General features: G+C 37.7%; 1 protein-coding gene and 1 pseudogene across 1 annotated transcript; both read left to right on the top strand.

The window, feature by feature from the left end:
* The first annotated feature begins 14,622 nt into the window (after positions 1 to 14,622).
* Positions 14,623 to 17,261, top strand: LOC131148481 (G-type lectin S-receptor-like serine/threonine-protein kinase LECRK3). The gene is given in 2 exon segments (XM_058098178.1): positions 14,623 to 15,110; positions 15,113 to 17,261. Coding segments are annotated over 2 exon segments (2,376 nt in total). The 5' UTR covers positions 14,623 to 14,626; the 3' UTR covers positions 17,005 to 17,261.
* Positions 17,262 to 27,220: 9,959 nt separating this feature from the next.
* LOC131148480 (G-type lectin S-receptor-like serine/threonine-protein kinase LECRK4) lies at positions 27,221 to 29,995 on the top strand (annotated as a pseudogene).
* Positions 29,996 to 72,089: the final 42,094 nt, after the last annotated feature.

Here is a 72,089-nt window from a genome sequence, read left to right as displayed (position 1 = left end):
TGGCAACTTGTACCTGCAACCTGTTTGATTTTTTGTTGGTTAGACAGCAATCTGATTATGTGTTGAAATTTTTGATTGGTCTAAATGAATTCTATGCTCCAATTCGAAGTAAATTGCTTATGATTTCGCCATTACCAAGTATGGCGAAAGTATTTTCTTTACTACTTCAAGAGGAAAGTCAAAGACAACTAAATAATGTTGTCAGCAGTGAAACTCATGCTTTGATTGCCAAACAAAAGATTCATCCATCTGGTTTTTTGAACTTCTCAAAGGATAAATAGAAGAGATTTTCTCTATACTGTACACATTTGTTGATACAATGGGCATACAATAGAAAAATGTTTTCATCTTCATGGTTTTCCTCCTAATTAGACTGGACCAAAAGGAAAAAGGAAGCCACCTACTGCACATGCTGCCATGACAACTCCTGAGCTTTCTCTTCAACAGAGTAATGAGGATCCAAAGTTTTCTTTTACTTATGAGGAATTCAATAAATTGCTAGCACTTGCAAATTCTACTTCATCTCCAATATCTCATCAAACATCTTCTCCGGCTGTTAACATTGTTACTTCTCAATTTTCTTGTAACCGTTCAAATTTTTGTTATTTAGTTTCTTCATCTCTACAGAATGTACATTCATGGATTCTAGATACAGGTGCAACAGATCACATGATATGTTCACCTTCATTATATTCTTCTCCACCTACACCAATCAACACTTCCATAAATTTGCCAAATGGAAACTCTTTTCCAGCTTCACATTGGCAGTATTTGCATTTCAAATATACTGTCTTCACATAATGTGTTGTGTGTTCCCAGTTTTTCATTCAATCTGTTGTCTGTTTCTAAACTAACAAAACAATCTAACATTTGTGTTTCTTTCTTTAACTCATATTGCCTTCTACAGTACCAATTAAGAAAGAAGATGATTGGGACCAATTAACTTATATTGCCTTCTATAACTCATATTGAGAAACATGGACTGTACCATTTATCTCAAGTTCCTTCAAAGGCTGCTACTCACAATCAAGCGAAGTTTCATTCTTCATCTTTGGCTTCAACCATTACCCAAAATCAATTAGATACCTGACACTACAGACTTGGTCATGTTTCCAACTCAAGGTTACCTTATCTTAAACAGCTGGAGTCATCTATATCTTTTAATACCACACATGTTTGTGATGTATGTCATTTAGCAAAACAAAGAAAACTCTCATTTCCTGTATCTTAGTCTAGTTCAAAGAACAGATTTGATTTGATCCATTGTGATATATGGGGACCATTCAATGTTGTTTCCTATTCTGGTTTCAAGTGTTTTCTTACTATAGTTGATGATCATACTCGTTGTACTTGGGTATACATGCTCAAGATGAAATCTGAACTTTCTTCTATCGTTAAAATTTTTTGCACAATGGTAGTAACCCAATTCAATGTTCCTGTTAAAATAGTGAGATCAGATAATGATCCTGAATTTCTTTTAACTCAATTCTATAATGACCATGGCATTATACATCAAAGATGTTGTGTACAAACTCCACAACAAAATGGTGTCGTGAAAAGATAACACCAACATTTGTTCAACACTGCCAGGGCCTTATTGTTTCAAGCAAATCTGCCTTTACCTTTCTGGAGTGACTGTGTCTTAACTGCAGCTCACATTATAAACAGAATTCGAACTCGAATTTGATCAACACTTACAACCCATAGACATAAATCGTATTTGGTTGCCTTTGTTTTGCATCAACACTTACAACCCATAGACATAAATTTGATAAAAGATGTACCAAATGTTTATTCTTGGATTATCCTTCTAACATAAAAGGTTACAAATTAATGGACCTTAATACTAATAAATTTTTCATCTGAAGAAATGTAGTTTTTTCTGAAACTATTTTTCTTTTGAAGGTTTTTTCACCTAATCCTGAATCACATTCTTTGTTATTCCCTCCATCAGCTTCTACATCTGATTTTTTTTATTCTTCTAATAAAACTCCTCCATCCTCTTCACATTCAACCAACAATCACCTAACATCTTTGAACAATGTTCCCATCCCAGATATTATTTCACCACAACTCAGAAAATCTTAAAGAATTACACGACGACCAAGCTATTTGCATGATTTTTACTGTGGTACAGCTTCCAAGGTTTCACTTGCAACTTCTTCATCTTATATCGCTAATTGTTTTTCTAATAAAGGTATTATATATCCCATCTCTGATTATCTTTATGAAAAACAATTATCTCCTTCTCATAAAACTTTTCTAGTCTCCATTTCAGCTTCTAAAGAACCCAAAACGTACAAATTAGCTACTCAAATACCTGAATGGCAAGCTGCAATGCAAAATGAATTAAATGGCTTGGAATTAAATAAAACTTGGGAACTTGTAACTCTTCCTCAACATAAATAGACTATTGGTTGTAAGTGGGTATTTCCAATTAAGGCAATGAGCTTTTGGAACTATTGAAAGGTACAAAGCTCGATTAGTAGCTAAAGGTTACACTCAACAAGTAGCCTAATTTTTTTAAAACATTCTTCCAATACAGTTGATACCAGTATGTTCACAACATTACATTCACGAGACTCGTATACATTAAACATATCAAAATAGTATACTAATTTCGGCAGAGTCCTGTTTAAAAATTGAGCATATCCATCAACGCACCTGTGCAAATATAACATTATTCCAATACAGTTCATACCAGTATGTTCACAACATTACATTCACGAGACTCGTATACATTAAACATACCAAAATAGTATACTAATTTCGGCAGAGTCCTGTTTAAAAATTGAGCATATCCATCCACGCACCTGTGCAAATATAACATTATTCCAATACAGTTCATACCAGTATGTTCACAACATTACATTCACGAGACTCGTATACATTAAACATACCAAAATAGTATACTAATTTCGGCAGAGTCCTGTTTAAAAATTGAGCATATCCATCCACGCACCTGTGCAAATATAACATTATTCCAATACAGTTCATACCAGTATGTTCACAACATTACATTCACGAGACTCGTATACATTAAACATACCAAAATAGTATACTAATTTCGGCAGAGTCCTGTTTAAAAATTGAGCATATCCATCCACGCACCTGTGCAAATATAACATTATTCCAATACAGTTCATACCAGTATGTTCACAACATTACATTCACGAGACTCGTATACATTAAACATACCAAAATAGTATACTAATTTCGGCAGAGTCCTGTTTAAAAATTGAGCATATCCATCCACGCACCTGTGCAAATATAACATTATTCCAATACAGTTCATACCAGTATGTTCACAACATTACATTCACGAGACTCGTATACATTAAACATACCAAAATAGTATACTAATTTCGGCAGAGTCCTGTTTAAAAATTGAGCATATCCATCCACGCACCTGTGCAAATATAACATTCTTCCAATACAGTTCATACCAATATGTTCACAACATTACATTCACGAGACTCGTATACATTAAACATACCAAAATAGTACACTAAATTATACCTGCTTGTCACTTTACCTATTGCTGCTCTATAGATTCAGAATTAAGTAAATTACATTATGTACAAATGATACTCCAAACAATTACATTATGTACAAATAGATGCTGTACAAATGAAGTCATTAGTAAATGAATAATGAATAAATACGTTATGTACAAATGAAGCCGTAAACATACATCTGATGTACAAATCAAATTATGAACTAATTCACAACTACATATATCGGCTACTCGGTACCGCATGGAGGTCGTCTCCGGTGTCGGGGTGGCTGCCGTCTGTGTCTGCCCTCACCTGGCTGCTCCTCCGCGTCTGGTGTCCGGTCACGTCGAGCGGCTACATGTCTGTCGTGTCCGCCCACACGTACTGGAGAATCCCTCTCTAGGTGAAGCTGACGAGGAGCTATGTCGTATGTAGTCTCTGGACGAGTCCGACCTGGCAAGCCGGGTGCGTCCACCTCCTCCGCATCGAGAGGGTCGTCCAGTAAGTACAACATCGACGACGTCGCGGCAGAGTCAGATCGATAATCGGCCGGTCTACTGGAGGGTCCCGCAATATCAGCAGCGGATGGCCTAAACACATACTCCTCATGTACAATGGGTGGTGAGAAGGTCGGACTCGATGGACGGCTGGAGGTAGCTGCTCTACCCCCTCGTACTAGAGCTGCTCGACCACCTCGTGGAGCCGGCGTCCGGTGCGGGGTAGGGATCCGTCGCCCGTCCTCGTAGACAATCTCCAAACCAACTCTCGCTAAATCGCTCACAACAGGGTCTGATGATAGCGACTCCACCTGGTGTAATACGTCAGCCTACATCATACGAAAATAGTGTTTAAAACATTGAACTACTAATCAACACGGTAACAAATTAGGTACACGTTTGAGTAAGCGTACGAGGCTCATGTAGACCGCCGCAGTCCTATCTACGAAGCGACGTGTGATCGACCTGTACCACGCATAATATGGATCCTCCGGACGCATCGGGCCATCTGCCCGGACTCCCTCGACAATGTAGTCGCGCCTATGTACCCACATACTCACGTACATGGCGTGCTCCGCTGCCCAATCTGTGTTCCCCCGACCGCGACCATCAATCTCGTGCAAGTCCTCCCAACGTACATCCACCCCTGAGGTACAGAAGCGACCGGGAATGCCCTGTCGAAAGCCAAACTGGCCCATCACTCGGTCTGGGAGATGCCACTCGACAATATGAAAACATATGAGTAGCACTCGGGCAACCCAGAGGTCTGATCCAACTGCATAACCAGGTGGTAGGTCGGCGACAATGTCATCCGTGTAGGGCGCCCATACGAACTGCGCGTAGACATATAGTAAATGTCAGAGCTGGGACGGGAATATATGCAAAGGTTGAAATAGCTGTAAATACACAGAACGGAGACTACCTCGTGCTCCCGGTGCATGTCCAGCTCGAATCTGTACCAGGGCAGCGTGTGTTGCGCAACATTAGGCGCCAACAACTGATCCCTCCACCTGTACACAATAGAACGTAAGTTAGCAAGGTGTAACCACTATTACGTACGACAACTGAAGCAAATTATTTTTAGTTGAGTTACTAACCTCCACGCGAGTGGAGCTGGGTCAATCGGTCGTCCGTCCTCATCCCTCTGAATAAGCTGTCGGACACCGCGGCGCGTAGGAGCTAACGGCGTGAATCTCTCCCACGCCCAAACCTGCAATAAGCGGAGTGCTCCTCCGATCTGTGAGTGCGACACGTTAGCGGCGCGGCACATCTCCCGGTACAGCCAAGCTAATGTCGCAGCACCCCAACTATAATGGCGTATCTCTGCTCGCTCCGCGAGTAGTGGTAGGAACATCAAGTGTGCGTAACTCCCCGATAGGTCGCAGAACAGCGTCCCACATATCAATCGCAGCATGTGGGCACGTGCGTGACACGCTATAGTTTGATCATCAGCATCAGCCGGAAGCTGGCGAAACATCTCCCCCTCTAGAAACCGCATGCGAATGCGGGCACCAACAAGCTCACTGTCTGGGGGCACCACTCCTAACAATCTCTCGCACATGCGGCGAAGTCCTCCCCCCTGGCCGACGCCTCCATCCTGTACTGGTCCAGCTGTACGACCAGTGACAGGCAACCTATCAATCGGTCGCCCGAACAACACTGCGACATCCTGTAATGTGATAGTCGCCTCCCCGTGCGGCAAGTGGAAAGTGTGTGTCTCTGGCCTCCATCGCTCGACCAACACGGTCACAAGATGCCAATCCAACTGGATATGGCCAATCTGATATATCCCATAGAAACCCGCCTCACGTATCCAATCAATAATGCGAGGGTCTGCACCTATCCTATCCTGTACGCTCTGACTTCCCCCTCGGCAATATAAGACGTCAGCATGCGAATCGGTCCACGCACGACTGGACCGGTGCCGATCGCCCATAGACAGTACAGTAGTATCGGACGGCCCTGGATCGATCCTGTAAACAAGCCAGAAGATTGAAAGCATGAACATAGAAAGCATAAGAATTGAGTATCTGTCCCCGGTGCTTTGTATGGTGGAAACGAACAAAAATCGCAACGATTATCCTATGTGTGTACAAATTAAAATGTATGACCAAGTTTTCATCTGAACATACACTATTCTCGATTTATGGTCACAGTGACTTAATTGCTCAGAGACAAATTGAGTATGGAGCGTTCGCGTGTTCACTGAGAAATTAAAGTGGTATGAGGATTTCACATTTGGAAACAAACTTTTCATAACGAATTAGCAGGTGAAAACTTGTCGTGACGCGAGGAGTAAGAGTACGCAAATCCCGGATGACCTATAAGTTATAGGTCAGTGCGAAGGTCCAGCTGCATCCCCAGGTTGGGTCCTTCTCGGACATCTTGTGCGGTTATGTCCTTCTTGACGGCATATGCTACATGTGATATGTTTCCGACCTTCCTGAGCATCCATCTCGTTATGTATACGTAAGCTCCTAGGCCGACCTTTATGTCTAGCGTATGCAGGATTTGCCTGCAAGTTTGGCAACGTGCAAGTTGGCCAATATGCCTCATGCATGATTGGATAAAATTCTGCAGCATATGTTGCATAGTGCTCGGCAGTACTCCAATATGGGTCAACAAACTGGCTCACATTTAGTCGTGTCTCGGCACAAGCTGCAAGAAGGTGCGAGCAGGGATAGTGTAAAGATTGCCACTTCCCGCAGGAGCATTCGCGCCTCTGGATGCTCAAAGTTTGGACATTGTTTCCTTTATGGGGTCCCCGCTACGCGGTCGTGATGCTAAAAGTACCCCTAGATCGGTTGAACGTCGTGACTCGTTGTCCGGTCGCCTTCAACTTCCTTCTTTCCATCGCTAGCAATATATGTGGAGTTAACGAATTTCCTTCAGATATTGCATTACGAGCAGACTCCCGTCGGCTATTAAAGTAATGTGCAACCCGATAAAATGTTAGTTGCACGAGAGCCGTAATGGGAAGGCTACGTGCGCCTTTTAGGACGGCGTTGAAACATTCGACCAGGTTGGTCGTCATGTTTCCATACCTCTTTCCACCGTCGTGGCACTGAGTCCACATATGAGGAGGGATCTGATCGAAGAACGACTTGGCTGGCTCTCCACCCTCGTCGAATATCCTCTCCATCCAGGTGTCAAATTTTCTCACTTGATGCTCCCTTCCGGCTCGCTCAGCCATTCTCTTCATATTGACACTCCGCACTTTCGTATTGAAGTTGCTTACGACATGTCAAAGGCAAAATCGGTGGTGCGCACGTGGTGGTTGCCAATCAGGATTGTGCTGCACCGCAGCGATAATCCCTGAATGTCGATCTGATATGAGGCAAATGTCGTCCCTGTCGGTAATCAAACGCAAAGAACACAGAAACCAATTCCATGTGTCGAGGCTTTCCTCTTGCACAATAGCGAATGCAAGGGGAAATATTTGCCTATTTGCATCGGGGCACGTTGCAATAAGGAGTTTGCCCTTGTACTTACCGTACAAGTGTGTCCCGTCGACACATATAACGGGAGGGCAGTGACGAAAACCCTGAATAGATGCTGCAAATGACCAAAATACAGATATGAAGGTAGCGCTGTTAGTGCTACCTGGAAGCGGAGTTGACCTCCACCTGACTGTAGTCCCAGGATTGTACGCGCGCATCGCTTCCATCCACTTCTGTAACGTTTCATACGATTTATCCCAATCACCGAAGACTTGGGCTATTGCCTTCTGTTTGCCCAACCAAACCTTCTTATAAGATATTGAATACCCGAATCGACGATCAATGAACTCCTTCAATGTAGCGATCGACGTCGACGCATCTCCCCTGATCATACTCACTATCTCCCCAGCAATGAGGGCCGACGTGATTTGGTTATGGTCCTGCGATATAAGCTCATTCAGACACGTATGCGGACCACTATATTGGGTGATTTCAAAAAAAAGGTGTATCATCCGATACATGGCACGCAATCTCCACGCGCAAGCGTGGTCCTTACACCTAGCAACCCACAACTCAGGAGTAGATCGCACCACATGGAAGTCATGGTGCGTGCGAGCGTGATATATTCGCACTGCGACGATCAGCTGATCCTTCGAACCGAAGAGCATCCCCTTACTCAACTCAGAGGATTCTTCCCAACGAGTGACGTGTATGGGAAGCTCATCGACCGCAGTTAAATCTGCAGCACCTAGGTCAATTTGACCGTACATCGGAAGCTCGCCGATGAATTGCGCGTCAAACGTTGCGTCGCCCGTGTCATGATGAGGTAAGTTCACATCATTGGGAACATCATTTAACCCTTCACCCATTTCCTGCTCGTGCATGTGTTCGTCTTCAATATGAACATCATTTGTAATGTTCATGCCCTCGTCCAATGCGTCGTTCGCAATGGCAAACAACGATGCTGGTACCGCACTCGGCACGTGTTCGCAACCTGCCGGCGAAAACGTGTGAGGAATAGGTGCTTCGTAATCCGACGGCTAGAATGACGATCCCGGATATTCATTAAAATCGACCGTGGACGTAGCACGAACCTCCCCACCAACATCGACCTGATGTGTTTGTTCGGTGTCTTCACCGACTTCACCCAATTGCTCCGCCGGCTCATCTAGTTGCCCAACTGCAATTACACCCACTTGAGGAATAGTCTCGACATACAAGTGCATCGTCAAATATGTCTCACCGACACAGTGTGCGTCCAATACAATACGCAACCCATAATCATCTGATATCGGAACAGCCTCGTAGAACGCTGTATTATTTAACTCGCGCGCAGGGTATCTTGCGGTCACCCGCAATGCATATTGATCTGGATCGATATGCAAATATTTATATATCTTCGTATATAATTTACTTAATTTACACCTACGACCAATTCGAATAAGTCGAACTGGCCGACTACTATACCTAACACCATCTAATGCGGTTATGATGTTCCCCCCTATATATAAAAATACCGTGACTGGATTACTGCTTGAGCTTCCTGCCATTTAGATCGGCGATCGAGAAATAAAACAAACCTACGCAACACAAAATTGTATGTATAAGTGATGTGTAAATGAAACGAAATAACTAATAACTATAAACCAAATAGATGTATACAAATTCTAATGAATGAATGAACTTAGAGTTTGGACCTAACTTTCCCCCTCTAGAAAATAAATAGATGAATTCAATGTCTATGAATAAATAACATGAATATGTTTGATTTTCCCCATATGACATATACTTCGGATTTTTGGAAAATTTGTGATTCAACTTAGAATCCAAAGAACTATTAAATGGTGCTCTTAAGAGTAATTTTTTCAAACTGGTACTTCGTACTCTGCAGTGCTTTAAAATGTGAACACTACATTTATATCGATATATTGGTGAAAAATACGCTCGAATCAGAGGAAAAAAAACTCATTACTCTCCTATAATAATGTGACCTTTTAGCTATCATCTCTACAGTGTTCCCAGTCAGCGTCATCGACGGTGACTAGTCGAGGCCGTGGCCTCCTCATACCATTGGGTCTTTAATGGTGCTCTGTCGACTGTGGCCTCCTCAGGCACCCCCACCCTAGGATCTTATACATATGGGGCTTTTTTCATGGAATTTTTTATTTTGGTCATGATCCCTAAGGAACCGCATTTTTTAGAACTGCTGCACCCACCAAATAACTCGGGTAATCCAACTAATTGTCTTATGCTACTTTAGGATTGTAATGATGGTAAGCTATTCAAGCACCTTTCTTGTTTGGCATTTTCTGTGCAGTGTAGCAGTTGCCTTTATTTATATATTGGTTGAAGTCATTGTTCTATTACATAGGATGGACTAATGACAGAGGATGAGTGAGATAACCTTTCATAGCTAGAGCTGTGATTATGTGAACATTGCCTCTGTGTATGTGATTTTGGGTGAGTTAGAATTGAGTAGATTGTTGGAAACCAAGTAGTAGGCTTGTGAGTATTGGTGAACAAAATACAAAAGAAATTTAGGCTATGAGCTTGGAGAACTAAGAAAACTCTTCACTCAAATAGAAGTTGTCAAACAATACGAAAACAAGATCATTTGAGTCTAATAGAGGGATAACTCATTGATGTCCATACAGTAAGTCACATTATAGTTGGATTCTTGAGTAGGCAGACAAAGAGGTAATAAATTTTCTTTCATTTTCATAGCCTACACACACACACCCCAAATACTAGTGTCAAAAACACGTTTTAACATTCTTCTCAAGATGGGTTAAAATTGGAGTCTCATGTATGAGAGAGAGATTATTGGAATTATTGTGAAAGATACTAAAAATCAATTATTAAGTATTTGGAAAGATTAATCCTATAAGTTAACTTTTGAAATTGAGAAGACGTAGTATCCAACAATATATATATATATATATATATATATATATATATATATATATATGCATCATTGTGCTGTGCTAGCCCTAATTTTTTTTTTTATTAGTTTCTTGAAGAACTAATTCATAAATCTAGAACTAAAATAAATTATTTAGTTAAAGATTAGAAAAGTGAAAAAGAAAACATATTATATAAATATGTTTCTTTATGTAGTCATTTTTCATTTTTAATTTTCAATTTTTAACTATTTATGAAAAAAATTTAAATAGAATTCAAAGTTATATATCTAAAAAATTATAAAAGCAATAATATAATATTTTTCACAATTTTTCAAATGTCATGTAAAAAAAAGATTTTATTATCAAATAAATTTGGATAGTACAACAATTAATTAAACTAATTATAATAAACTGTATTTTTCTTTTTATAATATTTTTAATATATATTCCGCAAATATTTTATTTTTTAATTATATATTTAAAATATCAATTGATTTAAAAATAATACATAAATATTTTGTAATTACAAAATTTAGGTTATATTAATTTTCATAAATATTAACCAAACATATTGTCAAATTTTAATTTTTCAAATAGCCTTAAATTAACTGGAAAAAATAAAAAAAATAAAGGGAAGAGAAAAGCCTAACGATGTGTTCAATGTTTAGAAAATAATTCTCAATTTTTAGATTCTTTTTTTATACATTATAAAAATATCACCTTTTTTTTTTTGTTCTTCAGCATTAATATAACAGTCGGAATTTTTTTTTTTAAATTTTCAACATAATTATTAATAACCCGAAAAATAAGGTATAAGATCCTAAGATCTTATACATATGACAATACAATTTATAATTATAATGTACACTCACATTCATTGAAAGCATCAATTAAAATCATATAATTTACATGTTATGTTCACAACTTTAGTGCATGTGCCAAATTATATTAAAAACAGTATAAGAAAATTTAAGAATTGAATAACAAAATTTCCCATTTTGAAAGTAAACCATATGATCTAATTATAATTGCACAATTATTCAAACGAGTAGAAGGAAATTTAACTAATTTTGTGAGTGGATGAAACTTCAAAAATTTCTAAGGCATGAAAAATAATGCATTTTGCAATGAAACAACAATCCAAAATAAATATATAAATATTGAACTACAATTTGAATGGAAAAAATAAAATATTATCAGCAACAAATTAAATTCAAATACCCAAACAAAAAAATATTATCAGCAAAAAATTAAATTTAAATACCAAAACAATGAAATACAAACCTTAAGAGCAGTGTTTGTCCACGATTCTTTTAACACAAATCACAAATTCTCTCTCGGATTATCAAAACTTTCGATGAAATAAAAATAACGTAAAACAAATACTGAAGATGAAAAACATAACTTACCCCATCTCCTTATGTCACTTGTAATGTGATGAAGTCCCAACGGTCACCTGCTCAGCTTTCTTCCTTCAACGGTCACTGCTCGGCTCTGCAACAGTCTGTTCGCGCAAGAAAGGAGGAAGAAAGAACTGGCCAAGTTATTCCGAAGCAAATCTCGCTACTCCAAGTAGCGAGATTTGCCACGCGTCGACATCCGGCTGGAGGTAATTCAAAAGGGGTTGACAGAGCATTAATTATCAGATCAAAATCTCGCTACTTCGTGTAGCGAGATTTGCCACGCGTCAAATTCTGGTTCGCAGACAGTTACACGCGTCCAAACGTGGCTGCCGGAGTGTTGCTTGTCCCAATTAAATCTCGCTACTTGGAGTAGCGAGATTTGGTTAAAAATTGCTACTTGGACTAGCGAGATTACGTCAGAGTCATTCTGGGAAATACTTCCCCGAATGAGGTATTATTTAATATATTTTTTTTAAAAAAAGTTAAAACGGGAAAAAACTCTGAAATTTGAACTAACTGAGAAAATTTTGGTGAAGTCCAAGTGCACAAGCCTTGGAAATAGTTGAAGTTCAACAAACTCCAGCCCTCAATGTTGACTTAAATGCGAAAAATATGGAGGCGGCTCTGCCTCACAGTTTCATGCAACATGATAAATCTGAGATTTGAGAATTTGAGGGCTGCTAGGATAATATGAATTGCGGAAATCCAAGAAGGAAATTTAAAAAACAGGGCATTTAAAAGCTAGACATTAGTTCATCATAAAAACATTATTATTATTACAAGTGTAGGACAAAGGGCCTGTTCAATTTCGGAAAATAGTTTTGTTTTTCATTTCTACTTCTAAGAAAATTATTTATTTTCACAAAATTTGTGTAGAAAATTGAAAAATATCTTCTTCTTTTTTTGTTGTTTTCTAGTTTTTATATATAAAATTTTAAAATTAAAACACAAAGTGTTATTTTTATATATTTTTTAGAAAACTAGAAATTGAAAATGAAATTTATTTAAATTTGAATAGAGATTACTACTGCATTTGGGAGTATTTGGATTTAGATTTAGGTGGATTTGAACAAATTTTTATATAATTTTATATTACATCTTATACAAATCTAATACAATTCAAATTTAAGGCCTCTCCAGACATAGGGTAATGTTTATTTTGTTCTAGTTGTAGCTATTATTTTTATTATTAAAGGGATTAAACATTAAAATTGTTGCAATTGACGTCAAAACTCCATTACGTCTCCATTACTTGTGTAACAGGAGATTTAAGATTATAATTTTGATAGTTAGTCCCGTACCCATTTGGAAATTGAAACATTTTTTTTTTTTTATAAATGAAAGAATAAAAAATTTTGAGGAATCTAATTTTAAAATCTCAACACATGGGGTTATACAAGTAGAATCTAACTATTTTGGACATGTGACAAAATATTGGTGTAAATTATGTCACGAACAGTTAAAGGGGCCAAATTTTCAAAAAAAAAAAAATTATGCCATATTTGAGAGTATAAATTTTAGACCTTAGATTTGGACGGTTGAATTTGAACAAATTTTAATATAATTTTACATTATATTTTATCCAAATCTTGGTATCAAGAAGGCCAATGAGAAGAAGACAGGACTAATAAATATGCATGCGTAATGAGAGGTTGAACAACTGACTAATGGTGGGAAACCCTTGACTTTTAAGGCGTTCCTGCATGAATTCAATTCAATATACCTACCAAATACAATGTTTTCTACCTTTATATTTTTGGTTTTTTGCGTTATTTCTTGCTTCTGTTTGGTTGGCTTTCCAATTCTTGAGGACTTTTCTGAAAACTATTTGTGGAATCATAATGTTCAAGGTTTGACTTTGAATGGACCATATCCAGAGTACCATTTGCCTTCATAGGAGCTTAAGGTACGAGCAAAGCAGGAAAGGGAAAAAGAGAGGAAAAGAAAACAAAATGAGTGGGAGAGGAAAGAAAGAGAAGAAGAAATTTGGACCTAAATCTGGTAACTTGGCAGAAATTTCGGATTCTTGAGGGTTCAAAACGAAATTGGGTTTTGAAATTTAGTTTTGCCAAAGAAACTTTGGGAATTCTGCCAAATTTATAATTTTAGTGAAAGAGGGTGGCACTTTTTTTTTTTTTTTTTAATTTTATTAATTATGATACAGAAATATCGTGGAAATAAAAGATACTTGAAATTTACTTAATAACTAAATAAAAAATATCCATTAAATCAAACAAAAAAATAAAACAAACCTATACCAATACCAAAAGAAACCAACTAAACATATCTCATATAAGTCGTACCTATCTTATTTAATGTATATAAACATTTGATAACTTTAGAAAGTTATTACTATTTGTAAATAAACTGAATTTTTTTTTTTTGACAATTTTAAAAAATAAAACTGAAAAAAAAGAAAAAAAAAATTGAAGTTTTTGATTTATTGTGCGCGCGCGCGTTTCATCTGTCTCACAATTATTGATATTTATGGGTCGGATGAGATGCATTCAGATGGGATTAGATAGATCCTCAATTATTCACCACTCTTTTGGTCTTTTTATAAACCACTCATTACCTATTCTGACCCAGTAGAAAAAAAATATAAACCAGGGAGGCTGTGGAAGACTGGTAGTTCTAATCAGTAGCCATTGACACGATGGAAATGTCAATGAAGACAAGCACATAGAACTTAGGGCCAACACGTAAATTTCTGTAGAATGATTTTCATGGACGCCACCAATCCATTTTCCACCACTTACAGCACAGGGCAATGGTTCAGTTTCATGCCAGCAATATTTTTAGGTTTAAGTCTCTCTCGGGGTTCCTCATATTCCAAAAGGAACCCAAAAAGAAAAAAACTACTTTCCTTTTGCCATGGCTCCCTCTATGCCCACTTCTCTATGCTCTGTCCTGCTTCTGCTTCTGCTGCCTATTTGTACCACTGCTCAAACTCACAGCAACATATCCCTGGGCTCATCCCTCACTGCAGAGAACAATATTAACTCTTCCTGGTCATCGCCATCCGGAGAATTCGCTTTCGGGTTCCAGCGCACTGAGAACCAGAGCTTCTTATTGGCCATCTGGTTTGACAAGATCCCTGAAAAAACCATTGTTTGGTCAGCCAATGGAGGTAAACCTGTGCAGAGAGGATCCAAGGTTCAGCTGACCACAGACGGCCAGCTCACTCTTAATGACACAGAAGGAAATCAGGTATGGAGTGGCAGTGCTTTTTCCTCTGCTGCTGAAGTAGCCTACGCAGCCATGCTTGACAGTGGAAACTTGGTGCTGGCGAGCCAGGATGGTGTCAACTTGTGGGAGACTTTTGATCGCCCCACAGATACAATATTACCCACACAAGGATTTAGGCAAGGATCAGCCTCGTTGCTCGTTTCACAGAATCGAATTATTCGAATGGAAGATTCCAGTTCAGTTTACAAAATGATGGAAATCTTGTGCTTTACACTAGAGCTTTCCCGACAGATTCTGTGAATTCTGCATATTGGTCATCTGACACAGTAGGTAGTGGTTTTCAGGTTATCTTCAACCAATCTGGCTACATTTATCTCACGGCGAAGAATGGGAGCATACTCTCTCAAATATCAGCAGATGGGGCTTCAACAAGAAACACCTACCAGAGAGCAATTCTGGAATATGATGGAGTTCTCAGGCATTATGTGTACCCCAAAGCTGGAGGCTCCTGGTCCGTGTCATCTTCCTTACCTGATGATATCTGCACCAGCATTAGGCAAGACACAGGCGGAGGAGTTTGCGGGTTCAACAGCTACTGCAGATTAGGAGATGATCAGAGACCGAACTGTGAGTGCCCACCCGGTTATGCCCTCTTTGATCCAAATAATAAGATGAATGGATGTAAACAGGACTTCATTTCGCAAAATTGTTACTTGGGATCAAACGAGACGGGTCTGTTTGAACTCGAAGCGATGGAAAACGTTGATTGGCCGTTGTCTGATTATGAACATTTCAAGTCTGTATCGGAGGAATGGTGCAGACAGGTTTGCATGGGAGACTGTCTTTGTGCTGTTGCTATTTTTGGAAATGGGGAGTGTTGGAAGAAGAAAATCCCTCTGTCAAATGGGAGAATGGGTTCCGGAGTTGATAGGAAAGCTCTGATTAAAGTAGGGAAGAGCAAATCTCCTGATCAGCAGCCTCCAGTTGTTATAGTTTCAAAGAAGAAAGATCAATCAACTTTGATCCTCGCAGGATCTGTGCTCTTGGGCAGCTCAGTGTTTCTAAACTTCCTCTTACTGCTACCTGCTTCTCTGTTCATTTTCCATTTGAATAGAAGAAGAACAAAGGTGCCTCGACCACAAACAGATATGCTAGGAATGAATCTGAGGAGTTTCTCTTACAATGAGCTAGAGAAAGCCACCGAAGGATTCAAGGAGGAACTGGGAAGGGGAGCTTATGCAATTGTTTATAAAGGATTTCTAGCATATGATACAAGGGATCTTGTTGCAGTGAAAAAGTTAGACCACATCGTGAGAGAAGGGGAGAAGGAGTTCAAAGCAGAAGTAAGTGCCATTGGCAGAACAAATCACAAAAATCTAGTTCAACTACTAGGATTCTGCAATGAGGGGCAGCATCGGCTTCTTGTATATGAGTTTATGAGCAAGGGTTCTCTAGCAAACTTCCTTTTTGGAGAGTCTAGGCCTAGCTGGCATAGTAGAATTCAGATTGTCTTTGGAACTGCAAGGGGGCTTGTTTACTTGCATGAAGAGTGCAGCACCCAGATCATACACTGTGATATTAAGCCTCAAAATATACTTCTTGATGACTCCTTAACAGCAAGGATTTGCGATTTTGGATTAGCTAAGCTTTTGAAGGGTGATCAGACTCAAACTATGACTTTCCTAAGGGGAACCAAAGGTTACGTTGCCCCCGAATGGTTCAAGAGCATGCCCATTACGGTGAAGGTGGATGTATACAGCTTTGGCATTGTGTTGCTTGAGCTAATTTTCTGTACGAAAAATTTTGATCAAGAAAAAAGTGATGAAATCCCGATGGTACTGGCAGACCTGGTTTCCGATTGCTACAGAGACGGGACATTGCATCTGCTGGTTGCGAATGATGAGGAGGCAATGGATGACATGGATAGGCTGGAGAGGTTTGTGGTGACTGCTCTGTGGTGCATTCAGGAGGATCCATCTGTGAGACCTACCATGAGGAAAGTCATTCAGATGCTGGAAGGATCTGTTGAAGTTCCTCCTCCTCCAGACCCATTTTCATTAGTTAGTTCAACCTAATCCTTTCAATATTGACAGTTAGAATTTAGCTGGTGTAGTCTAGTACCTTTATGCAGGTTTCACAACTCATTTTCTCGGTCTTAAAGTCAAGCTGTGTCTGCTTATTGGTACTATGTGATCCAATTATTTTAAAATAAACCCCCGAGTGATCAACGAGGTCTGTCTCTGCAAAATGTGCAACAGAGATGAATGTGAAACAAATATCCTGTCAAGTGTAAGTAATAAGATGGTAGTTACAAGGTCGATTTTGACCCAAATTTTGAAGCTCCAATCAATTTTGATGTCAATTTTTGATTTTGATTTGAAAAAATAGCTAAAATCAGTAATAAAACATGAAATTCTTTGTGAAACTTTAGAAATGATTAAAACATAATAATGTAAGTTTTAGGACTAACATATTATAAGTTAAATACATCAATGTTGTGTATGAGGTGGAAAAGTTATAATATAATATGTCTATCAAACATATTTGTAAGATAATGTACATTAAACATATATTAGGTAATACAAATGAAATTCATAAATCATTTAAATATTATTTTATCATACAAATAAAGAAAACGTACTTAGACATGAATAGTTAAATAAAACGTTAGTTGTAATTTTCTTTTTCATATAGCTTCAAAAGCACTTGTAAAAATCTCTTGTTTTGATAAAAATAAATAAAATAACTTAAAAAAGAAATTTCACTTCACTCATAAGTCTCTCATTTGAATTTCGAGGAAATTTCATTGTATAGTTAAAATTTCGACAAGTTTCGCTTAAATTTCGAGATTTCGATAAATTTTGATTGATTTGTTGAGATTTCGATGGAAATTATGCAAGACGAAACTGATTGCCATTTTGATTTTGAGGGTGACTGAAACCGGAAATTTTGACAATTTCGTAGAAATTGAAGACCATGGTTATACATTTGCCCTTTGACTTTTGATCCATAAATTTTATCTTTTATGCCGGAGTATTATTTTTATTACGTAGAATCATCCAGGCTTGAAGTTGCAGACTTTGTATTGGAAGCAAATCAAGCCCTTATTGCTGAATGTTTTTCCCTTTTCCATAGTACTTAATTTTTTTTTATTTTATATTTCAATGATTTATTTTTGAGTGCTATGACATAATCCATACTTAACCTTGCTTTATGCTATATTTACATGTATTTATGGCTTAATCCACACCCTGTGTACATGAACTTCATCTGCTTGATTTAGTCTTCCATGAGATAATAGAGTTTTGTAACAGTGAGATGGACTTGGTCTACCTCCAATTTGGTATTGTCCTTCGGGACTTCACAAGCAGCCTCGTAGCCTGCATGAATTCAATTCAATATGCCTAGCAAGAAATTCTTCTTTTTCTGTTTTTTGTTGTTTTGGGTTATTTCTTACTTCAACTTTTCTTCTTTTTTTTTTTCTCTAAAGGAAATGAGGGGGAAAGGGTCTGATGCATAGCAGCAGGCTAAGTTAACAACATTTGAAAATAGATTTTAACAAGCGTTTGGGAACATAGAGTTATGAGCTATGAGTTTGAAAGAACAGGAGCACTAGGTGAACCATTTGCCTTCATAGTGAACTAGAGAATTCCTTCTTAAAGGGCATCGAGAAAGAACAAACAGAAAAGAAAGGAAACAAAAGAGAGGAAGTGACAATGAAAACTGAAGAAAAAACCAACAGAAGCATTTCACAAGGAAAGCAAATAAAAAACAAAACAAAAAACAAACGGAGAAACATGGAAATTTGCATTGACTTGGTCTCAACCAACAAGAAGAAAGCAAGGTGCAGTGCCCCACTCAAGTCAAAGTCTTTTGTACATTGAAGAAATGTCTCCACCGTCTTTGCAGATCAGAGTAGATCTTGAACATGGGCCACTCTTTTTTAAATTTGCATTGACTTGGTCTTAACCAACAAGAAGAAAGCAAGGTGCAGTGCCCCACTCAAGTCAAGAGTCTTTTGTACATTGAAGAAATGTCTCCACCGGCCAGTAGTCTTTGCATATCAGAGTAGATCTTGAACATGGACCACTCTTTTTTAAATTTGCATTGACTTGGTCTCAATCAACAAGAAGAAACCTTCCAAAATTACTTTTAATTTTGTACTATTATTTATACCATTGCCAAAATAATTTAAAAAAGCTACTTTCACCATGTCATTACAGTCCCGAATAATTCTTCCACCTCTTGAACTACCCGGATTGCCCCTATAGCTCCCATCACAATTAAATTTTATCTACCCTATTAGGAGTTTAACTCACGAAATAATTTTTTCAGGCCTGATGCAAATTTCCTGATGCTGAATTTGAAACTCTTTCAAAATCATAATATCTGATATCTTCAATTTTCGAAAAGAATTAGAGCTCTTAGCTAAAGAACTAACTCAGTATCAAACACTTCTCCACGTTTGATCCGCACTTTGATAAACTCATTCCATTCTCGCTTTGCATCTTCGATTCTAAAGGTATCACGTAATCAAACACAGAATCAGACCGATTAAAATACTTTTAATAGATGATTTTCGAGCATAGTGGAGCCAGTTTGCAATTTTGTTTTTCCAAAGAAGGACCCGTAGGAAAGGAATCCCCAACACTACACTAGCCCGACGCCAAACCTCTGAAACCACCTTACCTAAAGAAAGAATGTGATCAATGTTTTCCTAACTTCTCTGTACGCAGCAATCACAAGCCGAAACCATTGATATTTCTTTGACCTGAATTCTATCATCTACTGCTAGACATCTAAACCAGACTTTCCATAAACACATTGAAATTCTTTTAGGCAATAAAGAATGCCAAAACCAGTCATTTCACTCAAAAGTATCACTTCTGCTTCTCACCGCCTCCTATGCCGTTTTGTAGAGAATTTGTCATCAGGGGTAGGCTTCCAAATGAATATATCTTGACCACTTTTACGAACTGGCACATTATGTATGATTTCCATTGTTCTATCGGCCCTAACCAATTCCATTAATAAATCAGAGTTCCAGTTGTTATTCAGCCAACAATCCTTAATACACAATTTTTTGTTCAAAATATCCTTAGTGCGCATAGCTAACAGGCCTAATGTAAGCCACCTATCGAACTGAAAAGAAGAATTCCCACCTCTCACCAAAATTTTAACATTATCTATAACTTCTGGAACGGTGGCCATCATTGATTTCCAAAACTGAGAGTCATTTAGTCTTCCCTTCTTGATTAATAAATGATCATTTCTGCAATATTTAGTTCTAAAAAAACCTGACCATAAATTGTTAGAAGTGAGCAGTCTAAAGGCAAATTTCATGAGAAGAGATTTTTGAACTTCTTTAAGATCTCTCAAGCCCATACCTCATTCCGAGGTAGGTTTACAAATTTTCTCCCAAGAGTGCCATTAAATCTTAAATTTTCTTTTCCACTAAAATTTTGAGGCTTTAAAAGTTTGAAAATTTCTATGGAATTTTTGAAGTCAATATTCATTTCAATTTTTATTTTAAAAAATGATGAAAATTAGTACTAAAGCATGATATGTTTTTATGAAATTGTTAGTAGACATAGTAGCAAGATTTAGAATGAAAAGATTGTAAGTAAAATGCATCAATGACAAGTATTTAGCGAATAGGTGCAACAACACCAACGACAAATTGGTGAAGTCGGCTACATGAATCATTTTTCGCCAAATTTAGCGAATAGGTGTAATAACTGTAATACAATAATCATGTTAATAATGTTCAATTTTCATACATCAGTTGAATATTTATTATTATGTAAATACAACTTTTTTTGACCTAAAAGGTCGAATAAAATATTAGAGCTAATATCTAACTTCAGTATGAATAAAATTCCAAAAGCTTGAAGGTTATTGTGATGCCCCGATTTTCGTACAAAATTTTTTTCAATAATAAATAAATAATCACGTCATCCACAACACACACAAATCGGTCATGTCAACAATCCTTCTATCATTCATACGACCCGACCCACATTGGGTATCGGGTAAAAAGTTATTTTATTATATAACTTAACAGTGGAAGACAATATACACATATCAGTTAGAATACAATACCCAGAGTATCAATGTACATAAATACATAATACTATCTCATATCCAAAAATAATACAACCCTAGGGAATCACACCTCCCTAGTCCAAACTCACCCTGTATCTTAGGATTCTAACTCCCTATGATCACGAAGCTTTACCACCTGGCCTATCTTTGTCTCCTGAAAAATTTAGATAATTTGGGTGAGACACATCTCAGTAAGAAGGAATAAATTATTTACAGTGTGTGACCATATGAGTTTAATTATAATACACTTTACTTTTCAAATCATCGTTTCATCTGAGAAAATACACTGATATACACATTCTCATAGTCATATAGATATACAACACAAGCTTTTATAAGCTTTAAAATCATTTCTCAAATTCAATAATTTCCAACACATATTTACCCACAAAGTTCTTGAGAATAGGGAAGATTACTCGCCTATACAGGTAGCTTCCTTCTACCCTAACACATTATGCAACCGGGTATGGCCACATTTGATACCTATCAGGGCACTCACCTTACTCAGTAAGCCCTCAGGCGGAGAGTTTCACTTCGCCTCAATTATTTATATTATTAACTCACGCGGTTCCATTTCTCAATTTTATCATTCTTTATTTCTCAATTTCCATTCTTTCTTTCATTTCTCATTTTAGCCAATTTTATGATTCTTTCACTTTTCATTTCCACTTTACTTTTCGGCTCATGAGTGTCCTCGGTATCAAATACTAACATCGCGTTTGTAACTCATGGCCACCCTGAGGATCTTTCTATACACGCCATGCTTCTCCCCATGGTCAAGGCTGTGCGGCCCGAAGGTTGGATCTAATCGCAGTTGGCCGATCCGGTTAGATCAAATATCATATCACATATTGCGTCTATAGTACGACTAGCCGGCCTATAACCCTGATCTAGACTCAGGGGGCCCAACAACCTTACACAATGGCATAGTCGATTGTCACGCCACACGCTCCAAGAGTCCGTGTGGTTGCACTAACATGATTAGCAAGGGTACCGTGCTCAATATCATAACCATCCAGCAGGGTTTACCATCACATACCCACAATCATTATGCAGTATTGACATTTTGTCATTCATATTTCATGTATTTCCACATTTCTCATTTTCATATTGCAGAATTAACATTGCAATATTTTCATTTCACATATTCACATTTCAATATCAGTATTTTCAACACATTTCATCATCTAAATGATATTTTCTTAGTTCATAATTCATCTCATCTCATACTATCATATGCATATATTATTTCACAATTACTCAATATTTTTCAAAACACATTTCCGTATTTCACCTTTCTTCATTTTCTCAGAAAATACATTTCTTGCACATTTTTACTTTCATCATTTTCCCACATTTCAATTATCATATTAAAACAGGTTTCAGTATCACATATTTCACAGGGTAAATCATCTAACTCAGTTTAAACATTTCATAATATAAATCACATGCCACACAAATATCATCTAATACTTATATCATAATAAATTTCAAGTAAAATAACATACACCATTTTCACATATTTCTCAACCCATAATTTTCATAAAAATACTGTTATAATTTATTCCCCTTACTCGACTTACTCAGAGTCTCGCTAGAACCCAAAATCTCACGCTCTTAGCGCCCGAAATTTAACTCCTGGAATTTGCATTTTTCCCAGATTAATTAATCTATTTCTCCAAAATGATACTCATCTAGCCTTCTCTAGGCTCTATATACCTCAAATTAATATTTAAACTATTATTTAACACCCCCACTTAATTTTATAAATTTTGTTTGCGGGTCCCAAAATTACACTCGCGGCGCTCACTTGGACCCTAAATTTCAGAAATCCCACTTCAGCCCCAGATGCTCAATATTTTAGCATTTCTAAACTAATACTAATTTATTAAAAATAAGCCCCTTAATAACCCCCGCACCCTAAATTTGAGGTTTTGGTCTGACACCCCCATAAGAATTTCGTCCCACTAGACTTGTAGAGAATCATCCCTAGATTCTCGTGGTGGTGTTCGTTTGTCAATTGGACTTATATTTTGCAAGAAATTAAAGAAAAAAGGAAAAATGACTTATCCTAGGGAATACACCTATGCCGCTCATACCACCGATCCGCTCTGGTAGAAATGACGGCAGTGGCAAATGGAGTCGAGTGGTATCTTCTGATTTTTGATCGGGCGAAAATTGGTCACAAAATCGAGGAGAGAGAGAGAGAGAGAGAGAGAGAGAGAGAGAACGTGAGGAGGGAGAGAGAGAGAGAGAGAGTGTGTGTGTGTGTTTAGAAGCTGGAATAAAGAAAAGAAAAGAAAGAAGAAGAAGAAGGAGGAGATAAGCTAGAAGGGGGGGGGGGGAGAGGCCGAAGAAGATATTTTACAAAAAAAGATTCATCCTGAAGCTTTCTGAAGCTTCAGGATAATAATAATAATAATAATAATAATAATAATAATAATATATTTTATTAATAAAATAAAAATTAATTTTAATTAATTTTTTTTCTTTTTTTTAAATCCGTTTAATTAATTTTTTTTTTGGAATCATTCTACTAATCTTTTATATCTCTTTTTTATTTTTATTTTTATTTTTTTGGGTTTTTACATTCTCACATCCTTATAAAAATTTCGTCCTTGAAATTTGCCATTCCCCTATTTCCCTAAGTCAAAACACTTCCAATTTTTATTGATTACCCTCACTTATGGCGGAGGAATACCGTGGTTATAACGAGAGTTCTAGGAGATTACAACTATTCAAAATTCTCCCAAAACCATTCACGTTTCAAAACTAAAAACCCTATCTATCTTACGTTACATTATACAACTAAAAACTACAATATTATTCCATTCACTTGACTGGTTCAGCTTTAAACTCCACTGAATAAATGCGGATATCTCTGGCGCATTTGATCCTCTAGTTCCCAGGAAGCCTCCTCAATGGCATGGTTGCGTCACAGAACTTTTACCTGCGGAATCTTCTTCGTGCGTAGCTCCTATTCCTTCCAGTCAAGAATCTGCATTGGTATTTCCTTATAAGCTAAAGTGTCACCCAACTCCAGTGCTTCATATCTAATCACATGGGAGGGGTTTGAGACGTATTTTCTCAACATAGAAATGTGGAATACGTCATGGATCCTAGATAGGACCGGTGATAATGCCAAACGATAGGCAACTATCATTGCTTCTACAAACACGACATCCTTGCTTCTCAATTTTTCTTCTCAACTGGATCATAAATCTTGTATCCAAATTCATATTGATTGTAGCCAAGGAATATACACATTCGCGTTTTCTCATCAAGTTTGGACCTTTCATCTTTTGGAATATGCACAAATGCTTTGCACCCAAAAACACACAAATGATTATAGGAAACATCCTTAACTGTCCAAACTCGGTTTGACACATCAAACTGTAGAGGAACACAGGGTGTAAGATTCAACACATGAACAATAATGCTCAAGGCCTCCCCCCAAAAGGCTTTTGGCAACCAGGCCGCAAACATCCCACTCTCTCAACCAGTGTTCTGTTCGTCCTTTCTGCTATGCCATTCAATTGAGGAGTTTTCGGAGGAGTCTTTTGATGTTGAATACCCTGTTGTCTGCAATACTCATCAAATGGACCGGAATACTCTCCACCGTTATCGGTTCAGATGCACCTCAATTTCATCCTAGTCTGTCTCTTAATTAGGGCTTGAAATTTCTTGAACTCAGCCAACACTTGGTCTTTTGACTTCAAGATATATACCCACAACTTCCTTGAATGATCATTTATGAAGGTCACAAAGTATCTAGAGCCACCAAGTGTTCTCGCCTTCATAGGGCCACACACATCTGAATGTACCAAATCTAGTATCTCTGACTTTCTCGAATGAGGGAGATTCTTGAAGGAAACTCTGCTCTGCTTCCCTGACAAACAATGAGTACACCTTTTCAGAAGTGTACTTTTTAGTTTACATAGTAGACTTTTCTTCCCTAGTAGAGCTAATCCTTTCTCACTCATGTGAGCCAGTCTCTTGTGCCACAACTCTGTTGTACCATTATCCTCCATCGCATTAACAATGTCGTTGGAGATCTTTGCTTGTAGAATGTACAATGCAGAGTGCTTCATGCCTTGAGCCACAACCATAGCACCCCTGGTGAGCTTCCACTTGCCATCACTAAAAGTGTTGCAGTACCCTTTATCATCAAGTTTACCTATAAAAATCAAATTCAAACGAATGTCAGGAATATGCTTCACATCTCTAAGAACTAAACTCATGTCATTATTTGTCTTTAGATACGCATCCCCAATTCCAATGACTTTAACTAAGCCATCATTGCCCATATTTACTATTCCAAAGTCACCAGATCTATAGGATGTAAAGAGATCCTTCCGAGATGTAGCATGAATGGAGACACCACTGTCAATCACCTAGTTGGTCTCATGATATGCAACATTTATCATCTCATCATCATAAACAATAAGGAATTTTGCAAGAGTGGTGGTAGCAACTCTATCATCACCATCTTTGTCATCTCCATTCTTTGTTCCCTTCCATTTCTTATTCTTGTTTTCTTTCTTCAATTGCCTACAATATTTCTTGATGTGTCCCTTTTTCCCGCAATGATGACACTCAACATTCGTAAACTTGTTGGACTTGCTTCTTCTGTTATCTCTATTCTTCAGACCTCTGCTCTTACTTCTCCCTCTCTTTTCTATAACCAAGATCTCTGATGGTGAAGAGGATCCCTATGTTATTTTTCTCATCTCTTCATTTAGCAAACAACTCTTGGTTATATCCATTGTGACCTTCTGGAGCGGAGTTAGATAATGAAGTTCTGAGCGTCCCCCACGATCCGGTAATGAACCAAGCAACCATAACCTTTGTATCTCATCATCAAACTTAATACCCATTCTAGCCAACTGATTAATAATTCCTTGGAATGTATTTAGGTGATCAGATAAAGAAATCCCGTCCTAGTACTTCAAAGCCATCATTTGTTTAATTAGAAACAACTTATTATATCTATTCTTTCTAGCATATAACTCTTCAAGCTTACTCCATAGAGAATGTGCATTTGTCTCTCCACTAATATGGTTCAAATCATTATTATCTACCCACTGCCTGATATACCCACATACCTGTCGATGCAACAAAGTCCATTCCACATCAGACTTTTTTTCTAGTTTTTCAGCACTAAATACCAGTAGGTAATAATCTTTCACATAAAGAAGATCCTCCATTTTTCCTTTCCATAAATCATAATTTGAACCACTGAGATTAATCATTCTATTAGTAGTTGCTTCCATAACTTAAACTGCCAACCTGACAATTTGTGAACCTGACTTTAATACCACTTTGTTGGGAGAGATATCAACAAATAACCACAGCGGAATAATTCTTTTCCCTATATGTAAGCAAATATAGTGTATATCTAATTTTATACGTGCTGAAAATAATAAGAAAAATAATCAATCACACCAAACCACAAGAAACACACTCAATTTTTTACTTGGAAAACTTCCCCAGTGTGAGGAAGAAAAATTATGGGACCTAATTCAGTTGAAACCTCTACTATCAATCAAATAATGGGTACACTAAGTTTTCTTTAATCTCAATTAGAGGTTACAAATATATCTCATCAAGATATCGACAATCTTGGAAAATACAAAGAGGATTGGAGAGAATATAGCAAATTCGTGGTTACTGTTCATGCGTAAAAATCTTAACTTCTGAGCTCCAAATCCGATCCCAACCATTCAAATTGTAGCTCCTTGAGTCGTGAACATCTCCTCCAAATTTCAGCTCGATCAGACCACAAACAAAGTGAGATTAGAGTCTTGCTGAAATCTGAACAGCATGAGAAAAATCACGTTTTTTTTTTTCTTTTTGAGAAGTGACGGCTCCCCTTTCTCCCATCTCTTTTTATAATTTCCCTGTTTTCACACTAAAAGACATATGTTTGGGCTTTTAATAAAGTCCAGGCTTTTCCCCGCTTGGAAGGAAATAACCCAATACCCTGAACCCATCTTCCAGCGGTCAAGCACGTTGGCCGTAGAAGACACGTACTTCTCATCAGTCTTCTTTGAGAGGAGGCAAAATGTTAAGAAGGCAAACAAATGGAATTAAATCCACAACCTGGTTTTCTCAGCATTCATGGAGACAAACTTTCTTGAATGATTTTCCTGGAAAGTACATCAATCCATTTTCCACGCAAGATACCAAGGCATTGGTTCAGCTTGATATTGATTAGCCTGCCAGCTAAGCTTATTTAATCTCATCTGTTTCGCGTAATTGTATGCAGTAAGACTAATGCCTCTACCGATGGCTCCTTCTCTTCCTCTTCAAGCAGTCCTCTTCTTGCTTCTGCTGTTGCCATGCTTTGCCACTGCACAAGCCAATGGTACGGTAACCATCGGCTCGTCCCTCACTGCAACAGAAGGGGCCTCCGTTTGGCAGTCTCGATCTGGAAATTTTGCCTTTGGCTTTCGCCAACTTGATGACAATGAGGATATATTCTTGCTGTCCATATGGTTTGACAAGATACCTGAAAAAACAGTAGTCTGGTTTGCGAGGAAAGAGGATTATGTCCCTTCTCCGAGAGGGTCAAAAGTGGAGCTTACTTCTGACCGAGGACTGGTGCTCACCGGACCTCAGGGAGAAAATCTATGGAATTCTGATCCCATTATTACCAGGGTCTTGCGAGGTGTTATGAATGATACAGGGAACTTTGTTCTTGAAGGTGGAAGTTCTGAAAGACTATGGGAAAGCTTCAAGCATCCTACTGATACTCTCCTACCTGGACAGGCAATGGAAAGGGATGATCGACTTTATTCAAGGAAAACTGAGACCAACTTTACCCAAGGAAGGTTTCGACTTCGCTTGCGCAGCGAAGATGGTGATCTCGCGCTTGCAACCTTAAATGTTCCCACTGAGTCTGTCAATGAACCTTACTATCTCAGTGGCACAAAAGACGAACAGAATTCATCAAATTCTGGTAACAGAGTGGTGTTTAATGAATCGGGCTACTTGTTCATTTTGAGAAGGAATGGTGGAAGGTTTGATCTCACAACAGGGCAGGTTCCTTCATCTAGGGACTTTTATCACAGAGCAACTCTCAATTTTGATGGAGTCTTTACTCAATTCTATCGCCCTATGGCTTCCAATACGGGGAATCAAAGCTGGACTGCCCTCTGGTCCATACCGGACAATATTTGCATGAACAGCCAAGTAAGTGCAGGAAGTGGAGCGTGTGGGTACAACAGAATCTGCAGTCTTGGAATTGATCAGAGGCCAACTTGTGCATGCCCTCGAGGGTTTTCTGTCACCGATCCCGAGGATGAGTACAGAGGCTGCAAACCAGATTTCATGGAAGGCTGCATAGAAGGGGCTAGCTCTGCAGAAAATCTTTACAGCATGGACACCATAACGGATATCGATTGGCCTACCTCGGATTATGAGCTCTTATCTCCTTATAATGAACAACAGTGTAAAGAATCCTGCTTGCAGGATTGCATGTGTGCTGTTGTCATTTTGAGAGACAATAGATGCTGGAAGAAGAAGCTACCGCTTTCGAATGGGAGATCAAACAGGAGTGTCAATGGAAAGGCTTTCATCAAATTCAAGAAAGAGAATTCTCCGACACAAAATCCGCAACCTTCAGCTCCAAACAGAAAAAAACCAGAACGGTTTGATCCTAGCAATATCAGTGCTCCTGGGCAGTTCTGTGCTCATCAACTTTGTATTGATGGGAGCAATTTTTTTGGGGTTTTTCTTCATCTACCACAAGAAAGTAACAAGAACTCCCCAAAGTGACTCAGGTATTGAGAAAACTTTACACAATTTTACTTACAAAGAGCTTGTAGATGGCACAGACGGGTTCAAAGAAGAATTGGGAAGAGGGGCTTTTGGCATTGTTTACAGAGGGGTTGTAGAACTTGGCTCTAGCACTCTTGTTGCAGTCAAGAAATTAGACAGAGTGGTTCAAGAACGGGACAAGGAGTTCAAAACTGAAGTGAACATTATCGGCCAGACTCATCATAAGAACTTGGTGAGGTTGATTGGATTTTGCGATGAAGGACTTTACCGGTTGTTGGTATATGAATTTATGAGCAACGGAACTCTTGCAAGCTCCCTCTTTGGGGAATTGAAGCTCACTTGGCATCAAAGGACCCAAATTGCGTGCGGCATTGCAAGAGGACTAGTTTACTTGCATGAAGAGTGCAGTACCCAGATCATCCATTGTGATATAAAGCCTCAGAACATACTCCTCGATGACTGGTACAATGCTCGTATTTCGGACTTTGGATTGGCAAAGCTTCTTTACGTGGATCAGAACCAAACCTACACTGCCATTAGAGGAACAAAAGGGTATGTTGCTCCTGAGTGGTTCAGGAACATGCCCATCACTGTGAAGGTGGATGTGTACAGCTTTGGGGTTTTGCTGCTGGAAATTATATGCTGTCGAAGAAGCGTCGATATGGAGATTGGTGGAGAAGAGAGAGCGATTCTGACCGACTGGGCTTATGACTGCTACTCGGAGGGTACATTAGAAGCTCTGGTTGAAAATGATGAGGCCGCCATCAATGACAGGAGGATGCTGGAGAGGCTAGTGATGGTTTCCATTTGGTGCATTCAGGAAGACCCATCTCTGAGACCCACCATGAAGAGAGTTCTGCTCATGCTTGAAGGAATTGTTGAGGCTCCTTCACCCCCATGTCCATTTCCATATAGTTACAAGAATTAGAAAATGCTAGCGCCCCCCCCCCCCCCCTCCCCTTCTTGTTCTTTATGTCAAAAGGAATGGGAGTGATCTCATCATCTTAACAAATGCTTTACAACCACATGTTTTGGTATGCGGAAATAGAATAGAATCGATAGGATATTCCTAGACCATTCCTTCTGCAAATCAAATGTGATTTGCTCATTTATCAATGGTCTTGTTGCGACACCCAGTTGTCTTTGTATCTGCTATAAGATCACAAACCAGTTTATCAATTTTTTGTTGGTCCGAGGGAGAGGATTCTTTACAAATCAAATGGGAGGAGTACGGAAATGACATTTCTTATTTAATGTAAAAGTTAGGCTACGCAGTGGTTATGGATACTTTTTTTCACCTGCAAAATTTGCCTTCAACCATCTGCCTCACCGTGAAAACTCCAAATCCCCGTAGGCACGACGCCCCGACTCTACATCTTGAGGACCTTGAGAGCTCTCGCCCTCCACGCGGAACCTTCCCTTGAACATATTTTTACAGTAGAGAGGTGAATTCTTAGACCAAATAATTGAAGGAAAGAAACTTGACAATGTTATGTCTCTTGGTATCAAGAAGGCCAATGAGAAGAAGACATGACTAATAAATATGCATGCGTAATGAGAGGTTGAACAACTGACTAATGGTGGGAAATCCTTGACTTTTAAGCCGTCCCTGCATGAATTCAATTCAATATACCTGCCAATTACAATGTTTTCTACCTTTGTTTTTTTTGGTTTTTTGGGTTATTTCTTGCTTCTGTTTGGTTGGCTTTCCAATTCTTGAGGACTTTTCTAAAAACTATTTGTGGAATCTTAGTGTTCAGGTTTGACTTTAAAAGGACCAAATCCAAAGTACCATTTGCCTTCATAGGAGCACAAGGAACGAGCAAAACAGGAAAAGAAAAAAGAGAGGAAAAGAAAACAAAATGAGTGGGAGAGGAAAGAAAGAAAAGAAGAAGAAATTTGGACCTAAATTTGGTAAATTTGCAGAAATTTCGGATTCTTGAGGGTTCAAAACGAAATTGGGTTTTAAATTTAGTTTTGCAAAAGAAACTCCAAAATTTTCATATATTTATATGTGTGTGCGCGTTTCATATATAAACCACTCATCACCTATTCTGACCCAGTAGAAAAAAAATATAAACCAGGGAGGCTGTGGGAGACTGGTAGTTCTAATCAGTAGCCATTGACAGGAAGGAAAAGTCAATGAAGACAAGCACGTAGAACTTAGGGGCCAACACATAAATTTCTGTAGAATGATTTTCATGGACGCCACCAATCCATTTTCCACAACTTACAGCACTGATTAATTCAGTTTCAGAGTATGGTACCGTAACTATTATTTTAAATTAGTGCCAGCGCACGTCTCAGATAGAGTGTTGGTGATTGGATAGTCGATTGAGCTCAGAGAAGAGTAGTGTGCCCTCCTAGTAGTTTGGATCAGGTTTGGCAGACCAATCGTACTTACAGACGAATCAGTTTTTGTAAGAACTCGAACCGTGAGAAATGGAATTCTGCGGACTTCGTTGACGAAACTGTAATTCGTCGACGAAGGTAGAAGGCTTTTCATTGACGAAATTCAGAGTTTCGTCGACGAGGAGAAGCCGAGAGGTCTGGGAAATTGGAAATATCAGACTTTGGCGACGAGGCCACCGATTCTTCGACGAATTCTGTGAAGGATTCGTTGACGAAGGTACCATTTCGTCGACAAAATTGGGCCAGGTCAAGGGCTATAAAAGGAAATTTCCTTTACTTCTTAATTAAGTTACTTCAAGTTTCTCTCTCTCTCTCTCTCTCTCTCTAAACTCTCTCTACTCTCTCCTTCTCTCTAGAATTCTTCACCGATCTTTGCTAGAATCGGGAAACGGAAGTTACCACGAGGATCATAGAAGGATTCTTTACAACTTCTGCGGATCGGAATCTCGTTTCGGAGGTTTTCAAGTTTTGGCAAAAAATCAAGATAAGGCTCGGTTTTCAATTCTGATATGGTAGTTTTGTAGATATCAGTCTTGTGAGTATTTTTTGTACTGTGATTTATAGTTTTTGGAACTTGGTTCGCTGTTTAGGAGCCTTGGAGTTCGGGATTTGCTTTCGAGGTTAAGGTAAGGGGAAACTGTGTTATATTGGTTATTTTTGAAATCAGACTTGGTGGAACTGTGGTCTAGGGTCCTATGTGTGTTTTGGCTATTCATTTTTTGGGGGGGGGGGATCTAACGGGGAAAACTATGGGTTTTTTATTATTGCAGTTTTAGGAAAAAGGGGGCGACGGGCTGAATCCCAGGTTTTGTTGAAAACCGAATATATATGTGATTTATACTGTGATATTGGGATAGCCGTGTCATGACTTTGTTTAAACTGTATTTTTTTGGAAAACCATGATTTAGATTACCAAATGAGTGTAGTTTGTTTGGTTATATGAGCATGCATGTGTGTGTGATATGCGAAATTGCTTATGGGACCGCGATTCTAATGATTCCAGGGACTGAGAGTGACCGGCTCTATATTCGAGGACGTGTGTTTATCGCCTGCCATGTAGGTAAGAGTGATCGGCTCTATATTCAAGGGCGTGAGCCTTTCCAGCAGATCAGGCTGAAGGGTGTGGATCCACCAGTTAGCGCCGGTACGATGCCATAGGAGTCGAGGACTAGCCATGTGCCGGTGGTGCCATGCTTCACGAGTTGGCTATGGGCCAAAGACGGAATGTCGGACCGGCTTCGAGCTTATGGGTGTGATGACACTAGGTTACTGATCATGTGTGTGTATTGTGATAAGGCTGCGTATAAATGGCTGCCGTATATGTGCGTGAATGCACTGTGTAAATTAGTACTGGATTTGCATTTAACTGCATTCATGTTGCATCATGATAACACTCAAATGCCACACACCGATATATCCTGTGTTCTTCCTTACTGAGAGGTGTCTCACCCTTACTGTACGTACATTTTTACAGGTCCTTCGAGTAACCAGAACTAGCGTCCTGGTGTAGGGAGTGTAGTGGGCCGGTGTACTGTGTTAGCGCTTGGGTAAGTGTTAGACTGTAGTTATATTGGGTTGCCATTTTGTGTTGTATTTGGGCACCCAGTTCGTACGTTTGGATAGAGCTGTGTTTGGCTTGTATATAAACTCTGGTATGGTACTGCATATGTTGATATAAATGACTTTTTTTCCGCTACGTATATGTTTGTGATTGGATGTGTTTAGGGTGCCTGGGAACCCCACGGGGTCGGACCCTCATCCAGTGTACTATATCTGTGATGATTTGTATGATACAGGGACAGGTTAGGTTACATTTTTACCTCTAAGTCCCATTTCGGGGTTCGGGGCGTGACAACTTAGTATTAGAGCTAACCAGGTTACTAGATCTTGTAGACTTGGTTAGGCTCAGTTATGAGTACATACCAGAGTATAGGATATGGATATAAGGACTAATCTCATGACTAGGAAACATCACCGTCAATGGATTTACTGTAGTTTTCTGAAACCATCGACTGAATCAGAAAATCACAGAAGTTCGCCAAGGGATTTCTGCTTTCAAACTATAAGACAAAATCTTATACTTCCATACACTATACCTACTTCTCAACACCTAATCTAACCTATCCATCTAGCATCCTTATCCTAACTATTTCCTGTACTTTGGTATAAATCATCTTTAACCTAATACTCTAACATTTCCATATCCAGGCGATGTGAAATTAATCACACTTCTGGCTAGACATTGCTCTGATACCATCTGTAACGCCCCGAACACTTAAACCCGGGTCTGGCACATTATACCTGATAAAATCCCTGATAATTCATAATTAACATATACGCAGCGGAAAACATAAATATAATCTCCTAATTATAATACCAAAGTTTTCTAAAATCTATCTATAATCCATAATAAATTATCTACCACCTACATTTCCATAAATACATAACTCCCAAAACAATTCAATATTTTCACAATCATTCCTTACTCAATAGCCTTAAAACATAAAGATATAAAACATAAATATTTACATTCCCCAAAATTAACATAGAAATATACCTTTTCTTTTTCTATTTCCCAATAATGCTATAAAACCTCGAGCTCTCAAAGCTCGACCTCAAGGATGTCCTGAAAAAGAAATACATTTATATTCAGGTGAGACACATCTCAGTAAGGGAATAAACAATATATTAAACTCAGCGTGTGACCATCATGAGATTATACATATCATTTTATAATATTTGCAAATCATTAACATAATATTGAAAGTCATTTTCTGAACCTAACAATCACATGCAAAGGTTTACCAACAAGATTACCCAAGGATATGGGTGATTACATATCCATACAAGTAGCACCCCTCTGCTTTGATAATTAGGTAACCTGAAGGTCACAACTGAAGCATACTAGAGCACTCACCTTACTCAGTAAGCTTTCAAGTGTTAACTTGATCTCGTACTCACGCATTCAACAACAGTTTACCGGCAAATGCCCTAAGGATAGGGAATTCTACCCATCCATACAAGTAGTTCCCTCTGCTCTAGTGCGTTATACAGCTACTACCACATCTGAAGCTACTAGTGCACTCGTCTTACTCAGCAAGCCCTCAGGCGAAGAGTATGCCTCGCTCAATCATAGCATGTTTTACATACATATATACTTCTAATATCATAATACATCATTCTTTCCATCGTTATTCAATCATTTACATTCTTTCATGTTCATAACATTTCATTGTGTTTCACTTTAAGTGACTCTTTCCCATTTATATCATTCACATTTCACATTTCATTTCATTGAATTGTCATTCATTGTCATTTCATTTCATAACATTTTTATTTCATTCCTTTGTACTACAGTCGCTCTTTAGCCATCATTAGTTAGTCTACATAGAAATGCGCTAAAATTTGCTACAGTTAGTCCTATAGAAATGCGTTAGAATCTGCTGACCTAGCTTTCAACTGTCGTACCTTTATATGGTTGCATTTAACATACACAGGCAACATTATCCATATCATATTTTATTCTCATTGCTTTACTTACTTAGCCTACATCTCATACATTTAACATATAATTTGTACAGATTCTCATGCCACACAATCTAATAGTAACATTCACACATATTTCTCATAAAATAAGCCAACTCACATTTAACATTTATATACTCAAAATACACTTCATTTCTTACATTATTCCTTAGAAAATTCGTTTCGCTTTCGTTCATTTACTTTCACACATACATAACTATATAAACAACCCTAGGCTCAGAAAACATGAATTTCATGGTTGGCATTTTAAACCCACATAAACACATATATACATAAATAACACATGATCTTTTTTAATTCATGAAAAACCTGATTTAATATATAAATTTCCCCCTTACCTGATTTCTTGAATTATGCCGATAGGGACTCCAAAAAAAATACTTGCGGCGCTCTCCCGGACCCTGTATAAAAAATTCTAGTTCCATGTAATTAATCCTAAATAAAATATTATTTTAATATTTCCTAAACCCATAAATTCTAAATAAATAAATATACCCTTAAATAGAGCCAAATTACCAAATTTTCCAAATCCCACTCTCGCTTTGGAGTGGGGCCTAAAAACCCCAATTGAAAATTTATCCACGTCAAAATGACGGCAATCGCAACTAGGACCATGTGGTGGTACCCGATCATCGATTTAACAGCATATTAATAGCGAAATTGGGAAAATGAGAAAAAATTACCTTTCCCCAGGAGCAGTACCTAAGTCATTCCCATGAAAAATTTGCTCAAGTAGAAATGTCAACAGTGGAACCAAGAATCCAACAACACCTTTCGTTTCCTGATCTGACTCAAACTCGTTTAGAAATTGTGAGAATAAGAGAAACGAAGATGGAGGTGGCTATGGCGCAGGAAAAATATTCAAGGGGGGGGGGGGGTTTGGCTACCTCTATGCAATTAAAAAAATTTGACTTCTTCTTTTTCTTCTTTCTTCTTTTACTTTATATATATATATATATATATATATATATATATATATCTCTTATTTCAATTATTTTTTTTTTAAATACAATGTAAAAATATTTAATTTAATAACTAATTATTTAATTATTTAATTAATCTTAATTTTATTTAATTTCTTTAATTTTATTTTTTTCCCACGCCATTCCTTTTATTTATTTATTTGTTATTTTATCTATTTTTTTTATTTCAATCATTTTAATTTTTCGGGTCTTTACATGATGTTTCCATGAGGATCAGGGGAGGATTCTCTACAAGTTCTACAGATCAGATTTTCGTTTTGGGTATTCTCAGGTTTTGGCCCAAAATCGAGACAAGGCTTGGTTTTCAGTTCTGATTCGGTAGTCTTGTAGGTAACGGGGTTGTGAGTAACTTCTGTAATATGGTTTGTAGATTTTGGAACTCGGTTCTTGTTTAGGGGCCTTGGAGTTTGGGATTTGTCATTTGGGGAAAGGTGAGGGGATTCGATTTATGTCGGTTATTTTTGAAATTGGACTCGGTAGAACTGTGGTTCGCGGTCTTGTGTGTGTTTTGATTACTCATTTGGAGGGATCTAACGAGTACTTTGGGTTTTTCATGATTACAGTTTTGAGAAAATGGGGCGACGGGTTGCATTCCTGGTTTTGTTGAAAAATCATAAATATATTGTGATATATATTGTGTTATAGGAATGGCCATGCCTTGACTTGTTTAACTGTATGTGTTTGGAAAACCATGATTTTAGATTACCAAATGGGTGTGGTTTGTTTGGTTATATAAGCATGCATAGTTGTATTTTGTTGAAATGCAATGAAATATGAACTGGGTTCCGAGTTGTTCCAGGTATGAAAAAGTGTCCAACTTTATATCCGAGGGTGTGTGAAATCGCTGGCCATGTTTGGCAAGAGTGTTCGGCTCTATATCCGAGGGCGTGAGCTATAACATCCTTAAAATTCTCACCATTTTTTTTATATATAATAACAAATTACTCCAATATTTGACTATAATGAGCACCCCTACGCAGCGGAAAACATAAATCACAGAACCACATATACATATATATACAATACCAGAATTCAGTATTTTCAACCATAGCTACAAAATATCTCTCTCTCTCTCTCTAGTGTCAACTACCCCAAAAATACAAAACACTATACCAAACTTACCCTATAACTAGGGTGACCAAGTGATCTCTATCTGCAAGCCTGATTTGCTCGCCTAGCTAGCTCACCTGAAAAATGTTAAAGTAAAGGGGTGAATCAACGCTCAGTAAGTGGAAATATGCTATTACTAGTGTGTGGCGACCGAGTCATAAAAATTATAACATTAAAATAAATAAAACTGCATGATCTGGAAAATCTACAAAACACATGTATAGTAGCTTATAACATTTGCATCATCTGAACTTTTATCATTCATACTGCTATATCATACTATATACAAAAAATGCGGTAAAACTGTATACATATAAAAAACTGTACTCTTTCCCTGTGACTCTGTATGTCATGATTTGACCCCTCATGACAGGATTGTATGGCCCGTAGGTGGGACTTAACCTGGTTGGCCCTCTAGGAAAGTCACTATACTCTACACTATCTCAGTCCGGCCAAACTGTATACTCTCCTAGGTGCGGGATTGGCTGCTACCTCGTCAAACCAGCTCCCTCAACCCAGTGAACCAAGGAGCTGCATACTCTCCGAGCACGGTTGACGGTACCCACACACTATCTGAGATATGTGGTTGCACTCTATCTGTATTAGCAACGGTACCATACTCTATAATCTATATCTGTACTGAATCTGTCTGTAATCTTTCCACAGGGATTTGATACTATATATATACATACTACACTCTTTATACTGTGTTGGCCTTACAAGGCTTAAAATCTTGTTATCTTGTTTTGATACTAACAAACAAGTGAAATTTAATGTATTTGTGTGAGTAATGATATTTCAGGGCTCATATATGAGAAATTAAGGTCAAAGTGCTCACAAGGATCAAATGAAGCTTAAAAGAGTCAAAACATGGATTTAAAGATGATATATGAAATCTTGAAGAATATGAGGACATGAATGAGTTGTTGAAAGTTAAGGCATATTAAATTCAAAAGAACCCAAGAAAGGCAAAGTGAGAAAGCTAAAAGAATATAGAAGCTTGAAGAAAAGATGGACTCAATCCAAAGAAAAAACATGAAGACTCAAGAACCTAAAATGAGAAAAGTTTTAGAAGTTTTCATGTAAGTACTTTAAATGTTTAAAATATCGTTTGAAATATTTTGAAACTCTTAGGTTAACTTAGACCTAGATACTTTTTAAAATACCTGAAAAATATTTTTATAAGGTCAAAAATTATTTAAAAAAGGTTGGAGTCATTTTTTGGAATGAAAAGCATCAAAAAGAGTTTTCCATTTGCTGTCAATTTTTATACAGCTGCATTAAGGTGAATTTTTCTCTATTAAAAACTATTAGTTTAAAAAGTGATCAACATAAAAGTTGTAGGTTTTTCTCTTAGCTTTCTTTTGACACTAAGAACACATAATTTGGAGTTATATAGAAAAAGTTATGGCCAAAACACTGAAACGGGGTCACTGCTGATAGAGAACAAGACAGAACAGGCATAGAGTTACAGCAGCAAGTTCAGACGACTGAACTTGCGACTTCAGTCATCTAAACCTGCGACATCAGATGATTGAACCCTGATTTTAGACATCTGACCCTGTATGCAGTTCTATTTTAAAGGGGTTTAAGGAACTTCAGATGAGTGAACTCGAACCTTTAATCATCTGAACACTATTCAATGGGAAATTTTTTTAAATTCTAATGTTTTAAAATATAGCCGTTTGAGCTTCAAATTTTCTAAAATTTTGGGAAACTCTCTAAGAAAACTTTTGCTACATGGAAACAAGTTTGAAAGCCTATAAATACATGGTTTTTCAAATCAAAACTCATCCAAGAATTGAAAAATCTACTTGTAAAGCTGAAAGCACTCTTGTTCTTCAAAAGCTTTCTTGCTCACTTATTGAAAAATTCTTTTGCTGAGAATTCTGAAGTGCTGATCCTTCTTTCTCTGAGTTCCTACTGCTAATCCTCTTCTAAGAAGGATATTGGTGAATTCTATACTTGAGTTTCATTGTATTTCATATTGATATTTTACATTCAAAGTATATAGTGTTGAAATTGTACTAATTTGCTCTTTGAGAGAGTATACTTGTACGCAGATCTTATCTTGTGTTTCTTATAGTTCTTTGACGTTCTAAGGGTTATTTGGATCATTGGCTAAGTAAGGAAATATTGCTTAGAGAGGCGGGCTCTAGCCTATGCAAGGAGTGACCGAATGAGGGAATATCGTTTGGAGAAGGCGGGCTCTAGCCTTAACCAAGCAGTGTTGTAATCGGTATTCTTCCACTTGTCAATGGAACTGAACTTGTGAATCCTTTGGTAGTTTGCCAAAGGTGAGGACGTAGGCTGGGTATAAGCCGAACCTCGTAAAAATCTCCGTCTCATTCTTTCTTTCCTTTACTCTTTATTTTCAGCATATTTAAATTACGTGGATGGTTTAAATTTGAAAATCATATAAACTACATATATTTGGAAATCAAACAAACTTAAGGTTTAATTTTGATTTGGGTTGCGGAAACCAAAAGGGAGTACGTTGGTTACACCATATCTTGCGGAAACCTTACGGGAGCACGTTACTTGGTTAACATCCCAAAGATAAATTTACCAAGAGTTTATTTGAGTTCTAAATATTTGGAGAGAGTGATTTGATTCATCTATACAAGGCTTTACATCAGCAAGCATAAATTCTCATTCACTACAGGGCTTGGTTCAAATTTGGCAAATATAAACAAACAACCATCTTGAGTTGTTATATTATCAAAGTGTTGAATACTTTATATCTTGGTTTGGTTGTTTGTTGTTTAACTTGTACTTGGCAAATAAATTGATTGTTTGGCTTGAAGATATTATTTAATTGATTGGTTGTTTAATTGTGTTATTGATTGGATAAAAGAACTAAGTTCGCGATTGATTAAAAAATTAAACAAACAAGTCAAGAATTGGTTAAAAGAAATAAAGGAAGTTTAAGGTATCTCAAAAGGAATTAAAAGAAAATTTTAAAAGCCAATTCACCCCCCTTTTGGGAAGCTATTCCTAATTTCATACTGTTTTCATTATATTTCCAAAATAACCATAACACTATATTGCCGTAGTGTAAATACTATAATATTTGTAGCATCTTGATGCTACACTATATAATCTATCTGTACTTTCTTTCTGTATACCTTGAGTGTTTTGACATTTAGGAAAACATAGCTTTCTATATACATTGTATATACTGTTCTGAATAACTATCTGTATACTGTTATATATATTTGTCTATGTAATCATCTGAATAAAACTGTATATGTACACATATTCTATCTGTTTAAAATTTGTAATTTTTTAACTATATCTGTATAATTTGAAATACTGAAAAATTGCATAAAAATCCATATCAATATCATGTACTTAGGCCACACATACTTTAAAAATTTATATCCTGTATAATATCTGGTATACATGCATATATATGTATATAAAATTTCTGATAATGTTAATAAATCTCCTAACATAGCATATTTCCCTTACCTTATCTCTGAAAAGTCCCTACTGAACTCTAACCTTATATCCGTGGGTTCCTAACTCAACATCCTGAAAACAATATCCTCCAGAACAAAATATCAATATTTTCTTACTGATTACGCGTCAAAACTACGTAATTGGGCATCTTAACCCGAGCTTTACGGTTTATATTTTTAATTAAATGTCCAAAATTGCCTAATATTTTAATAAACTGCCAAAATCATCATTCTTGAACTTTATTGCACTATTTATGAAGTTTTGGTAATTTTTTGTTGCAGGAAAATTCCTGGAAACCAAAACCGACACCTGTTCGTATTTTGTGCATAACTTTTCCGTCTAAGCTCCGATCGAGACGATTCAAATTTCTGGAGAAATAGGAAAGGATTATCTAAAACTTTACTGTTTTTAGTTTTGTGAGAAAAGGGCTCTAGAAGAGTCAGATTTGTGATGAACAGAGAATAAATAAAATAAGAAAATAAAAAAATATATTTGAATAAATATTTGATGTGACCCGGCCATGCATGGCTGGGTCGGGTCAGTGCTATCCGGGTCTAGGGCACCCAATGACTTCTATTTAAGCTCCCCTATTTCCTCCCCCTGCGCAGACAGCCCCTGCGGGTTCCTCTCCTTTCCCTGTTTTTTTTCCTTTGCCTTTTGCTTTCTGGTTTTTGGCTTTTCTCTGAATACACCTTTTCCCTTCTCTTTTTTCTCTTTTGTCTATCTTTTCCCTAGTCTCTCCTCCTCTCTCCCTCTCTTCTTCCCTCAACTTCTCCTTTTCTCCCTCTGCAATTCTGGCCAACTGCACAACTAGTCCCACCCGAGCCCTTCTCCAGTCACAGAAACTCCACGACAGCAACCAATTTCCACCATCAGTCCTCCTCAGCCCTTCCAGCAAGCCTCTCGGCCAGTCTCCAATAGCCTCTCAGCCAACACCAGTCTCCTTGTTCCATCTGCAACACCAGCAACACAGCAGGCAGCAGAGACGTCCACAGCACCCCAGCACTTCCTCTCCGGCCAGTCCCTTCAGCAGTGTATCTCCAACCCGAGACAGACCAATTCTCCTCAAAGCACAGCAGCAGTTTCCACACGCCAGCCACCAGCTGCTCCTTGACAATCTCTGCTACACGGCCAAACTCTCGGGCACCATCCACAACAGGCCCCTGCTCTCTCTCTCTCTCTCTCTCTCTCTTTCTCTCTCTCTCTTCTTTCTTCTTTTCTTTTCTTTCGTTTAATTCCAATTGCAACTGAATGTTTTGTTTTTTTTTATTTAGTTATTTATTAAATTCTTGAAGAGTTTATTTGAATATTTGTTCAAGTGGTTTTAATTTTTTTTGAAGTTTAATTCTCTTTTTATTTACTTATCTTGTTTTTAATTCAAGTTATTATTATATTTAAATTAGTGGCTTTTGATCGTTCTTTCAATTTAAATTTCGTTTTATTTCTTGAAAAATAATAACAAAGAAAAATAAAAAATTATAAAATATAAAAAAGAAAAGAAAAGAAAAAAAAGTGTTCTTGTTTTGAAGTTTTTCCAAAAATCTAGTCTTTTTGTTGAAGCTCGATTTAGTTAGGTTTCTTCTTGTTAAAGTTCGTGTTTTCATATTGTTTCAATATTGTTTAAGCGTTTAAAGTACTAAATTTTGGTTTAAGTTCTTGAATTGTTAAAGCTCCGATTTTTAGTGTGTGCTTGAAATTGATTGAGTTTTCATTGCATGTTTTAATTCCTTATTTGTAGTTGCCATCTTTAATAATGCATGTTTAGGTATTTCCTTAAGTAGACTAGGATTTCCATATTTGTTTTTTTTAATTTAGTGAATGTTAGTTTTAAGGTTTTTAAATTACGTGCCATTTAATTCGTCAAAAGTAAAATTGAACCACTCTGAAAAACTCCGAATCTGAATCGAGTTCAGTGCAATTTAATATTGATTGGAAGAACGTTAAATCTGAGATTAAACGCATTCCCTGAGGAGATGATCTAGCCCTTAGGCATAATATTACACGACAGAACTCCTATACTTGGGATAGCTTTCGAGCTGCTCATTTTTCGAGTGAGTCACTTACCTACAGCATTTTTTATAATTGAGGGAAAGACAAATACTGAATAAAATGCCTTACCCTGAGATTGGAACGAAATCCAAACCAACTTCACCAACAATCAGCTCCTGTAGACTTGCAGAGAATTTCGCTAGGAGCGTCATGGTGGCTTCAGATCGTCGATCCGGCATAAAATGGGTTCGAAATTGAAGAGAGAAGGAAAGAGGGACGTAGAGAGAGAGAGAGAGAGAGAGAGAAGAGGGTTTCTCCGTGAGTTTTGTGTGAAAAATTTGGGTTTTCACTATTTATAGAGCCAAATTCGTCGACGAGACACATCACCTCGTCAATGAGTCCTTAATAATTTGGTCGATGAACTTCCCCCCTCGTCGACGAATTTCAGACTATCGAAAAACCCTTCTCAGTATCTTCTCATTAATGAGGCATGGCTTCATCGACGAGGTCCCTTTATGCGCTCGTCGATGAGGCCCTATGTAAGAATTCCGAGTTATTATCTCCAAAGTGCAATGTCGTTGACGAAGCCTACTGCCTCATTCTATTTTTGTTTCCAATTCCCTCTATCTTTATTATTTAAATACCTTTATTTTTCAGGTCATTACATAAGCCTTACCAGATGATCACCAAAGGGTGTGGATCCACCAGTTTGTACCGATATGATGCCATGGGAGTCTAGGACTAGCCATGTGCTGGGGACGCCGTGTAATGCGGGCCAACTTCGGGCCAAAGGGTGTGACGACATCAGATTTCTTGATCATGTGTGTGTGCGTGTATGCACTGTACTAGAACTGTTTTGTGAAAATACTGGAATTGCATTTAACTATGTATGTTTTGTGTATGATGATAACACTCATATGCCACATACTGATAAAACCTGTTTTTGTCCTTATTGAGAGCTGTCTCACCTCTACTGTACGTACATATTTTTCAGGTCCTTTGAGTAACAGGAACTAGCGTCCTTGTGTGGGAGCATAGTGGTCGGTGTACTGCAGACAGTACTTGGGTAAGTACTAGGACTGTATCGGGTAGTCTTTTGTGGTTTTGGTTGACACCCGGGTTGTGTTCTATATTATGGACCTGGATTTCCTTTTGTATAGACTCTGGTAAGGTAGAAAATATGTATAGAAAGACCATTTTTTGCTGCGTATATGTTGTTGTGTATGAATGTGTGTAGGGTGCCTGGGATCCCCACGGGGTCGAACCCTCATTTATTGTCCTGTGTATGGATGTTTTTGTATGATACAAGGATAGGTTAGGTTACTAATTCACCCCTGGGTCCCATTATAGGGTTCTTGGCATGACAGCTTGGTATCAGAGCAAACCAGGTTGTTAGGTCTTCTAGACTTGGTTAGGTGTAGCTGTGTGTATACACCAGAGTATAGGCTGTTGGAAATGGGTAGAGTAGGTCGAGGATTGTTTTGTTGCTAGACAGGGACTCATTGGCGGTGTTATGTGTTTTCCCTAGAATGATGATTTCAGTAAAATCATGACAAACCATTGATGATATTCGTGTTGGTGTGATATAACAGACTTGGACCCGTGAGGTGGCAATTAACATGTTCAATTGTAGATGACTGTGTTAACGGTACAAGCTGTAGGGATATTGATAGATTCCTTTTGTGCTTTTAGAATGGAGCCTAAGGATAATGACATGGGGAGTGGCTCTGAGGAGACGGCGAGTGATGAGTCACCTTCTGTGCCTTGAGGTTTAATGAGGCAGGTCCTGTGGGAGATTGGGCGGAGTGTCAGAAGACGCAAACGCTCTCCTACATCTGCGGGGTGCACCATTGAGAGGTTCACACGCATGCACCCTCTGACGTTCTCTGGAAGTCATGACCCAATACTGAGGACTGGGTTAAGAAGATTGATAGGATTTTGAAGGTTTTACACTGCACAGATAGGCAGAGAGTCCCTTATGCTACTTTCCAGCTGTTTGGGGAGGCGGGTCGATGGTGGACTGCGGTGAGTCTGCTGGAGAAGCAGAGGGCTAGTCCTGTGGAGATGATATGGAGCCATTTTAAGGAGGTGTTCTTTGATAGATACTTCCCAGCTTCCATACGTGATGCTAAGGCAGATGAATTTTCTACACTGACTCAGAGAAGTATGGCGGTGCAGGGATATGCAGCTCGGTACATAGAGCTATCCTGGTTCACGCTGTATTTGATCTTGAACGAGTAAGAGAAGACTTAGAGGTTCGAGAAGGGCCTGAGGAAGGACGTCCGCAGATTAGTGGGTATGCTTCAGATTCGTGACTTCTCGATTTTGGTGGATAAGGCCACTATGATCGAGACCTGTATTCTAGAGGATAGGGTGGATCAGGAGCCAAAGAAGAGGCCAGTACCTTATGGTTCTCAGTTAGGATCTCAATAGGGATCATGAAAGAAGAGGAACAAGGGCTTGAGTTATTGTTAGAATATCGAGCATCATAATTCTCAGATGAGCCAGTCGGGTGATCATTGTACCAGGTGCCACAGATGGCATAGCAGTGAATGCCAGCTGTTTGGGGGTAACTACTATAACTATGGCTAATCAGGTCATATGGCTCGGAATTGTCATGCACTGAAGAGGGGTATGCCTTCCTCAAGTCAGAATTGAGGAAGTAATCAGGTGTCCCAGAGGATGTATCAGGCAAACACAACTCTAGCACAAGTATACTCGCTTACTCCAGCAGATGCTGAGCATGTGGGGAATGTGGTGACAAGTACTATGATGTTATTTTTGAATAGAGTTGTGGTTTTATTTGATTCGGGTGCGACTCACTCTTTTATATCTGTTAATTTTGTGAAACTGTGTGGGATAGAGACCCAAGTTATAGAAGAAGTATTGTTTGTAGCTACATCAGCTGTAAGTGTATCATTCTGTAGGAGGATGTTAGAAGATTGCCTAGTGGTAATTCAGGGAAAGTTGCTATCGGCGAATCTTGGGGTGTACAATACGTTGGGTTTTGATGTCATACTGGGATGGATTGGTTGTTCTCTAATTATGCTGTGATCGACTGTCATAGGAAGGTGGTGGTGTTCAGACCTCCTAGGGAGCAGGAGTATGAGTTTATAGGATCGTGTGTGTGTTCGACACCACAGGTTCTATCTGCATTACAAGCGAGGAGGTTACTTCTGGATGGATGTAAAGGGTACCTAGATTGCATGAGGGAACCATTGCAGGATGAGTTGAGGCTCAAGGATATTCAAGTAGTTAGCAAGTTCTCGAATGTGTTTCCAAAAGATTTATCCGGTTTACCTTCGGATTGTGAGACGGAGTTCGCAATAAAGTTGCTACTTGCCAAGGCACTATTCTCTAAAGCTCCGTACCAGATGGTTCCAACAGAATTTCAGGGGTTAAAGGAGCAGTTGCAAGAATTACTGGACAGGGGTTTCATTCAACCTAGTGTTTCGCCCTGAGGAGCTCTAGTACTATTTGTGAAGAAGAAGAACGGATCGATGCGCATTTGCATTAATTTCCGTGAGATCAATAAGGTGACTATGAAGAATTGATATCCCTTGCCTTGTATTGATGATCTTTTTGACAAGTTGTAGGGGACGCATGTCTTTTCAAAGATTGACCTACGGTCAAGTTTTCATTAGGTGAGCGTCAGATCTGAGAATGTGGCAAAGACTGCTTTTCAAACCAGATATGACCACTACGAGTTCTTAGCTATGCCTTTTGGGTTTATGAATGTTCTGGCAGTGTTCATGGATCTTATTAACAGGGTTTTCCATGAATATCTGGATCAGTTTGTAGTGGTGTTCATTGACAATATTCTGGTATATTCGAGGAGTTTAGAAGAGCATGAGAATCATCTGAGGTTGGTAATACAGATTCTGCGGGAGGAGAAGTTGTATGCTAAACTGAAGAAGTATGAATTCTAGTTGAATCAGGTTGCATTCTTAGGCCATGTGGTATCTACGGACAATATCTTAGTTGATCCTAGTAAGATCGAAGCTGTGGTTGATTGGGTGAGGCCGAAGAATGGGCAGGAGGTTTAGAGTTTTCTAGGACTGGTGGGTTACCATTGTCGATTTGTGGAAGGGTTCTGTTAGTTGTCTGGGCATCTGACTCGATTGACCAGGAAGGGGGGTGAAGTTTGAGTGGACCGGTGATTGCGAGCAGTGCTTTTAGGAGTTGAAGCACCAACTAGTTACTGCTCCAATTTTGACCATTCCTTGTGGGGATAACAGTTTTTTGATTTATAGTGACGCGTTTCTGAAGGGTTTGGGATGTGTGCTTATGCAGTAGGGTAAGGTAATAGCATATGCTTCTCGAAAATTGTAGGAATACGAGAAGAATTACCCTACGCATGATCTGGAACTGGCTGCTCTTATATATGCGCTGAAGATCTAGAAACACTATTTGTATGGTGTGTAATGCGAGATTTTCACTGATGATAAAAGTCTCAGGTACTTTTTCACGCAGAAAGAGTTGAATATGAGGTAGAGATGGTGGCTTGAGTTGATTAAGGACTACGATTGCACCATTAGTTATCACTTTGGAAAAGCTAATGTGGTAGCCAATGCGTTGAGTCGGAAGTCGGAACATGCTACGGTATGTATAGTTGTAGCTCAACATCATATCAGATGGGATTTGGAGATCTTGGCTATAGAGTTGGTGTCCGGTGATCATCAGGCTTTCATTGCTAGTTTGGTGGTCCAGCCGACTTTATTTGAGTGTATTAAAGTCGCGTAGGCTAGTGATGGGGAGTTAGCTGAGATTGTGGGTAAAGTGCAGCAGGGATTGGCTATGGATTTTAACATCTCTGAAGGAGGTGTGTTGAGGTTTGGAACTAGGTTATGTGTTTTGAACGACGACGAGATCAGAAAGATGATTCTAGAGGAAGCACATCATTCTTTGTACACGGTACACCCTGATAGTATGAAGATGTATCGGGACTTGTGTGAGACTTTCTGGTGGAGTGGTATGAAAAGGTAGATTGCTCAGTTCGTGGAGCAGTGTCTAATGTGTCAATAGGTGAAAGCTGAACATTAGAGGCCAACAGGGCCATTGTAGCCCTTAGCTATTTCGAAGTGGAAATGGGAGCATATTTTCATGAATTTTATGACCAGATTGCCGCCAGCACTTCACGGGCAGAATGCTATCTGGATGATCATGGACAGGTTGACGAAATCTACTCACTTTCTACCGATGAAAGTTAGCTATCCTTTGAGTAGGCTAGCAGATATGTACGTGCATGAGATAGTTAGGATGCACAGAGTACTGGTGTTCATTGTGTCAAATCGAGACTCGAGGTTTACGTCTCAATTCTAGATGAGCTTACAAGAAGCACTGGGGATGAAGCTTACTTTCAGTATAGCGTTCCACTCCCAGACTGATGGACAATCAGAGAGGACAATACAGATCTTGGAAGATATGTTGCGGGCTTGTGTGTTAGGCTTCAGTGGTAACTAGATACAGTTTATGCCACTGGTAGAGTTCGCCTATAACAACAGCTTCCAGGTGAGTATCGGGATGGCACCGTTCGAGGCTCTATATGGTCGGAGGTGTCGATCTCCTCTGTATTGGAATGAGGTTGGTGAATGTCAAGTGTTAGGATCTAAACTCGTCCAACAGGCATCTAAGAAGGTGGGTTTGATCCAAGTTAGGATTAAATCAGCTCAGAGTCAGTAGAAGAGTTATGCAGATGTTCACTGCCGTGAGTTAGAGTTCGAGGTAGGAGGTAAGGTATTTCTAAGGATCACTCCAATGAAAGGGGTGATGAGATTCGGAAATAAGGGCAAGTTGAGCCCGAGGTATATTGGACCATTTGAGGTTCTTGAGCGAGTGGGTTCGGTAGCGTACCAGATTACACTACCCCTAGCACTCTTGAGGATCCACGATGTGTTTCACGTATCCATGTTGAGGAGGTACATGTTGGATCCTTTGCATGTTGTGAGTTATGAAGACTTGGAAATTAGGGATACTTTAGCATACGAGAAGGTACCTGTTCAGATTCTGGACCATAAAGTTATGAAGTTACGTACCAAGAATATACCGTTAGTGAAGGTATTGTGACGAAATCACGAGGTTGAGGAAACTTCTTGGGAATTGGAAGCGGAAATACGTCAAAAATATCCATAGTTGTTTTGAGTATGTGTACATTACCCTACTTTGTATTGGATCAGGTGGTTGGTCTTGGGGAGTGTGTGTATTATGAACTCCTAAGATGGTTTATGTATGTAACCACGATATTCCTCCGCCACAAGTGAGGGTATGTATATTTTGTGATGGGGCTGTGTTGTAGTAGTCACCAATTTCTTTTTAGATTTACGTATATGTGTTTGGTTGTATGTATGAGTTTATGAATAAGAGATTGCAAATTTCGAGGAAGAAATTTTTGTAAGGAGGGAAGGTTGTAAGAACCTGAACCGTAATATATGGATTTAATTAATTAAAAAAAAGGTAAAATGGTAATTGAGCAGGCTTCATCAACAAAGCTAGAGTTCATCGACGAAGGCCCTAGGTTTCTCGGCGACAAATTTGAGGTGCTCGTCAACGAGGAGAAGCTAAGAGGTTTTGGGAAATTGGGAATCTCAAGATTGTCAACGAGGTCACCATTTTGTCAACAAGCTATCAACATGGGCTCATCGACGAGGATGCCATTCGTCGATGAGGACGGCCAAGTTAAAGGGCTATAAATAGATATTTCCATTACTTCTCACCTAAGAAAACTTAATTTCTCTCAATCTCTCTAGAAACTCATCGTACACACACTCTCTCTCTAGATTTCTTCGTTGTACATTGCTGGAATCGACGATTTGACATTACCATGAGGATCAGGGGAGGATTCCCTACAAATTCTATGAATCGGATTTTCGTTTTGGGCATTCTTGAGTTTTGGCCCAAAATTGAGGTAAGACTTAGTATTCAGTTCTGATTCGGTAGTTTTGTAGGTAACGGGGTTGTGAGTAACTTTTGTACTATGGTTTGTAGATTTTGGAACTTGGTTCGTTGTTTAGGGGCATTGGAGTTTGAGATTTGTCATTTGGGGAAAGGTGAGGGGATTTGGTTTATGTCAGTTATTTTTGAAATTGAACTCGGTAGAACTGTGGTTCATGGTTCTGTGTGTGTTTTAATTACTCATTTGGGAGAATCTAATGGGTAAAACTATGGGTTTAACTGTGAAAATACTGAAATTGCATTTAACTGTGTATGTTTTGTGTATGATTAAACACTCATATGCCACACATCAATATAACCTATATTTGCCCTTACTGAGAGGTGTCTCACCCCTACTGTACGTACATATTTTTTAGGTCCTTCAAGTAACCGAAACTAGCATCCTTGAGCGAGAGCGTAGTGGTTGGTGTACTGTGGACAGTACTTGGGTAAGTACTGTGGACAGTACTTGGGTAAGTACTAGGACAGTATCGGGTAGTCTTTTGTGGTTTTGGATGACACCCGAGTTGTGTTTTGTATTACGGACCTAGATTTCCTTTTGTATAGACTTTGGTATGGTACAAGATATGTATAGAAAGACCATTTTCCTCTACGTATATGCTGTTGTGTATGAATGTGTGTAGGGTGCCTGGGAACCCCATAGAGTAGGACCCTTATTCATTGTCCTATGTATGGATGTTTTTGTATTATATAGGGACATGTTAGGTTACTAATTCACCCCTGGGTCCCATTACTGGGTTCGGGGTGTGACACCATAAACATTTGCCACCATTTGTTTATATTATATACCAGTATTTAAAAAAAAAACATAAACTTACATAAACTGTTTTTATAGACTTCCTAGATTTAACAAAAATACTACCTTGCCAGAGCCCTAAGATCGATTTCATGATGGACCTGAAAACATAATCATCCACTAGGGTGAGACACTATACTATCATAACAGTGTGGGGCAGAGTGTTTAAATATTGCAAAATATACTATCGTTTGCCAATCATCACCAACCCTTGTTGAGAAAACACATCATTAATATCGACATAAATCTCTGAATTCATACTCACATTTAATATGCATTAATTTTGATCTCTGATTCCATGTTCACATTCATAATTATTTTTATAAATAAAACCCGAGAATAAGGAAGATTACCTGCCCATACTAGTAGCTTTCCTTTGTTCTAATACCAGTATCAGGGCACTCACCTTACTCAGTAAGCCCTCAAGCTATGTATATAGACAAAGTGTAACAACCTGCTTAATTTCCATGTTTTTTTTTTTGTTCTACTATATGCTATGACATTTAACATACTTTGATACCATATTGGATTAAGCCCAATCATCAACCTAAGCAGCAAGAAGCGGAAATCAAATAACATATCCATATTTAATTATATACAATACCAGAGAGCTAACAGGTTTCCCAAAATTTACATATATCACTATTCCCAAAATATTCTCAACTAGTGAGGGCTATACAAAACACTCCCAAAAATATACTCACTCTCTACTGACAAGGCAGTAATGTGGCCCCTCTATCTACAAGCCTAGTCTGCTCGCCTACCTGGATCACTTGAAAAATGATTCAACGCTGGGATGAACCAACGCTCAGTAAGATGAAATATGCTATTACTAGTATATGGCAAATGAACTACAATATTATGAAAATCTGTTTCTACATAATCATGTATAACTGGATATATAAATACAGTATAAGTAATAAAATCCACCACCCTTTACGTATTGCTTAACATAACAGTATTGTAGATTATTATTCAAAATACTTCTAATACACATAAGTATATTCCCTATTTCTGTAAATCTGTATAAACGTAATAATAACTGAAAACTTTCCTTATGGATAACTGTGTGTCATGATTTGATCCCTCATGACAGGGTTGTGCAGCCCATAGGTGGGATCTACACTGGCTGGCCGACCAGGGTAAATTACTATACTCCATCGGTCTGATCTGTCCACCTTAACTCATATCTGATGGGGAGGCTGTCCACATCAAGGGCCTAGGTGATCGACCTACTACCACATATTATCTAAATAGGTGGTTGCACTCATAACATAAATATCTATAGCAATAGTACCATGCTCTGCCGTATGATCCAACAGGGTCTGATTCTATATAATATATCTCTATATACAACTATTTGATTTACCATGATTCTAAAATAATCGTAATAACCATGATACTGAATAAACTGTAACTGTAATTCATACGTCATAATATTGAGAACTGTATAATCATAACACTGAAAACTGCATAATCATAGTACTGAAATTCGTATAATCATGGCATTGAGATTCGTATAATCATGGTACTAGAACTCGTAAAATCATGGTACTGAAATTCATAAAATCATGGTACTAAAATTCGTAAAATCATGGTACTAAAATTTGTAAAACATATCTCCGTACTATATTCATATTCTCAAGCCACACCATACTTTAATACATAATATTCATAATTTAATAAACTGTATAATATTTTAAAATTACCTAGCATAACATATTTTCTTTACCTGACTACTGGAAAGCCCGTATAGATTACTGGCCTAACACCCGCAGGGCCTCCTACGCAACACCATAAAAACAATAAATCCCAGAACAAAATATCAATATTTCTCTGCCTATATCGTTTCCTATAACTGTCATAAGGCCAAAAATGGGCTAAAAGACCTTACCCTGAATTTGGGATGAAATCCAACTTCGTTTCACCGACGATCCGCTCCGGTAGACTTGCAGAGAACTTCGCCAGGAGCGTCGTGGTGGCTTCAGATCATCGATCCTGCGACTGGCGGGGCCGAAACCGAAGAGAGAATGGAGAGAGACCATAGAAGAGAGAGAGAGAGAGAGAGAGAGAGAGAGAGAGAGAGAGAGAGAGAGAGAGAGCACTGAAAATGTGATAAAAATCCAAGTTTTCATTATTTATAGGGCCAAATTTGTCAACGAGACACGTCACCTTGTCAACGAGTCCTTCAGTAAATTCGTTGATGAACCTTATCCTTTATCAATGAAATTCAGAGTAACCCAAATCCTTCGCTTGACATTTTCTCGTCGACGAGGTCTCAGAGACCTCGTCGACGAGATCCTGAAGACCTTCGTCGACAAAATCCTGCATACATTGATGAAGCCTGGTAATTTTCTGAATTTTTATCCTCCTGTTTCTATTTCCATTTCTCTCCCTTATTATTATTTAAATACCATTTTTCTTCGGATCACTACACAAAGTCTCCAAGAATAGGCATGATTACCCGCCCATACAAGTAGCTTCCCTTTACTCTGGCATCAAACTGAAAATACCAGGGCACTCGCCTTTCTCTGCAAGCTCTTGGCAGAAAGTTTTACCTTGTCATATATATATATATATATATATATATATATATATATAATTAAATTATTATATCATTCATCTTATCAGATCACATTCCATATAAACATGCTGTCCACATAGGACTCTCATCCATACAAAACAAATATCAACACATGGTCCACACAGAACAATCATCATCACATGGTCCACATAGAACTGGTCCACATAGGACAATCATCATCACATGGTCTACACATGACTGGTCCATACAGTACAATCATCATCACATGGTCCACATCAGACTGGTCCACGCAAGACAGTCATCATCACATGGTCCACACAGGATTAGTCTACACAGGACAATTATCATCATAGGATCACATCATGACCCACACAGGCACCACTAACCACCAGTACAAATCCCCGTGACCTACCCGTAGTATATCAGTAGAACAACCTCCTCAAGCCTGCCAATGCTCTACCCCAATATATAATGACAATATACAAACTCCTCAGGCCTGCCAATGTATATCATGATTACATCTAGGCAATATAACGAACTCCTTAGGTCTGTCAACGTTATATTGTGATACACATGAATAACCACACAAAAATCCATACACACAAATCACATTATTTATCATGCAACAATCTCAAGTAACCAGTATTCACAACAATTAATATTCACCATAAACTGTACTCACAACTAACCAGTAGTTAACAAATTAATAGTAATTTCATCATTATGTACTCACATCAGCCAGTTAAAATTATGAAAATTGTGTTCTTGTCACACAATTTATTTTCCATATATATATATAACATTATTTTTCCAAATATTCATCTGTTCAAATAAATCATACCTATATATATATATATATATATATATATATATTTTATTCTCAAATTAACCAGTTTAAACTTTAATGAAAATCCTACTATAATTAGTTCCCCTTACCTGTTCTTCTAAGTTATGCCAACGAAAACCCCGAAACGACGCCGACGGTACACACCTGGTCCCTAATTCAAAAACCAGAATTTATTAACCCAACTTCAACAAAAATGCTATTTTATCACTCCATAGGCCCTATATATATTCCATATTAACAATATAACTTAAAATATCCTACTTACATTGATTTTCGGAAGATTCTCAAACTTCTCAAACTGAAATTCTGTTTCGGCTAAGTTGTAGAGAATCTTTTCATGATCAACGTGGTAGCTTTTGATCATTGAACTGGGAAAAAATGAAGCCAAAAACTTAGAGAGAAGGTGGGAGGGCCATTTTCTGAGAGAGAAAATGAGAAAAGGAAAGAATTCTCGTTGAAATCCTGACTTTTCGCCTATATATAGGTGACTTGCCACATGGCCTCGTCGACGAGACACGTGGATTCGTCGACGAGCCCAAGAAGGCCGTTCATTGATGAGGCTAAGAGTTCGTCGAAGACGTTGAGAGTTCGGTGAAGAAATTCAAAATATCTAAAACCTCTCTCGACATCTCTTCGTCGACATAATATGCATACTCATTGATGAGACTATGTACTTCGTTCGTTGACGAGTAACACTACCTTGTCGATGAGTCCCCGCTTAACGCCTTTTTTTTTTTTAAAAAATTTCCTTCCCCTTTCTTTTATTCTCTCGTTTTACTTTATTCATTTTACTTATTATTTTAATAGTTAAAATTCTTCGAGTCGTTGCATTCTTTCCTCCTTAAAAGAATTTTGTTCTCAAAATTCGTCAATTTCATATTTTCACAATCTTAGGAACTAGCTAACACATTCATGCATTTTAATTAATTCAAATATATGTAGCATCAATTCAGTCAAAGTCAAACAAGATTATTACTTATGCAATTGTAATCACATTACCTGGGCCTTTAGCATTGTCCTCCTCAGGCATACCAAGCATATAGACACGCGCCGGAGCACTGTCCTGCGAGGTACCGGGGGTTTACTTCTATTATGAATATGAGCAGGTGCATTGCCCGGCAGAGCACAACAATCATGAGCTATGTGGCTAGGTTTGCCACAATTATAACACACGATATTCCTACCCCAGCATTCCCCCCAATGCCTTCGATTACATCTGGCACAAAGGGGGCAGAATGCATTCTCCCGGTAATCTCAATAAGCCCTATCCAACCTCTGATGTAGAGACCCAAAAAATTTATAGAAATTAAATAATAAAGAAAGGAGGAAGAAAAGGAAATTTTAAAAGGGAACTTATAGGGTCTCATTGACGAATGCAGGGCTCTCGTTGACGAGCATCCTTCTTGGGCTTGTCGATGAGAACTTATCGAGAGGCTATTCCAGGGTCTAAAACTCATCGATGAGGGTTAAGTGCTCATCGACAAATAGGCTTCTGGTACTCATCGACAAGGTATTGTGGCTCGTTGATGAGGCCACGTGGACAAGCTTTCTATATAAGGCTGCAAATCATTTTTTCTGTGAAAATTTCAGGCATAATTCTCTCTCTCTCTCTCTCTCTCTCTCTCTCTCTCTCTCTCTCTCTCTCTCTCTCTCTCTCTCTCTCTCTCTCTCTTTCTCTCTCTAGAATACGTTTTCTCTCCCTTCTCTCTACGATTCCGTCTCGATTTCTCCCTGGTTCGACGATCAGAAGCTACCACGGTGATCTTGGAGAGATTCTTTACAATATAGATGGAGCAAAATATTGATTTGAGAAGTTTGGGAACCATCCCAAAACCAGGGTAAGTAGATTATTTGGGCATTGTTAGTATTACCAAGTTTATTTGAACCTAAATTTTGTATTATATTAGAATATACTGGATTTTTGTGAAGTAAAATCAGGGGAATTATATTTTCAGGAATAGGGTGTTTTGGGGACCCCAGTGGGTGATATTTTAGGAACTCAGGTAAAATGATAAATGATTTATAGTCTAGAAATTGTGCATATGTGGATTTGGGGAGAATATGTATGTGATAATTATCTAGGTGAATTTAGTTGTTTGATTGAGAAATTATACATGTATTATCTCAGGATTTTGAAATTATGAAGGCCGCATGCGTGAGATTGTAAATAGCATTTAGGACTCAGATAGTTAGGTAAGGGAAATATGCTATGTCAGTTAAATTAGTAATATTATAAGTAGGTTTATGTGTTTAAGGAAAGTATAGATTTCAACATTTAATTGTGTGGCATGAGTTAGTATTAGAATAGTATAATATTTTTATAGCTTCCAGATATCATGATTTACAGTATATTAGCAGAAAATATTATTATATCGAATTTATACAAATTTCAGAATATCATGATGTATGATATATATTTGTTCGTTAAAATATCTACAGATAGATAGATATTCTTAGATTTTGCAGATCACATTTTATGGAATATATTAAGAAAAGTAAATAATGCAACATTTTCAGTATACCATGATTTTCAAATTTTAGAACCATAACACTTCAGATATTCAGTATTCAGATATACAATTATTCAGATTACACAGCATATTCAGATCAGTTATTTCATGTTATGGTTATTTCAGTTATATCAGAATCATAGTAAAACAGTAATATAGAAATATCAGTTACATATGTAACGACCCGAAAAATAATGATATTTAAATAATAAAGAGGAAGGGAAATGGAAACATAAATAGAAGGAGGCAGAAGGCTTCGTCGACGAACGCGAACCTGAAGTTTTACACTGGGCCTCGTCGATGAACACAAGGAGTTCGTCAACGAGCTCATAAGTAGGCCTCATCAATGAAGCCACGCCTCGTTGATGAGAAGTTGTTGAGACGGGTTTTTGAGCAGTCTGAATTTCGTCGAAGAGGAAGTAGGGTTCGTCGATAAAATTACTTAAGGACTTATTGACGAGGTGACATGTCTCATCGATGAATTCGACTCTATAAATAGTGAAAACTTAGGTTTTTCAAGAAAACTTGCGTAGAAACCCTCTCCTCTCCTCTTTCTCTCTCTCTCTCTCTCTCTCTCTCTCTCTCTCTCTCTCTCTCTCTACATCCCTCTCTCATTTTCTCTTCGATTTCAGGTCCTTTTACGCCGGATCGATGATCTGAAACCACCACGACGCTCTTGGCAAAGTTCTCTGCAAGTTTATTGGAGCTAATTATTGGTGGAGTTGGTTTGGATTTCATCCCAATCTTAGGGTAAGACATTTTATTCAATATTTATCTTTCCCTCAATTATGAGAATACAATAAATGAAGAAATACTGATGTTTTATTTTGGTGGATTTGATTTTCAGGGTGTTGAGTGGAGAATCCTACAGGTATAGGGCTAGAGTACAGTAGGGATTTTTCAGAGATAAGATAAGAGAAATATGTTATGCTAGGAATTTTAGTATGTATACAGAAGATTATGAAAATATATTTACAAGCATGTATACCAGATTATTTTCTAGAAAGTCATGAATATTATTTTTATAGAAAAATTATAGAAATTGAGCATGAGACTACGTTTATTCAATTGTGTGGTTTATTACAGTACCATATATATAGATTTTACAGTGTTACAGATATACAGATATTCAGATATTTCAGAATATTAGAAATGAATGAGACTTACAGTACTTTTAGAGAAAAACATGATTTCTAGACCATAACACTCAGACAGATTATACAGTGATAGCATCAAGATGTTACATCAGATATACAGAATACACAGATATTATATATAGAGCATACATATATTATATACAGAGCATACAAATATTATAAACAGAGTATACAGATATAATATACCGATATTTTATACAGATATTACAAATAGTACAGATAGAAAGCACAAATGATACAGTTAGTGTAAAAACCCAAAAAGAGATATAAAAGATTAGTGGATTGCTTTCCAAAAAAAAAAAATAATAATTAATTAATCGGATTTAAAAGAAAAAGAAAAAAAAATTAATTAAAATTTTTTTTTATTTTTTTAATAAAATATATTATTATTAATATTAATTAAATATGTATTTATTATTATTATTATTATTATTATTATTATTATTATTATTATTATTATATATATAGATATTAAATCACCTGAAGCTTCTTTGAAGCTTCAGGTGACTTCTGATATAAATGATTCACGCCCCCCTATATTCTATCTTCTTCTTCTTCTTCTTCTTTATTTATTTATTTGTTTTTTTTTTGTCCTGCAACTCTTTGTAATCTCTCTCTCTCCTCACGTTCTCTCTCCCTCTCTCCTCGATTTCGTGACGGATTATCGCCCGATCGAAAATCCGAAGATACCATTGGACTCCATTCGCCGCTGCCGTCATTTCTACCGGAGCGGATCGATGGTAGGAGCGGCGTAAGCGTATTCCCTAGGGTAAGCCATTTTTCCCTTTTTCTTTAATTTCTTGCAAAATATAAGCCCAATTGATGAACGGACACCATCACGAGAATCTAGAGATGATTCTCTACAAGTCTAGTGGGATAGAATTCTCGTGGGGGTGTCGGGCCAAAACCCCAAATTTGGGGTGCGGCGATTATTAATGGGCTTATTTTTAATTAATTAGCATTAATTTAGAAATGCTAAAATATTAAGCATCTGAGATTGAAGTAGGATTTCTGAAATTTAGGGCTCGGGTGAGCGCCGCGGGTGTAATTTTGGGACCCGCGGGCAAAATTTGGAAAATTAAGTAGGGATATTAAATAATAGTTTAAACATTAATTTGAGGTATATGGAGCCTAAGGAAGGCTAGATGAGTATTATTTTGAAGAAATAGATTAATTAATCTGGGGAAAAATGTAAATTTTAGGAGTTGAATTTCGAGCGCTAAGGGCGTACGATTTGGGTCCTAAGGAATTTCTCAATAGCCAGGTAAGGGAATAAACTAAACCAGTAATTTTCCATACAAATTATTATTGATTATGTGTGAATTTATTTTCAGAAAAGCATATGTTATATTGTGTATTACGAATAAAATGTACGATTGGGAAAATATTGCTATGATGATTAAAATGTATATGTATGTATGAGATGTAAGTAATTCATGATTTTAGAATATGAAGTATGACTTTTAACAGCATATGTGTGGCATGAATATTATTTTGTGTGAAATGTATTATGATGTGAAAGATTTTACGAACAAAGCATGATTTCAGGTATTATGAAAATATGAGTTATGTTGTGATGGTTTTGACGATTATGTGATAAATGATGTATTTTCAGAATATATATACCTGAAACAATTTTGACGCGAGGCCATATATTTATGTTATCGGCACGAGGCTGTATTTATGTTTTTGGCGTGAGACCATATATTTATGTTATCGGCATGAGGCCGTATTTATGTTATTGGCGTGAGGCCATGTATTTATGTTATCGGCACGAGGCCGTATTTATGTTATTGGCGGGAGGCCACGTATTTATGTTGTCGGCACGAGGCCGTAATTACTATATTTTCGGCATGAGGCCGTAATGATGTTATATATATGATCATGTATTATATGTTATCACCACCAGGATGTTAGTTTAGTTTAGTTCAAGGGCTCGGTACCGTAGCTATATGTGTAGATCAGATATCTACGTTAGATTAGTGCTAACTATCCGACGAGGAGATGGGAGATGGATAGTCGATGTGGCTTTCAGTAGAGTGTGGACGTCCACCTGGCAGTTCGGAACAGGGTGTGGCGGGCTCATCGTACTTACAGACATATTTGATTCGGCAGTGGTCGGCCACCCATTGTCGGGTCCTGCCTTCGGGCTGCACAACCCGTCATGGGGGGTAATACATGACACCAACTAGCTATTCATCCTGGGTTTGTTTTTAGTACTACAGTTATAATAGATGATTTTATGTATGTTATGATTTATTAACAAAGGTGAATATATATGTTTATCCTGTACGATATGATGATGTTTATAGATTTATGAAATGTACTATATACGTATAAATGCATTAAATATTCATGTTGCCACACAGTTGTATTTAGTTTATTTTCCCTTACTAAGAAGTGTCTCACCCCCAATATTATTACATTTTTCAAGAGTCCCTGAGAGACTGGCGGGTCAAGGCCGCCGTTGAGATTAGTGAGATTACCCCGTGAGGAGGGTAAGATTTTGTACTAGGGTTAGAATTATTTTGTATTTGACCCTAGAGATATTTTGATGTATAGTAGTACAGTATCATAATGTTATAAAAGCTCTGGTATTATGTTTTATGATTGGATGTTGGAGATTTTATGTTTACTACTGCTAGGTTTTCCGCTGTGTTTGACAGGTGTCCCCACTACCCACGGGTTCGGGTTGACCATTTTATTTATTATGTGATATTTTATGTTAAGAAATTGAGGGACGTTACAGTTAGATGATATATATATATATATTTCAGTCAGATATATCAGATAATATAGCTCAGAAATATAGTGTTACGGTTGTTTTTTTTAAATCATGTTAAAAGCAGCAAGATTATTATATATTTATATATATATATATATATATATATATACAGTATTACACAGTTAAAGACCCCCTGTGGATATTATAGACAGGGATATACAGCAGAGCACGGTACCGTTGCTAGTTTCAAACACGTGCAACCACATGACTTAGATAGCATGTGGATTCCATCTAACCGTGCTAGGAGAGATTGCAGTCCCCCCAGCATGCTGGCTTGAGGTAGCTGGTTAGACAATGACAGAGGTTTGATACAGCCCGCGGAGATTGCAATGGGCTAGGATCTTCATAGATCACTACACATTGACAGATGATAGAGATTGACTTACTTGGATGGCCGACTAGAGTATGTCCAGCCTACAAGCCACACAACCCTATCATGAGGGGATATATCATGATATACAGATCCCAAGGTATAACAGAAGTTCCTATGTACAGATATATCACACAGCAACAATTATATTATTATATTAGCAGTACCTTCAGATAGCAAACTCAGATACATAGTTATATTTTAAAGATTACATGATAGATATATATTCTATACAGTTTCCCAATTTTCTTAGATTTCAGTATTTTAAATATGTAACTCAGTCACCACACACTAGTAATAGCATATTTCCATTTATTGAGCATTGTCTTACCCTAGTGACTCATCATTTTTCAGGAGATCCAACTAGGCGAGCAGATCAGGCTCGCGAGTAGAGGTTGACTTAAGCTGCCCTTGTGGGAAGGGTAGGTAATTTTAAGTTAATAGTGTTTTGGGATAGTTTTTAGATTATAGTGACATCACTGGGCATTTTGTATTGTAAATATATTCCAAAGTTCTATAGTTTTCTGGTATTGTATTGTATTTAGTAGTTCCCAGTTTTATGTACTACTGCTTAGTTATATATGATAGACAGAGTTTCCTAAGTGCTATTTGGGCCTGAGATGTTATTGTCAGTATTCAGATAGATGGAATTTATTATATTTGGATAGAAGGAAAAAAAATGTTGAATAAATAGCAGGTCGTCACAACATATATATAGTATCAGACCCTGATGGACTAGATTAGTTTTAGAGCATGGTATCGTAGCTATTTTTAGCTCGGAGTGCAACAACATAACTTAGATAGTATGTGAATTTTCAGTAGTTGATCGTGCCTATGTTGTGGATAGACTCCCCATCAATTAGGGTTGAGGAGGCCGATACGACTTTCGGAGTTCAGTTGACTTATCTTGGTTGGCCAGCCAGTGATAGGTCTCGCATGCGGGCCACAGAACCCTGTCATGAGGGGTTAAACCATGACTTTCAGTTATCCATTCAGGGAATTTTCTCAGTTATTATATTTATATTTAGATTTACGGAAACCGTGGACATACCTATGCATATTAGAAGTATTATTAATAGAATATTCAGAAAAATAGTTTATGTTAAGCAACATAGGTATGAGCTATACTATGTATTAATTATACGTGTTTTCTCAAACTCAGTTATTTATGGTATTTCTAAATCAGATTTTACATTTATGTAAACTCATCTGCCACACACTAACAATAGCATATTTCATCTTATTGAGCGTTATCTCATCCTAGTGATTTAACATTTTTCAGGTGATTCAGTTAGGCGAGCAGATCAGGCTTGCAGATAGAGGGGACTACAGTACTACTCGGTCTGTAGGGTGAGTGTTTTTGGGAAGTCATTTTTGAGTGGTCCCTAGGTCCAGGTGAGGGCATTTTGGAAATGGCTATGTATTTATATTCTAGAAATTCTGACACTCTGGTATTGTATATATTGACGTGGATGTATGCATTCTGCTTTTCACTGCATAGGTAGTTTATTGAGTTCCAGATTCCACGGTCCCTATCTGGTCCGTGACGATGGTTTGGTTTATATTAGAAGGTATCAGAGCAATGAAATTTTACAGATTATATATATAATATACAATAAAAGTGGCATGAAAATCAGGTCATTACAATTTGGTATCAGAGCTTAGGTTGCTAAGTTCTGTAGACTTTAGAGTGCAGCAGAAGCAATACCAGAGTATAGGAAATGATATATATATAATATACAATAAAAGTGGCATGAAAATCAGGTCATTACAATTTGGTATCTGAGCTTAGGTTGCTAGGTTCTGTAGACTTTAGAGTGCAGCAGAAACAATAACAGAGTATAGGAAAGGATTTGAGGTTTTATTCTGTGGTCTAGGTATGTGATTTTCATGGTGGTTTCTATGTCTTTTCTGGGGTGATGATTTCAGAAAAGCCATAGTAAACTATTTTTGGGTCGTGTGTCTATGTTGCATGATTGAATTTTGAAGTAAGATGTGGGAGAGTAGTTAATAGTGAATATGCGATTTTAGTTGAATGAAATAAATCAGATTTGTACAAGAGATAAGGTCCTTAAGTTGTGCTTTTTGTATATTTAGGATGGACCTAGGGAGCAGTGGTACAAATGCTGGGGGTTATGAAGTAGGACCTTCCAATATGGGAGGTAGAGATACTAATGTGGTATTGCGCAGCGTCACCTAACAAGTGATGGCTAAGATGACCAGGAGTTCGAGGGAGCATAACTGCACGATCGAGCAGTTTATGTGGGTGAAACCTCCATCCTTTTCTGGAGGAGCAAACCCTTTAGCAGCTAAGAACCAGGTCTAAGACATTGAGGATATTGATTACACGCTAAAACTGCGTAATTAAGCATCTTAATCCAGTCATTAGGGCTTATATTTTTAATTAAATGCCTAATTACTTTCAATATTTTAAAAAAGTACCCTATTTATAATTTATGAGTTTTATTAAACAATTTATGAATCTTTGGCATTTTTTTATCACAGGGAAATTTCGAAGAGCCAAAATCAGCATTAGTTCGTAATTCATGCATAATTTTCCCATCCGAGCTCTAATCAAGACAATTCGAATTTCTAGAGAAAGATGAGAGGATTATCTACAACTTCTATGTTTTGAGCATTGAGATAAATGGGCTCCAAGAAGGTCAAAATTGGCTGTGATCGCGGAGAGAAAAGAAAGAAAAAAAAAGAAAAAAATATATTAAATCAACTTGATGTGACCCGGCCATGCAGGCCGGGTCGGATCGTGCATCCGAGTCCTCCATCATCCTTTAGCTAGGTCTAGGTTTTCTTCCCCCCCCCCCCCCCTCTCTTTATTTATTCTTGCTTCTTATCCCTATTCGGGTGTGCCCTCACGCACCAGCTTCTTCCCTAAACTCTCTCCCTCTCTTCTTCAACTCTCTTTTCTCTCTGTCTTTCATCTCTCATTTCTCACCCTCTCTTTCAGTCTCCCTCTCATTCTTCTCCCTTAATCTCTCCCTTGCTCTACTTCCCGGCCTCCCCTACAGCCTCGACCACACCAACTGCAGCTCCTTCCGGCACCTGAGATGCCCAACACCAGCTGCACAGCCATGACAACTGAGCACCACCAGTCTCCACAGCAACGTCTAGTAGCAGCCAGGAACAAACCCAAAAGCTCTCCTCTGCCACCATCCATTCCAGCAGCCGAAGCCACCAGCAAAAGTCGACTGTCTCCAGCCCTCTGTAGCAACACTAGGCTAGGCCTCAGCACCATTGAAAGCCAGAACCCTCCACGACCGACTACTTCAGATCTCTAGCCGAGGCACTCCAGTTCAGCAAAGCACTCAGGGTCTCTCTTCCTATTTTGTTCTCTCTCTCTCTCTCTCTCTCTCTCTCTCTCTCTCTCTCTCTCTCCCTCTCTATCTCTTTCATCTTTTCTTCTTTTTTTATTATTGTTAATTAACTAGTTGAATATTGATTTAAGTTTTATTGAAGGTTGTTTGGAAAGTTTAAATTTTGAAAATTATTTAAATTGTTTTCTTATTATTGTAGTCTAATTATTCATTTATTTTCTCAAGTAATTTTAGCGTGGGTTTAATTCGAGTTATTTGATTAGTTAACTAAGATCCGGTTTTGTTCTAAAATAAAAAATAAAGAATAAAATACAAAAAAGAAGAAAATTTGTTTTTGTTTTAGAAATTAAATTAGCTTTTTTTTAAAGATTTAATTTTTTTTACTGAAGCTCAGTTTAGTTAGGGTCAGTTTGATTAAAGTTTGTGTTTTTAATGTGTTTCGTTATTGGTTTGACTAGTTAGGGTCGGTTTGATTAAAGCTTATGTTGCATGAAAAAGTATTTTAGGCTTTTGTGATCAATAAAAATTTCACACCTACCCCCATAGAGATAACGTCTCCAAATATTTAATGCGTATACTGATGTTGCTAACTCCATATCATGGGTAAGGTAATTCTTCTCATATTCTTTCAAATGTCGTGAGGGATATGCTATAACTCTCTCCTGTTGCATCAGAACATAGTCGAACCCTTTATACGATGCATCACTGTAAATCACGAAACCCTTTTCACCTTAAGGAATCGTCAACACCGGTGCAGTATTGAGCTGATACTTCAACTCCTTAAAGCTCTGCTCACATTCATTAGACCACTCAAATTTCACCCCTTTCCTAGTCAATTTAGTCAATGGACTCAACAATTTAGAAAAAACTATCAACAAACCTGCGGTAGTATCCAGCCAGTCCCAAGAAACTTTTGATTTCCTGCTCATTCTTCGGTCATACCTAGTCTACTACCTCCTCATTTTTACTCGGGTCTATATAGATACCACCCCTGGAGATCACATGTCCAAGGAAGGTAACCTGCTCTAGCCAAAACTTGCACTTCTTGAATTTCACAAACAGTTTCCCTTCCCTTAGTACCTGAAGTAGTATCCTTAGATGTTCCTTGTGCTCCTCTGGGCTCTTTGAATACACCAGTATTGCATCGATAAACACTACCACAAACTGATCCAAATACTGATGAAATACCTAGTTTATCAAATCTATAAACACTACCGGAGCATTTATCAGTCCAAACGACATAACCAAGAATTCATAATGGTCATACCAAGTCCTAAATGCTGTCTTTGACATATCCTCTGTTCTGACCTTTACCTGATGATACCCAGACCATAAATCTATCTTTGAAAAAACCTGTGTCCCCTCTAACTAATCAAATAAATCATCGATGCGAGGAAGCAGGTATTTATTCTTGATAGTCACTTTGTTAATTTCTCAGTAGTCGACACACATTCTCATCGACCCATCTTTCTTTTTAACAAATAATACCGGTGTTCCCCAGGGCAACTTGCTGGGCCGAATAAATCCCTTATCATACAGTTCTTGTAATTGGTCCTTCAATTCTTTTAGTTCTGCCAGTGCCATTATGTTTGGAGCTTTCGAAATTAGCGCTATCCTTGGTACTAAATCTATAGAAAACTCTACCTCACGATTAAGAGGTAGTCTTAGAAAAATCTTAGGAAAAACATTAGGAGAATCCCTCACTACTGGGATATCCTCTATCCTCAACTCTCCTTTTTGTATTGCCTTTACACATACCACATAACCCTAATAACCCTCTAACAACAACAGCCTCTCCTGAATGGCAGATAACAACTGTGGTGGGGTATGCACACGAGACCCCACAAACCTGTACTCCTGTCACCCTAGAGGTCAGAATACTACCTCTCTCTGATGACAATCTATACTGGCATAGTGAGCAGCTAGCCAGTCCATCCCTAGTATCACCTCAAACTCATGCATATCAAAAACCACCAGATTAGCTAATAAAATCCTCCTCTGAATACATACAGGACAATTACTAAGTATCCTGTAACGACCCCAAAAAAAATTTTAATTAAAAAAATTATTATTAATAATTAATTTTTATTAAGAAAATTAATTAAATTAAGAAATTTGAGGATTTTGGGTGTGTATATATATATATATATATATAAGTATATAATAAAGTAAAGTAAGGATAAAGGAAAGAAAAAAAAAACTTAATGCTTAAGTTTCCTGCTAGAACAAAGTAGGAAGAGGAAAGAAGAAAAAAAAAAAAATTCTTCTCACGCACAAAACAGGAAGGAAAGGGAAAGAAAGAAAAAAAATAAAATTCTATGAGCTCACGCTCTTTACTCCTCTTCTTTCTACGATTTCGCGGCGGATTCTCACCCAATTGAAAATCTGAAAATACCACTAAACTCCATTCTCAGCCACCGACATATCTACCGAAGTGGATTTGTCATAGGAGTAACATGGACATATCTCTTGGGATAAGCCAAATTCTCATTCTTGCCTCAATTTTTCTTAAATTTTAAGTCAAATGGACGATCAGACACCACCACGAAAATCTATGGATGATTCTTTACAAATCTAGGGGAGTAGATTTCTTGTGGGGTCGTTGTAGAAATAGCCCAAAATTAGGATAAATGGGTTATTTAGAAATTAATTATTATTTAATTATTGTAAATTAGGAAATATTAAAATAATATTTTATTGGGGTTGATTTGATTGAATCAGGGTTCGGGTGAGCACTGCAGGTATAATTTTGGGAGCCCTATAGGCGTGATTCAGGGAATTAGGTAAGAGGGAATAAAATTATATCAGTATTTTATTAAGATAAACTGATTATTTACGTACATATGAAACTTATTATTTATCTATATGATTTTTTTTTTGGAATAGTTTAAGTATTAGAAAATGATGATTTTTTTTTAAGATTTATATTTGGGATAATTGCATATGATATTGAATTCGTGTGAGATGGGAGTAATTTTTCCTAATAAATTGAATATGAATTACTGTGGTATTTGGGTTTGCATGTGGGAGTGTTTGGAATGATTATGGCATGATGAATAAATTGTTATGTTTGACTCCTGTGTGGAAATGTATTGATCTGTTGGATACTGTGTGGGAATGTGGATATGTTGGATACTTGTGTGATAATGCATTGATGTGGATTTGTGAACTAACTGGTGTGGTTATTCGTATGTATCTCAATATAATGTTGGCATGAGGAGGTTGTTATATTTCCTAGAAGTAAATCATGATATGACATTGGCAGGTCGAGGAGCTTGTCATATTGTCATTTATATGGGGTAGGACATTGGCAGGTTAATGAGCTTTTTCTACTGATGTATGACGGGTAAGTCATAGGGATTGGATACTAGTGAATAGTGGTGCCTGTGTGGGTCACGTGTCGTAGAAGCTGGAGTGGTGCCTGTGTGGGCCACGTTATATCCTGTGTAGATAATGGCGCCTGTGTGGGCCATGTTATGTACCTTGTGTGGATAGTGGTGCCTTTGTGGGCCACGTTATATCCCGTGTGGATAATAGCGCCTATATGGACCATGTTATGTACCTTGTATGGGTATTGGTGCCTGTATGGGTCACGTTATATCCTGTGTGGATAATGGCGCCTGTGTGGGCCATGTTATGTACCCTATGTGGGTAGTGGTGCCTGTGTGGGCCACTTGTAGATAAAAAGTATGTTGGTGCCTGTATGAGCCATGTACTGACATGTACGCAGTTGCTCTGTGTGGGCCACGTACTGAGGACATTGGAAGATGAAGTATAAGTTGCAAGATTCCTGTGTGGATGTGTTGTGCACATGTGAATTTTATTATAGCATAATAATAATGATATAGCATATTGTGAATGCATGTGTGTGCATGCGGTGAGGTAAACATACCATCGAGGGCTTGCTGAGAAAGGCGAGTGTTTTGTTAGGTAGTTTCTTGGTATCAGTGCAAAGGGATGCTACTTGTATGGGCGGGTAGACATCCTGATCCTTGGAAACCTTCGCTTTTAAAATAAAAAAGGTGTGTGTACTGGCGGCAAGGTAATACTTCACCTGAGGGCTAACTGAGTAAGGTGAGTGCTTTGGTAGGTAGTTTTTAGTACTAGAGCAGTGGGAAGTTACTTGCATGGGCGGGTAATCTTCCTTATCCTTGGGAATTTTTTCCTGCATAAAAATTATGTACTTGTGCATATTGGATGTGGGTATGATATTAGATGTCAGGGATGTTATTAATGATACATTTTCTCAGTTATTAATATTATGTGAGAAACAGTTTATTTTGATATGTAAATATTAAAACTCATTTGTCACACACTGTTATAATTTATTCCACCCTTACTAAGAAGTGTCTCACTGATTACTCGTCAAAACTGCGTAATTGGGCATCTTAATCCGGGCTTTACGGTTTGTATTTTTAATTAAATGTCCAAAATTATCCAATATTTTAATAAAGTGCCAATATCATCATTCTTGAACTTTATTGCATTATTTATGAAGTTTTGGTAATTTTTTGTTGCAGGAAAAATCTTAGAAACCAAAACCGATACCTGTTCATATTTTGTGCATAACTTTTCCGTCTGAGCTCTGATCGAGATGATTCAAATTTTTAAAGAAATAGAAAAGGATTATCTACAACTTTTGTGTTTTGATTTTTGTGAGAAACGGGCTCCAGAAGAGTCAGATTTGTGATGAACAGAGAATAACAAAAAATGAAAAAATATAATAATTCAAGTCCTTTCAAACGGACCGGGTCAGATTCAACTTGGCTGGATCTGGGTCTAGGGCTTCCTCCCCTATCCTTTAAATTCCCTTCTCTTCCTCCCTCTGCGCAGGCAGCCTGAGGGCTCCCCATTCTCTCATTCTTTTCCTCTTCTTCTTCTTCTTCTTCTTCTTCTTCTTCTTCTTCTTCTTCTTTTTGCTATCTCTCTTTCCTTAGCTTCTCTCCTTTCTCACTTTCTCCTTCTCTAGTTTTTGTTTTTCTCTTATCACTCTCTCTTCCTCTCTATCCCAGTTACCTTCCCCTCTCTCCCTTGAACTCTCCTCTGTTTTCTTGCAGCACGACACTAGCCAACCGAGCCTCTTTTCCTCCCCTTAACTCTTCCTCCCCTTTTACTCTGTTTCTCTGCAACCCTGAGCCCTCTCCAGCAACTCCTCCATTCTCGGCCTTCCACAGCAGAGGACAGCAGCCATCTTCTTCTCCTCTGCTCCATGGCCAACCACCTGCTGCCAGCACCAACTTCCCTCGGTCACCAACTCCCAAAACAGAGCAGCAGCAGCCACCATTCTTCCAGCCACCTGCTAGAACCCGAGCAGCACCAGCAGCTCCAGTAGACAGCACCTGCGCACAGCAGCCCCATGGAGACCCGAAGCCACCACCATCAATGCTGTTCCAACTCTGTAGATCAAGCTTACGGCTAGCTGCTCTAGACACTCCCATGGCTGCCTCTCTCTCTCTCTCCCTCTATTTTATTTTAGTTTATTATTTGTTTTGTTGTTCCTATTTCTTCCATTCTCCTTCAATGTTTAGTTTTTTTTTTTATTCCAAGAAAAGTTTAAGTCAAATTGTTATTGTTTAGGGAATTTAAATTCTTTGTTTTATTGAGTATTATGTTTCCATTAAAGTTGTTTTTTTGTTGGTTTTGTTTTTTATGTTTGAGTATGTTAAGTTTGATTTCTTGAGTAAAATACAAAAAGGAAAAAAAAATTGTCTTTATTTTAGAAAGTAATTTAGTTGCCTTTCTTTCATAAAATTTGATTTTTGATTGAAGTTCGGTTTAATTTAGGTTTGGTTTTTATTAGAGTTTATGTTTTTATTTATCGTATTCTGTTATCGGTTAAATCATTAATAGTTAATTTTAGTTCGAGTTTTTAATTCGTGTTAAAGGTTTGGTTTTTATTGTGTGCGTGAGTGTTTGATTAAGTTTCCATTACGTGTTTTAATTCCGTGTCCAAAGTTGCCATCTTTAATTAGTGTGTGCTCCGATGTTTCCTTGAGTAGGTTAGGGTTTCCATTTTTGCTCTTTAAATTAAAGCATGCTAGTTTTAGGACTTTAATTTAAGTTTTTGTTTAAGTCTCCAAAATTCTGAAAAACCCCAAATCTGAACTAAGTTCAGTACATTTTTATTTTCGATTGGGAGAACGTGAAATTGAGATTAAAACGCATTCCCTGAGGAGACGATCTAGCCTTTGGGCTTAATATTACACGACAGAACTCCTATACTTGGGATAGCTTCTGAGCTGCTCATTTTTTGAGTGAGTCAAGTTTTTGGCGCCGTTGCTGGGGAATGTCGGTCTTAGTCTAAAATTTGCGTTTTTCCCGCCATTTTTGTTAGTTTTATGAAAAAAAAAAAACATAAAAAATTTTAAGTTTTGAAAAATGGCTGCACCTCCACCGCGCATGATAATGGACTTTTTGCAGCTTGAATACGCTACTACATCCTCTTCCACTATTTTGCCTTATGACGAGCTTAATTTCATGATGCAGCGCGGGAGGACGTTGTCGCGACGTCCCGGGAGCGCGTGTGCCCCGGGCGGCGAAATTAAAATCAATTTTAATGTTTTCAGGAAAAATGGGATGTCGGAGTCGCCACTAACCTTTAGTGCGGTTAGAACACATGATTACTACCCCGTTAGGGGTAGAATCGGTCTACATTACTAGAGTTGGGGTCGGGAGTTCGGTTACCCGAGGGGAAGGTACAAGCACCCCCTACGCGCCCGTTCTTACGAACGGTACCTAATTAATTTAAAATTATCCCTAAGTTAATCTAATAATTCTTGAAATTACTCCTTTTTATGAATTTATAATTACATATGAAAAATAAATAAATAAATATATACATATATTCTCTCAGAACTTAAGGTACGTGAAGCCCGAAGGCTTATACCCCCGCATTAAAATCATAGGGATAATAATTAAGAAAATACACTCCCAAAATTTTGAAATTATATATAAAATTTTTATAGGAAAATACTAACATGAGAGGTTTTTAATATATGGTAATAGAATGATAAGCCTCACATACCTATTAACATATTATGAAGGTCAAAATAAGTAACTAAATACTATATATATTAATATATTAAGGATACTTAATACTAAATATAGTCAGATTCTAATAATGATTAATACTAAACATATTTATATACTAAAAATAGTTGATACTAAAAATACTAGGATACTAATAATTAATACTAACTATATTAATATACTAAAAAAAAAATAATAATAATTGATGCTAAACATGTGATTAAAATGCTAATTTACTAAACATATAATATCCATTAAACCCTAAATCACTAAATATATAATATTAAAAAAAATACAAAAATGCTAAATATGTAATATTTACCAATGTGCTAATATGTGCTATAGATATAACTAATATTATTAATTCACATATAATATCAATAAAACACCAAGCTTAAGATCCTAACTTACTAAATATGTAATATTACCTTACTACTAAACATGTAAAAATCCTACCTTGATAATACATTATTTAACATTTACAATGGATACAACAAAAGTTTAAAATTAAATATTAAGACATATTTTAACCATAACAATTTTGCAATGACAACAATAATTATTAAATAATACACATAGCCAAAATACAAACGTGGATATCAACTTAATAAATATTAAAAATCCTATAACAGTAAAAGTTTAACAAGAAAATTCTACAAATATAATCATAAATACTACAAAAGATACAAACATGAATATCAATTATTAAATATCGATGTTAAATAAATAAGTACAACAACAAGTATGGACATGTAATAGGGTATTAAAAAATAATAATAATCCAACAATAATAATATTATTTAATATGTACAATAAATTTAGACATAAATAAAAACCCTTAAATATACCACCTGCAAAAACACATAGATGATAAACATACAATAAACTTACAAAAATTAATACCATAAGACAATAACAAACATATATCGATGATAAAATATGTACCTAATAAATAAAGGAAGCACATAGAATATAATATTACATATCAATATAACATAATGAAAATAGTAAACCAAGCCACTGCATATATACAAAATAATAGCCCAGAATCATGATACAAAACAATAATAAATCTAAATATATATATACAATAAATACAAACTGGTATCTTACCAAAACGCAGGAGGTATGGCCGGATACCTTGGGGGTTGCGTTCGGAGGACTCTGGAAGGGGAGATCACCGGAGTGCTGGGCTACTGTGGTGCTATAGAGCGGTGCAGGGAGCTTCACCGCAGACTTACCGTGGGCTGACGGAGAAGAGGCTAGTGGCTGGAGGATGGGCGACGAGGCGGTGACGACGGAAACGGCGAGTGGTGGGACTGACGGCGACGACGGCGGCTGCTGGGTTGCCGTGCGTGGCTGGATGCGGGAGAGATTGGGCTCGGGGTGGTGAGTCTCGCCGGAGTAATTGCTGAGAATTTTGCTGGCGTTGCTGTCTTGGCGGAG

This window comes from Malania oleifera, chromosome 2 (assembly GCF_029873635.1).
Source record: "Malania oleifera isolate guangnan ecotype guangnan chromosome 2, ASM2987363v1, whole genome shotgun sequence".
NCBI lineage: Eukaryota > Viridiplantae > Streptophyta > Magnoliopsida > Santalales > Ximeniaceae > Malania > Malania oleifera.
This window is presented reverse-complemented; position numbering and strand designations above follow the sequence as displayed.